This window comes from Tiliqua scincoides, chromosome 4, assembly GCF_035046505.1.
Source record: "Tiliqua scincoides isolate rTilSci1 chromosome 4, rTilSci1.hap2, whole genome shotgun sequence".
Taxonomy (NCBI): domain Eukaryota; kingdom Metazoa; phylum Chordata; class Lepidosauria; order Squamata; family Scincidae; genus Tiliqua; species Tiliqua scincoides.
In genome coordinates, this window is record NC_089824.1 from 181762319 (window position 1) to 181824785 (window position 62467).

General features: G+C 43.7%; 3 protein-coding genes across 3 annotated transcripts in view; 1 reads left to right on the forward strand and 2 right to left on the reverse strand.

Moving 5' to 3' along the window:
* The window catches only part of GUCA1B (guanylate cyclase activator 1B), a 13173-nt gene extending 6694 nt beyond the window's left edge, over positions 1-6479 (forward strand). Inside the window, exons 2-4 of the mRNA XM_066625262.1 lie at positions 1089-1238; positions 5275-5380; positions 6352-6479. Coding sequence (XP_066481359.1) covers positions 1089-1238; positions 5275-5380; positions 6352-6479 — 384 coding nt within the window. The remainder of the gene's footprint in view (positions 1-1088; positions 1239-5274; positions 5381-6351) is intronic.
* A 15623-nt stretch (positions 6480-22102) lies between these two features.
* GUCA1A (guanylate cyclase activator 1A) lies at positions 22103-27268 on the reverse strand. Its single transcript, XM_066624668.1, has 4 exons — positions 27071-27268; positions 23622-23771; positions 23092-23182; positions 22103-22275 (listed from the first exon to the last, which is right to left on the reverse strand). The coding sequence occupies exons 1-4, from the start codon at positions 27266-27268 to the stop codon at positions 22103-22105; spliced, it is 612 nt and encodes a 203-aa protein (XP_066480765.1).
* Positions 27269-30870: 3602 nt separating this feature from the next.
* CIMIP3 (ciliary microtubule inner protein 3) lies at positions 30871-31585 on the reverse strand. The gene has a single exon (XM_066626463.1). The coding sequence runs from the start codon at positions 31521-31523 to the stop codon at positions 31251-31253; it is 273 nt and encodes a 90-aa protein (XP_066482560.1). The 5' UTR covers positions 31524-31585; the 3' UTR covers positions 30871-31250.
* Positions 31586-62467: the final 30882 nt, after the last annotated feature.

Genomic DNA, 62467 nt, shown 5'->3' on the forward strand with positions numbered 1-62467 from the left:
TCTAAATGACAGCAGCACTCCAGGTTGGCAACCTTCTGCAGGCACCAGGTATTGAACCTGGGGCCTTCAGTAGGCAAAGGATGTGCTGGTCCAGAAAGCTGAAATAAGGAATCAGGTTTTGAGAGATGATGGATCAAAATGAGTAAGATAGCAAGGAATGATGATGGTGATGGTTGATGCAGCAGCTTCTGCAACAGAAATAATAATAATAATAATAATAATAATAATAATAATAATAATAATAATAATAATAACTAGGTATTAACTAGTCTATCAGTCTCCAGTAAGCCCAAGTTTGTCAGTGCCACTGACTAACAACCAGAATGACAAGTGAAGCTTAAAAGAACTTCTCACAGGCTTCTATACCAAAGTACTGGCTTGCTTCTTAACACCTTGTTCTATAGCTCCAGTGAGGCTGGCAAAGAGGTTCCAGCCTCACTGGAGCTAGAACAAGGTGTTAAGAAGCAAGCCAGTACTTTGGTGTAGAAGCCTGTGAGACTTAGGTTCACTTAGGTTAACTAACTAGGTACTTAGGTTAGTACCTAGTTAGCACTTAGGTTCAGTTACAACAGACCACAGAAACTAGGGAGCTGAGTCAAAGGCTCCGCAGAAAAGGTGAATTTTGAGGAGCCATTTCAAGGAAATAAGAAAGGTGGCATAAGGGTCAGCCAGGGAGAAAGGGTAGAATTGTGTGAGAAAGAAGAATCCCTTGTTCACAAAGAACCTGGTGCCAGGGCTCTGGTGTTTTGGCTAAGGAGACAAATGTGGGAAATGGTGTCAGATTAGGACCCAGAAGGCCAGACTCAGAAGTCCAACCTGTGTAATGGAACCAGAAAAGGAGCAGGGGTCATCAGGAGGGTGCAGGTCCGAGGAAGCATACTGGTACTGGTGATGAGAGGTGAGTGAAGAGGTGCTGAGTTTTGTCAGGAACTCTCCACTCTCTTTCAGCTCACTTCAGAAATGGATGTGAATTCAGAGTTGTTTATTTCAGGATAGCTTATCAGAGACCAATCCAATAAGTGAAATGCATGAGAAAGTATAACTGAAGTTGGGAAGATCATGAAATAACTTCTGCTTTATATCTGCAGGATAACACCATTGACTTCCTAGAGTATGTTGCTGCTTTGAATTTGGTTTTACGAGGGAAACTGGAACACAAATTGAGATGGACATTCAAAATCTATGATAAGGATGGGAATGGCTGCATAGACAAACCTGAACTCTTAGAAATAGTTGAGGTAAGTGTTTACCACTTTTTGCCAGATATTCCACCTGGGGTGCAATCCTAACTTCTGAAATGCCAGCTTGAGTGACTTGGAATATGGTATACTCCTGTGGATGCTGGCATAACAACAGCTATGTTGGCAGAACGGTAGTCCTGCCATCATAGTTCCAGTTCCAGAAATGGATGTGTCATGGACACCAGTGCAGTACCACACCAACGTGTCTCAGATGCCAGCCCAACTACAGCTAGCACAAACCCACAAAGAGGATGGGGATGTGGGTGGGGTGAGGAGAAATCAGTACACACCTACCAATACCTTGACTTGTCTGAGTACTGTTGAGGCCTCATTTGTGACCTGTCCCAGTGTCCCAGTCCCTCCTCTGGCAAAAGGGTTCCTTCTAGCTGGTGAACTCTCTTACATGGACACAAACTCTTGCCATAGGGAGACATATATCTCTTTCAAATGCCTGCTGTCTCTCATGGGAGCTATCTTCCTATGCTTGGTCTGTTGTGGTCAAAAAGGTATTGCTTAGAAGTGGGTGTTTTTGTGTGAGTGGCATAAGGAGACTTGAGGAACTGTAGGCGTTGAGATTCCTAGCAGTTCTTTGCTTTTGCATCCTTGCTGTCTGTGCCACAGTAGCTCCTGTAGGGGGCTGGGGTGCTATGGCATTATTGTGTCATGTGGGTGTAATGTGTCATTACACATTACAAACTTGGGGCATTTCCCCAAGTTTGGTGGTATTGGTTTTTGCTGTGTTAGTCATTCCTAAAAATTTCTGAGGGAGGGTGTCATCCCAGCTGTGGCCACTCACTTGACCTGCCCCTGCCCCCTACTTGGTACACCCTGGTGGCACTTCTCTGGCCACTGAGGTTGGAACTGGTCAGATGCAGTGTTTGGTTCCCAGTATATCAGGCCAGGGTCGGGCTGACATCGGCTTGCCACTCTATGATTGATAGGTTGTGTTGGGGTTACCATGGATGCCAGTGGCATTGCCAGGAGGGCTGCCACAACATGGAGTTGCCTGTGCTTTTGTTTCTCCCTCCTACTGTCTGCCTGATGGGCTTAGGATATTGCGTGAACATAGCACTGACTTTAGTGTGATTTTAGCATAGGGTTGCACTGCAAGTGTCATAGCTCCAGCATGGTAGCTTCTGTTTAGCCAGTTCTGACTTGAAGAAGTATTGTGGGACTTCTCAAAGTGGAACATTTCATTCATCTATGGTATGGTAGTCCAACCCAAGGCCCACGGGCTGCATGTGGCCTGCAAGGCCCTTTTTGGCAGCCCCCAAAAGCTAGGCCCCAGCCCACCTCTCGCATTCCTGCTTTAGAAGCATTTCGGTGTCCCTTCCTTTTGAGAAGGAGAAGCTGCAGTGGTGCAGTAGGGAGTTTGAAAAACCTCGCCATACCCACCTCTGCTCCTTGTGTTCTGAGCTCCCGGCTGCCAAAAGTTGGAGCGCCCTGATCTATGAAGATATGAAGGGTAGGTTATGAGATTCCAGGATAGTAGATTTGTCAGATTTCTCACCTTGAGTGAGAGACACACATTGTTGAGGTCGATCAACCTACTCTTGAAATAGGACTCTCTTGATTGTCCCTGTGTTGTGGTCATTGCATCTAAACAACACTATAAAAGTAAGCATAATGATATGGAGTAGTTTACTTTTGTTTGTTTTATACATGCATGCGCGCACACACAGAGACAGGAGTATTCTTAGCTTTATATACATTATCAGACAAGTAGTAGTGATGGGGGTTGAAATCAAAGAGTTTTGCAGCACCTTTGGACTAACTAATTTATAGCATAAGCTTTCAGAGATCTAGTGGCAGATGAAAAGCAATACTGTGTGATTTATGGGATCTTAAATACAACACAGAGAGGAATGAGCAAACTGTGTAAAGGAACTATTCAAAATTTCTCAGAAACATTACCGTCTCTGTTATTACCAAAAGGCTTAGGAGTAAGGATTATGTACAGGAGAATCAGGACTGAGTCATTATGTTAAACACACCTGTCATTCTCTAGTTAGAATAAGAGGATTGGGTTTAATTTAAAGGAGCCTATGCTCTCTCCCTGGCCCCCATCCTAACCTACTGAAGAGCCAATGGCTTCTAGTTTAATGAAGTAATAATTCTTTTGTAAAGCCACCCCCTTTTCTTTGGTAATAACAAGCATCAAAAGCACCAGGTGTTTGTGACCTTTGCAACTAGAGAGGTGTTCTTAAGCCAATTTGGTCCTAGTTTTAAGGCCACTGAAGAATTATCCATTGTTGAGTCGTGCCCCGGCCAATCCATAGTCTGATAAGATGCCAGACCAGACAAGTGACAAAAAGAAAATCAATGAGAGGACAAGAGCAATCTTATTCTTAAGAGAGAAAAGAGGTCATGACCCTTGATCTGCAAATCTGAAAGACTCAGAATCAAGTAGGCAGTTTTTCCAATGGATAGTAGTTATGGGGTTTCTCTTCAAGGAACCTGACACCTTGAATTCAGAGAATAAAAAGTGCTCAGAGAAAAAGAGGGGATGCAATTTAAGGAAGTACTGAAGCAAGGAAATACAGACATATAGCTGGAATGGGCTATCATTAAACAGTTTCAATGACACTTAGCACAAGCCGATGCATGTTTACTCAGAAGTCAATCCCACCGTGTTCAGTGGCACCTACTCCCAGGAAAGAGTGCAAACAATTGCAGCGACAGTATACTACCTGCACTTGTCAACTTACATTGTTGTGGCACAAACCAGATGTTACATGCAAATACCCATAACAATCGCCCAGTGGCCTTTTGAAAACTAGAAATTATTTATGTGTGGAACTGGTATTCTGTGTAATTTACCTATTTTTAAAACAGGAAATTTTTACTTCCTTAAAAGGGAGAGTCAGCTTTGATATTGTCTATAAGAATCTGAAAATGCAGATGATGATGATGATGAATACCTTTTCAACAGGAGTAGTTCACAAAGCAGTTTAAAAAATAGAACAATCAATTCGATTCAAATTATGAAGTATCACATCTACAGTCTCTACACTCTATCCAATATTTAATGTTTCACTCATTTTAACATAGGTATCCCCCCATCTATCCTTTGATGGAGAATGCTATTATATCCTTTATATTTGGGAAAGGTGAATTGGAAAGACTGGTTTAAGATGTCCGCTGTTGTTCTGCTCTTGTGTATTATTGTAATCCAGAGGTTCACAAACTGTGGGTCCAGGACCCACCAGTGGGTTGTGAACCAATTTTTGGTGGTTGGCAAAGGTTAAACAAGCTGCTATTAGGGGGAGAGCACTGCTGCCCAATCATCATTGTAGCAACACTCCTTGGCATTCATAAATCAGGCAACAGCTTCTAGGGCATCTAAAAGGTTTGAGAACCACAGTTGTAATTGTTCTAAGATCGTTTTAAATGTTGAGTTTTTTTAGGGTATATTGTAATTGTTTTAACTGTGATTTTTTGGTATTTTCTATTTTTTATTATCTTTTGTAAGCCACTTTGGTCCCCGTATGGGGAGAAAGTGGGATAAAAATACAGTAAATAAATTGTTGAAGGGGAAAACCAGACTTAGGTGGCTAATTTCTATTTCTTTTAAGGAAATTTATGTTTCCAATCAATCTCTTTTTGCAGATGTGGTATCTTTAAGCTGGTTATCAGAAACAGAGCATTTAATATGTTTGGATATCCCTCTTGTCTACCCAGCAAGGTGTAGCATGCAGATGGAAGTAACCTCAATTTGCATGTGCAAATTTGCCTTAAGATTGCAATCCTGCTTACCTGAGAGTAAACCTCATATAAAATGGAGGGAATTGGGGTTGTATACGTTCCTTGGGCTGTAAAAGTCTCAACTGCACTGATACAAAACCTGAACTTGAAGCCATAGAGTAGCCAGGGATGTTTCTTCAATGTATTGTCTTTGATTCCTTTTTGTTGGCAACCTTTTGTCCAATATATTTATCAGACTTTTCCATATCTCTGTCTCAAAGTGTATAGTCATGGCTGCTTGTCTCCTAATGCTAGTTTTTTTGCTCATGGTTGGTCTTCTTCCTTCAAGTCTATTTACAGGTTAAAGAAAGTTTGCCAACCTGAAGAACAGCCACGTCTGAGTCCTGAAGAAGTTGTGGATAGGATATTTCAGCTAGTGGATGAGAATGGAGACGGTAAGAAATGAACCACTTGGATGATATTGGTGCCTGTATTTGTAACAATTTTTGGGCACAGTCCTATCCAACTTCCTAGCACTGACATAGCTGTGCCAGTGTGGCATGCAGTGCATCCTGCGGTGGGGAAGCAGTCAAGGGGGCCTCATCGAGGTAAGGGCATGTTTGTTACCTTACCTTGGGGCTGTGTTCCAGCTAAGTCAGTGTTTGAAAGTTGGTTAGGATTGCGCCCTTTGTCAGGCAAATTTGTAATTGATACACCAAAATTCACCATAAGCAGCACCTTATTCATTTTTGTACAGGGGGTCAGCCACAGCGATCTAATTTAAAATCTAAAGGACATTCCCTAAATAGAAACTTCTATGTTTGTTTGGACCATCCATGAACATCCATCTCCCCAGTTTCTTTGGCGCCACCATTTTTCATTCAAATTTGAATGCATTTTGATTTTTCACATCAAAAGTTCTGCAGTGCAGGTCTTTCAGCTAAGAATGTAGAAGTTTTTCCAAGCTTGTCCTTTCAGGTTTGCTCAGCTTCCTTGAAAATATTTTAGGGTAGCACAACATGAGCAACGACCCCAGGAAATGGCAGAGCACATGTTTGTTTGTTTTTTCCAAAATGAAAACTAAACTGTGCAATTGGTTATGGCTCACTTATCCACTGTTGACACTCAGAATCCTGGTTGATGAAATGGACATTCTGATACAGTACTTGTTTTCCAATGAGAAGTGAATGTAGAAACACAGTTTTGGATCCTGCTAATATAAGGACTCCCATTTCCTTCCTTTCACCTACCAGTGAAGAAAGCAGATGGGAAACATCAGGGGAAGTATTTGGTAGCACAGTGGTGGCAAAGGAATGCAGGGTTACATAAGAGCACACCCAAAACAGGTAGAGTCTGAGTGCACGGTTCATGATCTCCTCTATCTCTGAACCATTTCCACCTTTTCTGTCTTGCATTGATTCTATAGGGCAGTTGTCTCTGGATGAATTCATTGACGGGGCACGGAAAGACAAGTGGGTGATGAAGATGCTACAAATGGATGTGAACCCAGGAGGATGGATCGTTGAACAGAGAAGGAAAAGTGCACTGTTCTAAGAGCAGCCTGCATGACTGGAAAAGTGTGGCACGGCAAAGTCTTCAGCATATTGCATTTTCAGGTGTTATCACCATGTGGGCACATCCTTTTATCTTAGAAACATCTGAGTTCTCCAAGAATACTCCAAGAAACTCAGAGAAGTCATGCTTCCCCATCTTAAGCATGTACTGTATGCTGAAAGTAACATGAAGTGCTAAAACCTGGAGTGACTTGCTGATCGGCCAGGCTAGAGAATAAAATCATATGCATGCATACCATCCTGCTCAGGTTGGATCCTGAGAAGTTGGCTTGTAAGAGTGGTATTCAGTGTCCAGAATATACAAGGGGATTGGCTAGTAAGTCAACTGCTTTCATTGTAGATCAATATGCATTATTTCATGCCTGAGAAGACATGAACTTGCTAAAACAAAGGAAGTGCTTTTGCAACAGATTTGAAGAATGTGGCTAGTCTGTTGTGATACCAAGCTTGTGTGTTCCAAGGGTTTTGTTTGCTGTGTAGGTTACAGTGAATGTCCTGCTGCTAACTTAAACCATTTGGACCAGAGATGTAACAAGGGCGGAGCCTGAGGGGCACCTACTCCAGGTGCTACACCAAGGGGGGGGGTGCAGTTTTATCCCTACGGATACTGGAAACCTACTTTAAAAATGTTTTAAAAGTAAAGAAAAAAAGCCAGGTGCTTTTGCAGACTCCAGCAAACCACATGGCTGCCTGGGTACCTGCTCAGCATAGCTTCGCTTACTGACTCCTTCCACTCTCCTTCTGATAGGGACTTCCCTTTTGCTGAACACAAAAAGGAAGAGGTCCCCTCCTTCTCCAGAAGAACCCAGAAGTGACATCACACTATCACGTGACATCATGATGTCATTACCCCAGGCACTGCAGCCTGTGGGTTGATATTCCAGGTTTTTGTAACATTTCAAATCGGCAACAGCTATACTGTGCATAATATAGGGACTGGGCAGATGGAGTGCAGGATATTGCTAGGGAACCTACAGAGTTGCAAACATTACTTTTCCTTCCCCCATCAACTCATTTATTGTTTTAGGGGAGATGGTAGTTTTTTAAAAAAAACTTTGGAATTTGCAGAAGTTTCCGTGCAACTGAACTGGACGTATGTATCGTGAAAGCGTAAGAGGGCAGGATGTATGGGGGAAGCAATCCCATTTGGGAAATCATCAATGCAGACTTGTCATATTTATGCAAGAGCTTTATAGATAACTAGTGAGCAAACATGGTGAAGCTCTACAGTCACTGAGCCTGCTGCAAACAGTGAGCATCCCACAGCAGAAAGGCATGAACAGGAGCCTAGGCCGATATTTATTATTATATCTACTAAAACCCTTCAAATACAGGAGAACTCACTTATTGGAGTGGCCTGAAGTACAGTCAAACTCTCCAGATCTTGAAAATAGCAGATGAGGAGGTCAAACTATATCTGAACTATGCCAATTCAGGCTAAAGGGGAAAAATAACATAAAAATTGATCCTCATAGAAAATTAGTCTGTCAGAGAAAACTAGGCTGAGCCCTTTTCCCTGACATCTGGTTTTCTGTGTGTAGGATTTTTTTGGTTTACAGGAGCAGTCACTGATGTGAGCTTCAGTGCAAAAAACTTCATCTGTTGTTTATGGTAGTGAGACTTGAGAGGTCCAGACAAATGGGAGCTCTGTGTACCCAGGATTATATGGTTAAGGGCACATTCCTAACCCCTTATGTCAGTGCTTTCCAGCACTGGCATAGCAGTGCCAATGGGACGTGTGCTGCATCCTGCAGTTGGGTGTCACTCATGGAGGCCTCCTCAAAGTAAGGGAATGTTTGTTCCCTTACCTCTGAGCTGCATTGCCCTTAAGTCAGTGCTGGGAAACACTGACATAAGGGGTTAGGATTGAGCCCTAAACCGTGTAAGATGGAGTGGTCTGGCCCATGCAACCTTTGGTGGTGGAATGATCACACCAGTTATCGCTAAGTCTACAATTTCCACACACCCCACAGATCACACAACCAGCTTGCAAGGCAGCGTCTATCTGATGGGTCAGCTATAAGCCAGGATCCATCCATGGTGCACCTGATTTGTGCCATTTTGTAGAGATACCAACAGTGAATCCATGTGATCATGTGTTTTGAATCTTCACAGATCTAGTCATGGTGGGGGGGATTTGTGCTATTGTGGTAAAACTGGGTAAACCAAAATGAGGAGATGAGCCAAATGTATTTGCAATGTGAATTAAACCAACTGGAGAAAAATCATTTCCAGCTTTACCTTCAATATATTATGTATGCTGTTCCTTCTTTTTTTTTAGGCATATAAGGCAAACCCTCTCTGTACAACAGTGAAATCAAATGTTTTTTTTTCCTGTGGCCTTTTAATATATTTATTTTGCTTCTCTTTAGGATGCGTATTTTATATACAGTACTGTGCGCTCATTTTCCCCCTTAATTATAGGGACATGAGGTTGGGTATATGGGTAAACGAATTAAAACAAAATGTTGTATGTAGAAGTATGGATCTCCATGTTTTGATTAGCAGTCTCTGCGTTGAAAGAAAGTGCACTTGCTATGTAAGTAGAGAATAATCTTAACAGTAAGGGAGGAAGGGAGAGAGTTTCCAGTTTTGCACTTTCTGTGCTTGAAAATAACTACCCAATCCTACCTAAATCCCTGCACAGCTATGCAGTGGTGCTGGCACAGCTTCCGCGACATCCTGTGGGGGATTTTTGTCTGCTGGAGGTCTCCTTGGGGTAATGGAATATTTGTCCCCTTGACCCAGGGTAAGTTCCAGCAGCTGCCGCTATTGGTCTCGCCTTCCTCCCAGGCCTGATCCCCCCACCCCATCAATGCCCTGTTCCACACACCCCATCCCCTTCCAACCCCTTGCACCAACTCACCTCCTTTAGTAGGCATCCAGTGTCCATTGGTATGCAAAGCTGGCTGCTTGCTGTTTGTGGTGGCGGCCAGCCCACGCACACTGGTCTAGCCATGTTTGCTATAGTGGTAAAGGAGGTTACACCAGCAAAACATGCATCCTGCTAGTGTAATCCTCCAACAGTATTGGGCCATAAGTTCATTTCAGTCTTGGAGGACACAGATGATTTTGTCCAGTTCTGATCCTCATGTTACAGGATGAGATTATGGGCCCAGTCATATGGGCAGCTTCGAAATTAACATTCTGTCAGAAGAAGGCCCTCTCCATCAGTTCTGCAGACATAAGGATGACATGTGCAGTGGGGCACAGACACCAGCAATGGTCACAGATGCTACTGGAGGAGGTATGTTGGCAGTGGGAACGGCAGAGAGGGTGAGTAATAGGGCATGTCGGGGGAGGAACCAGGGGACATGTCGGGGAACAAAGGAGGTAAATCTTGTGTCAATCTCACATGCTGGGTCTTATCCCCCATTTTTTGGCCCTCCCCACCACCAGCTGTCCTCAGACTTACTTCATCTATATAGTTGGTGTGGGTTTGAGGAGACCTGAGACTATTAGGGGGCCAATGCAAAAATAAGGGAAAGTATTTTCCCTTACCTCTTGTAGGCCTTCTGGAACTCCTGGTTGCCCCCTCCCCCCATGCCTTCATGGCATGCCTCCATGGCACAGCTGCGTGCTTCAGCATGGCAGGAGATAGGATTGGGCAGTATTGTATGTATTGTATTGGCAACCTTCAGTCTCGAAAGACTATGGTATCGCGCTCTGAAAGGTGGTTCTGGCACAGCGTCTAGTGTGGCTGAAAAGGCCAATCCGGGAGTGACAATCCCTTCCACACCAGGAGCAAGTGCAGTCTGTCCCTGGTCTGTCTCCCTGGCTATGGGCCTTCCTTCTTTGCCTCTTAGCCTCAGACTGTTGGCAAAGTGTCTCTTCAAACTGGGAAAGGCCATGCTGCACAGCCTGCCTCCAAGCGGGCCGCTCAGAGGCCAGGGTTTCCCACTTGTTGAGGTCCATCCCTAAGGCCTTCAGATCCCTCTTGCAGATGTCCTTGTATCGCAGCTATGGTCTACCTGTAGGGCGCTTTCCTTGCACGAGTTCTCCATAGAGGAGATCCTTTGGGATCCGGCCATCATCCATTCTCACGACATGACCGAGCCAACGCAGGCGTCTCTGTTTCAGCAGTGAATACATGCTAGGGATTCCAGCACGTTCCAGGACTGTGTTGTTTGGAACTTTGTCCTGCCAGGTGATGCCGAGGATGCGTCGGAGGCAGCGCATGTGGAAAGCGCTCAGTTTCCTCTCCTGTTGTGAGCGAAGAGTCCATGACTCGCTGCAGTACAGAAGTGTACTCAGGACGCAAGCTCTGTAGACCTGGATCTTGGTATGTTCTGTCAGCTTCTTGTTGGACCAGACTCTCTTTGTGAGTCTGGAAAACGTGGTAGCTGCTTTACCGATGCGCTTGTTTGGCCAAATCTCTGGCCAATCCCAGTAAGGATTGGGCAGTAAGATTTGGAGAACAGTCATGGTAGCCTTGGGAGCTGAACTGAGAACAAAGCTATAAGCTTCTGTGTCTGTATCACTTGTGCCTCAGAGCTAGCCTACATATCTGGCCATCCCCAGACTCATGTATATCACGTTGGTTGGTCAGGCATACATGACAGACATGACTTAGTTCTCTTATTTGTTATTTCAATTGTATAATTTTCAGCTTTGATCAGACCAGTAACACAACGTTGGCACTGACTGAGCCATAAACCTATTTCTGTTGCTTTCCATATTCATGGAGGCTGCCCAAAAGGCCCTATCATTTTGTCCATGGGTGCAGCAATCAATACATTCTCCCCTCTTGGCCATGCCTAGGTATAGGCTTGAGCACAGCTGCTCTTTGGAACTCACTGAAGATGGAAAACCTGCAAACTCAGAGAGATTTTCAATTATCCGCTAGATTGACTTTACCCCATGACTCCTTGTATAGGGAGTTCTCACTGTGTCAGGGAATGTTAATAATTATTGATTTATTTACCATATTTCTAAACTATTTTTTTTTCATAAATATCAAAGTGGTATACAGAACAAATAACCATAGTTCTTTATTCAGCTACACAGATGTGCAATAGCATGCAAGGATATTGGGTGGAAAATACATGGAGTAAGCTGGGCGATTGCAAGTAATAATGAACAGGGAAAATAGACAGTGCAGACATCTCCCTCCACATACACTTTATAGTGCAATAGCATTACTGTACTCAGACTTGGGGAGTAGGATAACCATCCCTGAATACGCCAGTACGCTGCATGTTTGATCCTTCTTGTGCTGCATGAGAGAATTTGGGAGAGAACAGAATTGGGAGTTTTCATTCCCCCTCTCCAAGATCCTTCAAGCTGATAGGGGTCCCCCCCTTCTTAGCATAAATAGCCTGGGTGGCAATTGGGATTGGAGGAAGGACTTTCAGTCCAATCCTTGTTAACAATCTTGAAAGGACTTTTTAAGTTGCGCAGGGGGCAGACCTGGTGGAATTTGGAGCCAAGCACTGCTTGCCTTCCGATAGTCTGCATATTGATGGCTTGCAATTGCAATCTGTCTTCACAGAGCAGTGGTACTACGGCAATACATGCTTGTGTGCATGAAGGAGCATGCGCACCAGCTCAACTGGTTTTTCCAGTTGTTGCGCCTCTCTTTTAAAAACAGCCATAGTATTTTCCAGCATACCTGAGATGTCCCTGGGGTATGCAACAACCAGCCCTTTCTGGGTCACCCTGGTTTCCCACTGTACTGATTGACATAGGGCCACCCTTTTCACTGTTAGAGAGAATACTAGACCCAAGACTCTGCTTTGGCCAGTATCAAACCCTGTCTGAGATGGCACAGCTTGGATTTGCTTGGTCACTGTATGATTTACCTGGTTGCTAGTGCGAAATGGCCTTGCTTCAGGACAGATCTTTCCCCTTTACAATCCTGCATTCCATGACAGCTGTGCATGAATGGAACCCCTGACTGCTCTGCATCAATGCTTTGTCAGCCTGACCATAGTGCAGTGGATGAGAGCAGATCTCATTGGTTGATTCGGCATCAAATTGCTTCTGAAAATCCTTGGTGCAAACAAGGGCTTGGGCTAAAATACTATCCACACTTACCTGGTAGTGAGCCCCATTGACTATAATGGACTTACATCAAAAATCTTCTTTCACCGTGGGCAAGATCTAGAACGTTGACCTGGGTGACATGTTGAAGTTCTGCTGAAGTGGTTGAGAAATGAGTGTGTAAACAAGAATGTGTGGGTTTATTATTATTTTTTCAAATGCAACGAGTCACAAGCTGCAACATCTAATACAAAAGGGAAAAGCCTGCACTGATTTCCTTTTCACTTCTCTGTCTTCTGTTCAGGATTTCACATTGCTGACACGACGGTGTTTTTTTTGCAGGGCAAGGAACATCTTTTTAGAGTCTTTGAATGCGGTTTCCCGCTGCTTGTCAGGTTACAGACAAAGGATGATATTTGCTAACCCCTTTGCCACTTAGAACTGGTGAATAATGCAATAAGTCAATATTTGTGACATTTGCCATTTAATAAAGACTAATTTATTAAAGCAGTGTGCTGTCTTCTGTATCGCAGGCTATCATGTCAAAAGCAAGTGAAAGACCAGGAAAAAAAAAAAGAAACCACACAACAACCTCCTGTTATATCAGGATCTGCTGCAGTGGCATAGCTAAAGGGGGTGCAAAACACTATGTTTGGTAGGCATGCAGCATGCAAGCGGCCCCTCCTCCTCCCATTCAGAGCCATTTGGGGTGGTGGGAGCAAAACAGAGGCATTCACCTGGACACAAATGGAGGCATATTTGAGCTGGACACAATCGTCCAGGTATCTGCAGCATCTCACCAGAAATATCCCCTCCCTACCTGGAAATTGGTAGGAGATTGAAACTGGAACCTTCTGCATGTGAACCAAATGCTCTTCCAATGAGAAGCCACTGACTGAATTGAACTGGTGCTGCAATGCTGGAGAAGATTTAAAACCCATTATCTCAAATGGTTTCCCTGATTTAAATCCTGCCCAGCCTCACAGTCACAGAATTATGTCGTGTCCCCCCCCCACGCCCACACTGAAGGAGGTTTTGATAGAGGGAATGAGGGATTATTGCCTGTAGGGTGGTGTTCATTCATTTCGTCATTGTTCTATCTATGCATAGGTTTTTTGCAGGGTTCCAAAAACTAGCAGAGCCTGTTCGACCACGGATGGAAGTGGGATAAAAGGAAATGATGCATCTCTCAGTCCTACTTCAGCTTTTCTAAAACTCTTGCCTGTCTGAAACAAGAGGGTCTCCTCCTAATCGGTGGTATCCCATAGTATTCAGCTGTCTCTAAAGCCAGCCCTGCATAGAAGCCATGTTACTGAAGATCAGAACTGATATGTAAAAGAATTCTTAGGTGAAACTTGTGAGATAAATGCATATTTTGAATATCAGATACAACTTTACAAATTTACACACAGTAGCAGCTATACTTCCTTATAGTTATTTTTGATAAATTTTGAAATATGGGGTATTAAGATACTTGTCCAAAGGGATTAACCAGAAGAAAAAGGGCTGCACTGAAAGTTTTTGAACTCTAAAATAGGGATTTTGAACAACTGTGCAGGCACATTTCAAAGAAGTTTCCTCATTCAATCTGTAAGAAGGAAATTGACCTCCTCTCAGATTTGACCTTACCCCCAAGCTGGTTACTTGAGTCAGAAACTTTCTGTAATCCATTTTCCAGACTTATAGCCTAACTAAAATTGGATTGCCTTGATCCGCTTTCTCAGCAGGCTAATTTCAGAAACTAGGAAGTTGCTTAGGGGAAGCAAATTCCCACTGAGGCTGTTAGCCAATCATAATTGCCCTCCCTTTGAGATGAAGCTCTAAATAGGACTGGACTGAAGATGAAATAATGCGATCAGAAGTAAGAAAACAAAGCTTCCCCTATTGCTTAATGTTCTGGGAGGCTGAGTCAAGAACACAATGTATCATATCAATGTATATACAGTAGTAACGACTCTGGGTAGGTAGTAATGACTCTGAGTAGTAATGATATGGTGCTGGGTACTTTACATAGTTACATTATGCCATTTTCATGGAACTTCTGAACTAGTTGACTTCTGAACTTCTGAACAACAGGACTAGTTGACACTAATTCATAAATCTTGTTGGCACAAACACCAAAATCAATCCAATGAATCTGTGAATGGCATCTTCAGTGGGTTGGAGCAGTCCATCACATCTGAATTCTTTCTTTTGTTTCAACAGTGTTCTGAGAGAGATTTGTAAGTAGAATGAACAAAAATGTATTTTTTTCCAGGCTTAAGACTGGTTTCATTTAGCACCATTACCATTTGTATGTTACATGTCAGACTGATTTACATGAGCAAATTTGTCCACGTGGTCTCTGCAACTTCCACAATTCGTCCAATGAGGAAGACATTAGGCACACAATGTAGTGCATAGTAGCAGATATATTTATTTATCAGAATGATTTTTGACCATCCTTCAATCAAATGTCTAAGGTAGGTGGCTTATGAGAGCAGGAGAGAGAGAGAGAGAGAGAGAGAGAGAGAGAGAGGGAGAGAACAAAACCACCATTTTAAAATACAAACTTTCCAACAAATAGGTTAAAACAAGGGTCTCTAACAACTACTTATCTGGAAGTCTAGAAAGCATAACCAATATATTTGCCTACGTGACTTCATTTGTGAAGCTGTTATTTAAGTGTAAAGAAACAGAAACATCGGTAAGAAGTATTTAATTAGAAAAAAATAACCCAAACACCATCAGTTAAAACTTAAAATTAAAAAAAACCAGGAGAATAAAAACTTCTTGCCTGGTATCAGAAGAATAACAATATAGGGACCAAGCAAGCAGTCCTGGGAACGTCTTTGGCCAGGTGCCACCACTGAGAAAGCCCTTTCTAGTTATTACCTTCCTACCACAGATGATAGATGCAGTCAAAGGAGAGCTTCTAAAGCCAATCTCAGTGCATGGGCCACTTAATATAGAAGCAGGTGTCACAGGCAGCCTAATCCTACCTAAAATTCCCTGCACTGATGCAGCAGTGCTGGTGTGGCTTCAGCTGCATCCCATGGGGGAATTTTTATTTATTTATACAGGTATTTATATACCACCTTTCTTTGGTCGTCAGATTTCTCCTCAGACTTTAATCCAAGGCGGTTTACATAGGCAGGCTGTTCTAAACCCCCATAGGGATTTTTACAATTGAATAGTTCTAGTCTTTCATAGAACTCCTCGTTCCAGCTGGATTCCTTCCCGGTCTGGCCTCTCTCTGGCCCTTCGCCTCCCACACTCCACTTGACGTCAACTCCTCTCTGCCACCGAGGGTCAGCTCATCAGTACATCAGCGTGTTGTCAGTTCTCGGGTACTTCCGGTTGTTTCGAACTGGCAGCCTCAGATCTTCAGGCATACAAAGCGGCAGCAATACCAACTGAGCCAGACCTCCTGTCCTGAATTTTGTAGGCTGGAGGTCTCCTCAGGGTAAGGGAACATTTATTCTTCATACAGGTGCTTCTTGAAGGTGTGCCTTCGTAAAGTGCTTTATGGCACTTTTACAAGAGCTGGTGGAGCACACGCTCCACTTACACAAGTGGGAGATAGGATTGGGCCAAAAAGCAGAAAGTGTGAATAGCTGCATGGCAACAACAAGCAACTACAGTTTTATACACAGCTGGAAGTCCCACTCATTTCCATGGGATTACTGTCATATAGATCAATACAGAGCACCATTCCTTTCCCTGAATGGCAAAATAAGGGTTTAGAAAGGACCTTGTGTACCTGGAAGTGTGCCTGCCCTGCAAAATGGAAAAACAATTAGAGCAATTATAGCAATGGCCAGATGGTGGCATTCTTGATTTATCTTCCTATGAAATTTTGTTGGAGGAGGAGGAACCCACTGCTGAGGTGAAACAAATCGGGCAGGGGTGACTCTTCCAAACAGAAAGCTTCTAACTTTGATATGCTTTATAAAGTCAAATACGTCTGTTCCAAAGTCCATGTTTTGCAGCTCCCCCCAGTTATGATTGGTACAAACCAACTAAAGAAACAAAGCAACTTCTGTGAAATCTCAAAGTTATATAATTAAATATGAAAATAAGAATTTTCTGTCTCCATGCCAAACTGGCCTAGACCAGGAGATTTTTTTTTTTGGGGGGGGGGTATTTTTGGCCTACTCCATACTGTGATCCCAAGGAGTGTTTATTAGGAAGTGACCAATGGCCACAACATGAAAGGAGCAGTGTGAGCCAGGGAATAGTAAGGAAAGATAGGTGCAGTGGCGTAGCAAGTGGGGGCAGTGAACAGTCTGCCCAGGGTGCCAGGCTGGAAGGGAATGTCATGGAATTGAACCACCACAGTGGACACAGTCAAAACAGCAGCTGGAGCACGTGTGCACCCACAGTAGTGACTGCAATGATTTTTGGACACAGCTGCAGCAGCCGCTGTGAGTGTGCATGTGCTCCAGTCACTTCTTGAGTCAGAACTCAGTCTTTGTGTTCAGTGCAGCGGCTTCTTGATCTGGTAGCTGCACCCTGTCCTTCTCCGTTGAAGGCTTTCAAGCCTCCAAAGGAAGAGGACGGGGCACAGCAGCCAGATCAAGAAGCCTCCTCCTCCAGGAAAACCTGGATGTCATGACATTTTGTGATATCACAACTTTGCCACCCTGGGTACCACAGCCCCTGGTGATACCACTGTATTGGTGATCATTCTATTGGTAGACAGGGCAAGAAGAAGTCTCAAATATCCCTTGTGGTTGTACAGCACAGGGTGGAGAAGCTGGGTCCTCTTGGCACAATCTGCATTCTCAACTTCAAAGGCTGTTTAGCTTGGGGACATGAGTGGAGATGGGAACATGCCCATCACTAGACAGGAGCAGGGGGAGCAAAGCCATGAGATGGATGGCACACTTCTCATGCCAAGGGATAGATTTGCCTGGCGATAGGAGCAAAAGGATTATCATCCTGGAAGCCTGCATTATATGTAAACCCACATTGCTCTGGGAGTGCATTTGGTTAACCCATTTTTGCCCAGCCTACAGGTGTACACATTTGGTCCCTGTTGCGTATATTGGCATATTCTGTTGGGCAGAAGTGGCTTGGCTTGTTGGTAAACCATGCTACTTTTTAAAATTAATGTTGTGGCCCATTTCAACCCAATTTTTGCCTTATGTCTTCATTGAATGTGGGAACAAAGGTGGATTGCAGCATTCATTAAAACATAATTGGATACAAACTATTAAACAGTAATAAAAACATTAAAATGATATACCATAAACAATGAGGTTAGTGGTAGGGATGAAAGCCCTGAAGCTACGGAGTGGAAAAATTAAACAGGAAAGACAAAGCTGGCCATTAGTCAAAGGAATCATTTTTGTTACATTGGATAGTTCACTGCTGTGCAAACAGGTGTGATTGGGGATTGCAAGCTGCTATCACAGAGTGGTCCAACATGTGGCGCATGGGACACATGTGGCCTGTGAGGTCCTTTATGATGGCCCCGCCACAGCTACCACCCACAACAGCCTCCCTGCTCAGCAACTTTTCAATCTCCCTGCTGCAATGTTCCAGCTTCTACTTTGGAAGAGGAGAAGCTGGAACCGCGTGGCAGAGATAGAAAAGATCCTCCACATCCACCACTGCCTCCTGCCAACTGAGCCTGCTGAATGACTTTGGCAGCTCACAACTCAGACATAATTGCCAATTACTCCTGTGTCTGCACAGTTGCCAGAAGACATCAGGGTCATGCGGCCTCCTGGCTGTCAGAAGTTGAACCGTCCTGTGCTATCAGCTGGCATTTCCGGAACAGACGCCCCCATCCCCACCCCGTGGATAAGGAACAGACCCCCCCCCCCGGTGTATATATGAATTCAGCATTAATTCAAGAGAACATGGCCTGCACAGCATTGGCCATGTTGCCCTTGAATGAAAAGTCACAATTTCCTTTCCGCTTTCACCCATTTAAAGGGGACCAGAGCTTATTTCTTCATGATACACACATAAGGAATGGTGACCTCTCTGGAATCTTCTGTAGTCTTTGTGGTAAGACTGGCCAGTCCTGCATTGTGTGGACAACTGGAGGTGTGATGGAGCAAGCAAGCAATCGCCTCCAAGTGTTGTGAACTTAATCACAACCTCAGAATAATGCACTGAACTAGAGATTCTGCTGTTCCTTTTGTTTGGATGTTTACTACTGTACTATGTATTATCAAGTAACCCTGACAAAGGTGTAGTACACATACGATCACATATTTGCAGAGGTTTCCTTTTACTTGCACAGATGCTTAAGATTTAGTTCTGTGTGACTGCCACCACCCCAGACCTTCATCGTATTCCAGCATACTAGAAAACTACACTGTACAGGCACACAGTGATTCAAAAAGCCCAAAGAATCCGAAGTGAGATGATTTTAGAAAATACTACCTTTAATGTGTCTCCTTTCATTACATAGTAAGTTCCAAAATATAAAACATAAAACTTCACATTGCAACAGTAATATACAGAGCATCACAAAGTTTGTACATGGGAAATGTCCACTGCAAAATGGTTAGAAACCGTGAAAATGATTGCTGTACTTCCAATCTTACCTGTCTCTCATAACTGCTTACTGACCCCAACAGATGAAGAAATGCCTATATTCCATCATCACAAACAGAGGGGCAAAATACAATGGTGAAAGGGGGGAGTTATGGAGTAGCAGAAAACAGTTTAGAGTTCCAGAAAGAGATCACTCAGCTGTGATCACAGGAAAGATTACAGGAAATATGAATATATGTTGAACCATAATTTGTAATTGTTGCTTTTTAAAATTATTCATGCAATAACTAGAGGCTTGGGCAGCTATTGCTTTGAATTAATACACATTTAAAGGCACATGTTGAGCACATAAATGGAAAATAAAAATCTCTGTAGCCAAAGAATTGTTTTAATGGTTTTCTAGCTCTGGTTTGTGGTTCTGCAGTATTTTTAATTTGTGTTTCCTATGGACAAGTATACACAATCTTGACTCTAAATCTCATCCATTTATGCAGTCATCGTTAAGGAAAGACTAAAGAAGCCAAGACTTCTCACACTCTTTTGTTTCATTTATGGACGTCTTGGCTTGAAGATCATGATTGTCTCCACAAATATTGTATTACTGTCAATACTCTACAATGAAGTCCTTTAGAAGTGGTGCGGCTTAGCGCCTATTCGCATAATCCACTCAACACGGGCGGCTGCAGTTTTGATTCATTTTATCCTTTCAACTCTATTGTCACAAAAGTGGTCAGCTAGTGGCCACAAATCAGTTCAATACAAATCAGCTTTTTCGTGCCACTATTATTGCTCAAAATACTACTCTAGCAGTGGAAGGATGAACACAATCCCCACTGAGTTTGTGCATGTCTTCTATGGCTCAGATTGTCACAACTGAAAGAAAGCGTCTACCTAAGGTTGCTGGATTCTCCAGGAATCGACATCAAGCACCAGGTAACTGCTGAAAGCAATCCTGGAAATTTTAAGTGGGCCTCCAGGAATTTCGAACATCTTGGAGAAAACATCTCCAGGAATACCTTCAGCCAGAGTTAACAATCCTATTCTCTTATAGCCTAATCCTATGCTTCTCAGCACTCAGAGCTGCAGTGGTGCCAAAATGGCTATTACTGCATCCAACTGGGCTAGAAAGCAGGGCTGGGGCTACCTGGGGTAAGGAGTTAATGCTCCCTTAACCCATGTAAGCTCCAGGCGGCCCCAATGTGTCTCCTCAGACCTGCACCCTCTTGAGCAGGTGCAGATTCAAGGAGACCTGTGTTGGGTCTCCCAGGCCAGGAGGGGGATTAGGATATGGTGGCAGGACCTGCTGCCATCACAGCCTCCTCCCACCCTGCTCCCTTCCCCTGCCACACCTTCTGGAATTGGACAGCCCAATCCTAAGACCTCGCTTGGGAATGCAATGGCACCAATGTGGTGTCCACTATATCCTGTGGAGAGTTTCAACTCCTGGAGGCCTCCTGAAGGGGAAGGAACCAGGGCAAGCCCCTGCTGGCCTACCAGGTCTATGCGGACCTGTGCCAGCAATATCGCCAGGGGACTGAGGCCTGGAGGGGAGTTAGGATTCAGTGGACATCACTGTTGCCGAACCAGCCCCTTTCCTAGAACCAATCCACCCTCCTCCCTGCCCCAGTCATCGCACCATTCTGCCCACACCCCACCTCCCTTCCATCCCCAGCGCTGACCTGGCACTGGGGGACATCCAACGAACGCTGTCAGGCCAGTGCTGCGGCTTGCAAACTGTGGTGGCTGCCTGGTTCCTCCTGAGGGGTGGGTTACATTTGTGACCACCATAAAGCACCTAATGTCTCTGGAACATGGGTTCTGACAGAATTAGGTAAGATTAGGATTGGGCCAAAAACCTCTTTTACAAAATAAACCTACAAGTCTTCATTCTGTTCACCATGTAGATAGATTGAGATTGTGTCCCTCAGGCTATTAGGGGATAAAGAGAAGGAATCTTAGGTAAATGCTGCTTAATCCTACTACAAAAGAATTAATGGTGCAGGGCTTTCCTGCGCTTGCCCAGTTTTTACCAATAGAGTCAGTTTGCTTCAAAGCCGCAACAGCCCCAAACTGTTGTCTAAGTTCATTTACAATCATACCTACATATTTAGCCCTTTGCTCCCCAAATATAACAGCCATAGTAATATTTTCATTGGATCATGTCTTTTGTTTGCTGTGGAAGTAGGCATTTCAGTTCTGTGGAACCCTGAATCAGGCAGAATGATCAGGCAGAATGACGAATTCTATGAAGCAAACACATGTTTCTATACTAACAGACTGGTGATACTGGTTTTTTTTTTAATTTTTGATGTCAGATGATACATGCCTACATAAGATCATAAGAACAGCCCCACTGGATCAGGCCATAGGCCCATCTAGTCCAGCTTCCTGTATCTCACAGCGGCCCACCAAATGCCCCAGGGAGCACACAAGTTCTTTCCAGGCTTCCATTTGTTATCAACAGGGCCACAACTCTTATATTCTTTCTTCTCTTTTATATGACATGTAGAAATGCTCCGAAGATTGTACACCAGCGGAACTTCGGCCACTGAATTCAACAGGAGCAAGTTTAGATTCAGGAAGCAGTGGGAGACAACACTTAGATGTTGTTGGGTTCCACTGTAGCTGAGGAAGAGTCATACACACGGCCGGTTTGCAAATGTTTTCAGCTTTCCACGATCCTAAGCATCCCTAGCTAATGTGGATTTCATCCCACAATGAACATTCACACTCAGAGAGAGTCAGATGGCACGGGAGTTCTTGTTGCACCTTTCAAAACGTTTCCACAAAACGCTTGCCTTCCCCACCAATGCTGATCCCAGAGGGATCTGCCAGCCAAGGATCTTCTGCCCTTTACATGTTAAGTTTTCCTTTCACAGGCATGTCAGCAGTTGCCTGTACTTCCATAGCAACTCCGACATTCTTTCACTGTTGGTGACCATAATTCATGACTCATACTGCACAGAAAAACTTAAAAGCATGTATACATGTTCTCTTTAGGGTGATATTCTAAAACAGAGTCCCTTCCCTTGGACACTCATCCAATCTGCATCCCTGATTTTGCTTTATATTAATATTACATGTATTTTGCTCTCTTTTTCCTTTTTTCACAAAACCTGATTTTTTTTAAACGGACTCTTTGTCAGCCTCTGCTGACTGTTCTCCTTGCTCACTAGGATTCTTTCCATCGTTCTGGATCATTCGAACAATGCGCGTCAGGTCCAGGCTGCGAGTGAGGATGTCAAGTAGGACCTCATCCTTCTGGACACCATCCATGAACTCCTCCAGAGACAGCTCACCTATGGAAACACATACAAAAGTGTTCTGTTCATCTGTGGGCTAAACTAATGGATGGGATCTGATTATCTGAGCAATGCGATAAATCAAAATGAAACCAGCTGCTTCTGAATCATCCCTGCCATTTCTGTCTAAGTGTGAACACATTTTTGAACAAATTGTATACTGTTGTTTCACTTCCAGTATCTTGTGTTAAGTTGTCACTATGGTTAATTAAACTTTTAAGTGTCCTCAACACATATAATTGAATCCATCAGCTTTTCTCCTTTAAAATTGTGTTTTACATTTCTCTAGTAAATGACAGAGATTCTGCTATCATAAACCTTTCTTCTGCATATAAATGCCGATGAAGTTGCTTGCCAAATTTACAAAATGACTCAAGTGTTTGACTGGGAAATGCGATTTCCAGACCTCAAATCACTGTAACCTCCTGTAAATCCCCATTGCCCTGCACTGTAGCTCTTTTCTATTAGTAATGACTATTTCCTTGCAAACCTGAATCAGGGCCAATTGTCAGCCTTAGCATCAATTGTCAGTAACCATCCCACTTGGACTGCATTTTCCCCAGCACACATTGATGTCAATCTGCAACCTACACACAAATTCCTATGATGAACCACTGGAGAGTCCCAAACCCTAATTTGAGATTTACAGTGCTACTTTAAGGCAACACCTTTTGTGGAAGTCTGAGGGCCCAAGCCTATCCAACTTTCCAACTTGGTAGCATCATCTTTAAGTGCTTTCCTTTGCTGCTAAGTCCTTTGCTGCGACAGAATAACATACTACCCCTCCCAAAGACTTCACAGAAAAATTCTTACCATCTCCATTTATATCGATTTTATCAAACACCATGTTCGTGAATTCCTCAGCCGACATTACTTCATTACATGGATTAATGGTGCGAATGGCCTGCAGGAAATGGAGATGGGGAATATCAAATGAGCACACATTTCAGATGTATGTGTCAGAACAATGGGCAGGCACTTGTTTTCAAGCATGGCTCAACAATTTCTCTGGCAACACGTTACAGTTCCCAACAGGAATTCAAATAGTTTCCGCCTTTAAGGTGTAAGCACAATAGTAAAATACATTACACACAGGTGTACCTAAGGCACCGCTGTAATAACTAGCAGTAAAATCCTAAGCATGTCTACTCAGTCCTATTAAATTCAATGGGACCTGCTCCCATAAAAGTGGGCATAAGATTGCAGTTTAACAAGCTTTTCTTCTAAATCCTCTTTTGGCATGACTTCACACTGAGGACTCAACTTAGTCTTAAATCTTATAATTTCTATTCAGAGTTTGTCACTGTTAATAGCTATTAGTGGAGAAAGAGATAATAATTTACCTTAATTATGTTTAGCAACTCATCCCTGTCAATACAGCCGTTTCCGTCCACATCATAGAGTTTGAAGTACCATTTCAGCTTCTGTTCCACTTTCCCCTTCAGGACCAGACTTAGAGCTGCTACATACTCCATAAAATCAATGTAGCCATCCTGTTGAAATAAAAGAAACAGCACATAAGATGTATGACTTCAGCCACAGCTGTGCTCATACTTTAGATCCTAGTAGGACAAGATGTTTCTTGAATGCAAGTATGCCTTTAATGCAGGACACATCAATATGTCTTTAATACAATACATAGGAGACATCATGCCTTCAATGTGTTTTTAATAGCACATTGGGGTACATGATAGGCTATGAATTTTGGTAGGACCAGTCCCCTCCAGCCCTCATGGCCTTTTTGTGCTATTTCACATGCATCCACCACCACTCCAACATGCTATTGGTTAAGATTAGAAAGAAAGAAAGAAAGAAAGAAAGAAAGAAAGAAAGAAAGAAAGAAAGAAAGAAAGAAAGAAAGAAAGAAAGAAAGAAAGAAAGAAAGAAAGAAAGAAAGAAAGAAAGAAAGAAAGAAAGAAAGAAAGAAAGAAAGGGTAAAACAGACATTTGTATGCTTTGACTCTGAAAGCCTCTGCTGAAATGGATGAGATGCAAAAGTGCTTAAATTTGACTGGATTAGACCCAGTGTCCTTATGATAAATGTGGGAGGACTAAAGATATTTCTGCCCAGTGCACGGCTTTGTCAGACAATGAGTCTACCTGTGGAAAAACTACTGTGGGAGTCCTTCCTTGCATGTCACAGCAGGACAAAATTATCTTTGCTTCCAATTTAGCTATGAAAAGCTTACTGTGTGGGTGATATTCACTGCAGAACCAGTGGATCAGATTTATGTGTCACATAAATCCTATGTAAGCCTACTTCAAGGACTCAGGTTGAAGGAGAGGTAATTGGTTACCTGTGAGGCCAGCCATTCACATTCAGTTCTTCAAACATCTAATGTCAGTAGCTAGCCCCATAGCTGTTCACTTACTGCCTCTTTGCCTTCAGTCCTTAAAGCTTTCATAGGGCAGTACAGAACTGGACATGTCCATATCCTTCATACTGCACATTTGAGTGTAGAATTTTTGAGACAAAAATGGTAGCATAGCTTGCCTTCTCATCTATGTTGGGATACCTATCACTTCTTTGTGGTATAGAGCAGGGATCCTAAAAGCTATTATTTTAAAGGAGTTCAAGGTCTTTGGATCTTATGAACTTCTCTCTCTGAACAGCAGAACTCACAGAATTAGATGAGGAAACTGGATCCTCAAAATCTATGAGCAACTAATCTCTCGCTCCATCATTGTCGTGGGAGCCTTGCAAAGGAAGTTTGCACAACACCCTGGGGATATTACCCTTACCATTTAATAGACAGTTAAGAAGAAGCTGCTATTACCAGTGAACATTCCTTTTACGCATTGACAATTCTGTCTGCTCTATCACTGTCAAACTCTGGAGCACCAACACAGTTTCCAACAGTACATGTTTACTTAGAAGTAAGTCTCATTGTGTTTGGTAGTCTTACTTCCTGGTAATTGTGTTTAGGACTGAAGCCTATCTGAACTAAGCTTGTAGACAATACAGAATGGACTTACAGAAGACGTTTGGGAACAGAATTTACTGTACGGATGTAACCAGATCTAAAGTGATCTAAAGTCTAATCCACACATAAACTTACAGTTTTTAGTTCATTCTGTCTAAACTTTGTCTGTCTACTGAAAGAGCCAATGCCAGCTTTCCTAGGACATATAGTGACCACAGATTCTCCCATCTAGACAGGGCAAAGAGTTACATTCCCCATCCCAGTTTGTGCTGTGTTTCTGATCAAGGCGAGCACCTCCACAGCTGCTATTTATCAAAAAACAAATATGCATGGCAAGGCAACAAGTGTAAGGCCGTGTCCAGTTGGGCAGGGGCTGGAGGGAATGCATTAAAGCAAGAAGCTCCTTGAAGACTCCTTGAAGGAACTTTATGTGCAGTGATCAATCTGTTTTGCACAGAAGCAGAGATGCAAGAGGGTAAAGGGCTCAAGTGCAAAGCTGTCATAAGGCTAAAGCCTGGCCTGTTCCTTTGACGTAAATAGATAAATTCCGTCTTTATGCCCTCCTAATCTGAAAGCAGGATTTGACTTTAGGTTCTAATGCCTAGAAAATAATCCTGTCCCTTTTGTCCTGAAAGCACCTTTATTATTTTTTGAGCCTGATTCACCACCTCTTCATTGCACATGCTATGATGACTGTCATTATTGGCTTCACCAATGCCATATTATGGATTCAGGCAGATATGAAACACTTATATAGTAACTGTACCTATGCACAAAGAATAGTTTAGCAACATTGTCCAGAGGAAAGCAGCAACCAACTAACATGATGACGATGACTATGAGATGATGATGATGATGATGATGATGATGATGATGATGATGATGATGATGATGAAGGTTTAATCAAGCTCATTATACCAACAGGTATCTTTGAATCTATTTCAAAGGAGTGTTACATGATAAAAAATTGCTTCCCTGATGGCTTTAAAGCTGATGTGAAAGCTTATTTTCTGAAGCAAGAAGAGTTAGTATATTTTTATTTCCCACTGTGTGCTAATATTTTTTTTAAAAAAGCACCTCATTTGTGCACTTCTGATATATAAGACAAGAAAAATAATGCAAAAAATAAAAACTAAAGTCAGTATTGTTTTATAATAAGCTTGCAATATGTAATGCTATTCCATTTCTCTCGATCTGTCATTCAAGAAATCCTAGGCATAGAATTTGTCCAATAGGGAATTTATTTGTTGAAATCTCTATTTAACCCAACTGTAAACTTAAATCTGAACTACCATAGGCAAGTTGCATCTGAAAAGATTCCCTTTGATTTACACTCATAAAACACAAACATAAGGATAGTAATTTACAATTTTAAAAAAGACAGAACAGCCGATTTGCCATTTAGGGCACAATCCTATCCCACTTTTCAGCACCGATATAAGAGTAATGCATTTCCAAGATAAGAGTACAAACATTCCCTTATTTTGAGAAGGCCCCCAAGACCACCACCCAACTGCAAGATGCAGCACACGTCCCATTGGAACAGCTATGCCAATGCTGGAAAGTTGGCTAGGATTTGGGCCTTAGCTGAAAAAGTGCACAGATTTCAGTGCTAGCAAATGCTGTGTTTGAAAGGCAGTAATTCATGATTAGGATCTAGCGTCATAGATGCAAATTGATGTTATAAGTACCATGCAAAGTGGAAAATGCACAGATCAGCACATGCAGGTTATTTACATATGTTATTTAAAAGTCTCACTAGATCTGTATAAGTAACCGATAATAAGTCATATAAGGACCACATATCTCTATCTGTATGTGTCCTATGTATATATGCAAATGTTGTCCAATTGCAAGTGAATACTCACCTTATTGAAGTCAAATGTCTCGAACATTTGCTCAATGTATTCATTTGATGCTGGGCTCAGGTTTTTCAAATTAAAAAACTGTTTAAACTCATGCAGGGTAAGCTGGCCGGATGGACACTCCGTCATGAATTTCTTGTACCACTGGTGGCACTCGGTGGTGCTCAGTTCCTCAACGGCTTTTCCATCCATGTTCCCCATTTTAAAGCAAAAAAGATGAACACGTCTCTCAAGAACTGTGGAGGTCTTCTCTTTTAAATGCAAAAGCAGGCAGTATGAATTCTAAAGCGCCAAGGAAGCAGCCAATGTCCTAGGAGTAAGGCTGGCTAAATGTCATGGATGATGGGAAGCTGCAAAGCTTCCTTGTTGAGAGAGTGGACTTGAGAGGAATGCAAAATTGCAAAAGCCTCTTCAAAGAAACCTCTCGCATTTAAGTACCCAACAAATCCTTCTCCAACCAATGAGAGAAGAGCTCTATTATGGGATCCAAAAAGAGGCATGGGAAGTTCAGGACAAAAATAGAAAAAAGGTGAAAGGGGAAACAGCCTTGCAGATTATGGGGCACAGGTTGGGATTAAAATGGCAGGATTTACCTGAAGAAAGCATAAGCTTCTAATCCACTCCATTTTTGATTCTGTCAGCCATGTGGGTACTTCTATTGTCTCCTCACCATCTTCTATACACCCCTTATGCAATCACAAGGTAGCAAGGGATTAAAAGCTACTTTGACACCCAGGCGTGAAGTAGGACTATCCACCTACCAAGTGTCACAAGTCAGCCAGAGTAATATTTGTAGATGACACACATTGCAATTCTATACACATTTACCTGGGTGTAAGCCCATTAAACTCAGTGGGACTTACTTCTGACTAGTCATGCATAGGCTTGCAGTGTCAAACTATGCTAATTCATACAGCATAGGACAATAGCAAAATAAAGAAAACTTATTTTCCAAGCTGAGTTTGAAAAGTCAGTCTTCAGGCAAAAGGGTGGTTTGGCTGGGTGCAGCAGATGCACACCAAGATCTTATCCTTCTTTCTCTGCCCCAAAGCAACCCCTGAGTCTCCTCAGACTTATGCCAGCTAAATAGCATACAACATACTTCTGTCAGTGGTGCTGTATGCTTTGGGATGGCAGGGGATAGCATTGGGCCGTTAGTCTCTCACACTTTCCACTAATTACACTCTTTTCATTCATTGTCATACACAGCCACTCACACTTTCAAGTGGTGGACTGCTCTTTTTGCAATATCCCATAGCATCAAGACCCAAATGGAAAACTTTGATGCTTCTCCCCCACCCCCCCGTCCAAAGACCTTAGCTGTCAAGTCTTGCAAAAGCTCATGTAATCCAGTGGACAGAGTTGACTCTTAGGTCAGTTAAAGAGTGCTTTGTGGCCAGTCTACACCACAGTTGATGGTGGGCCCTCCCGTCTCACTTGGATCTCAATAGTTTGTTCTGGATGTTTAGAGAAAGATAATCTTTTTCAACTGCAAGTCAAGGCCAAGCGTTCAGATATAGCCTGCTAAGAAGGCAAGGCAGTTCATGGCATACCTTCTGCAGTGGGATTAAGATTAAGCTCAGGGGAACTCCTATTTATAGCTGGGGAATTGCCGTGTCTTGTAAAGGTCAGGGACACCCCTTACACAATTGAGAGAGTTCCGGAGATTCCCTCCAACCTTCTGAGGAAGGAGAGCTCAATTACGTCTCAAAATTCAGCACTCAGTTATTGGGCTCTATTGCTCAAAGCTGCTCTGCCTTTAGATGCAGCCAAGGATTTTCTCTTTATCTTCCTGGTATTTGCCAGGGCTGCCTTCATCTTCAAGTCCCTTGGCATTATTTAGCCTGCCACTTGAAGCTGGGGACAATTCTGCCCAATACAATGAGAGTCAAGTGGTGTTTGGCTTTCTTTAAGTATCACAGGGCAGCCTCCAGGTTTCTGTGGCCCCAGGAGACACAGAAGATGATGATGATGAAGAAGAAGAAGAGTATTTATATACTGCTTTTCAATGAAAAGTTCACAAAGCAGTTTACAGAGAAAAATCAAACACACCCTGTCCCAAAAGATGCAAAAGAACACCAGCAGACAGCCACTAGAAAAGACACTGCTGGGGTGAGGAGGGACAGTTACTCTCCCATTGAACCCTCTTTGGCCCCACTCCTTCTGCATCAACCAACCACCCTTTTGGAGCTGCTCCTTTTCTAACTACACCCCTTCCCTGCCCATCTGAGCACATATGAATAGGATTGTACTATGGAATTTTTTACAGAATTTGTGTAGTGTAATAAACTGTAAATGTATTCTGCTAAGAAGGCATCCAAAGAGTGCTGTGCAAACTCATGCCTGTTTACTCTGAAGTAAGTTCCATAGTTTTAGATGAGACATGCTGTTGTATAAATGTGCATAGCCTAGGACTGCACAGTTCTCACCTTTCCGAAGAGCAGCATCTTAGCATGTTCATTTGGATAATCTAGCCTATTTTTATATTGGCATAAGAAGAGGCATAGCAAATGCTCCTTGAGACATCTAAGCTCTGGTGAGGTGGTTTGCAGAAATGTCTGCAGGCTTGAGCTTGCCTATGTTCATGTTGAGAATGTATCAGATGGTAAGACAGTTACATGTGATTGCTTCAACTACAGGAGCCCTTCTTGAGTTGTTGCAGTAATACAAATTGTATAACCTGCATCTTGGATTCACATACTACATACTTAGGCAAGTCATACTACATCTTAGGCAAGAATCATGTGAGGCTAAATGTATCTGCTTGGAAGTCTGTCGGAAAGGGCAGGCTGAGAGGAATCTAATGACACTAGAATGGTCCTAATCCAATGAATGCAGCCCCAAAAAACTCCTCAGAAGGAAGTCCCTCCCTCCAATTGAAAACTGATGTGAAACCTTAATTTCTGAAGCAAGAAGAGTTACTGTATTTTTACAAAGAATGTAAAAATGGTGCTGGATCACACCAGCTTCCACCCTTCTAGCATACCATACCCAGCATCCTCCCTCCCTCTGTGGCCAACCAGAAGATTCTGGGAAGCTCACAAGCAAGGTATGAAGACAACCAGTGGCATAGCTAAAGGGGAGCAGGGGGTACATTGCCAAGGCCCCAGGCCTTGAGTGGGAGTACAGGGAGCTTGATACTAGTGGTCAAAATTGTGGAAAGCTTGGTATTTATGAATACCACCATGTTATATATTATTCAATAGGTACTTTAATGCAAATAGGTAATTAAATAGGTAATTTAACTGCAAAATGCAGTTAAAAACTGCATTGAACTATCTATTTTCTGTCAAATGTTATGGCCAAATAACCAAAAAAGGAAAACACACCTGCCTTATGTAAAAAACAACAACAGTGGATTTCTTTAACTGAGAACTAACCAATGAGATTGATTGTCCCAAGAACCAATGAGGTGGTGATGTCATCAGGTCACCACAATTACTTCCAGATTTTGTTGTATGGCGGGTGTGTGTAAAGAATGGTTGTGCCTTAGCTATGCCACTGAAGACAATTGTCTTCCTCCACTACTGCTTCTCCTGGAACTGGTGCTCAATGTCGTTCTGCATCTGTCCATGAATGTTCCAGAGAGCCATCACAGATTAATTGAAGTTCACTTTCTGCCATCCCTGCTTTAGCTGAAATAGCTGGGACTTCAGGAAACATGTGAGACCCACGGATCAAACTCTGGATGAGACCTACAAGATCTGCATTTGATGTTATCTTACAGCAAGACTGGGGAAAGCACAGCATAACTCATGCTTTTACTTTCCCTACTTCTTTGGAATGCATGAAGTGGCCTGTAGTAGCTCTGCTGGATCCACAGAACCAAAAGAAAAGAAAAACTACCCACAGTGAAAATGAGGCAATATAGAGAAAAGCTACCCCCTTGCTAGAGATGCATTTTGGTGCCCCATTTATTGTTTCTCCTCATCATGGGCCTTAATTTGAAGCTCCAGCTGCAGGTTGGCTTTGATGACCTCCATTGCAGAACTTAGACCACTCTGCTTTCCAGCTGTTCTTGTGTATGGCACATGCTTCTTCTCAGGCCCCCGCAACATCTCCTCAATATTCTCTTACAGAACACAAGCTCTGGCTCCAGTTTAGAATCTCCTTACAAATGAGACACATAGTGCAGCATGGCTATTTCATTGCATGGCAGTTTCATTGCAAGCGTGCAACAGCGTTACGGTTTTGAGCCTGTGGAAGTCAAACCAGGCTTTGCCACCACCACAGTTCTCCACTTGGGAATATTCACCCTTTCCACATCCAGAACCTTCCTTGTGTGATCTGTGTCTCGGCAGTACCGATAACCACAGGTCGGTTTCTGCAAAGTGTAAAATGGGATGTATGAATTGGTGTAGTTTGGGTTGTAGAAAGTAAAGCGGAGAGACTCAGGTTTGTGTCCTCCAGGGTGTATGACCACAGGGAGAAATTCTGAGATTAAAGGCTGTTCCATCTTGTAGCCCAGCGCTACATGGTGCTTCTTAGGTGTGCATTCAGGCTCACATAAATGAGTCTCGCATAAACGGTGCAAAGCTTCGGCTGTTTTCTCCTCCGACATCGTGCAGGCAGTGACAGACTCTCTTCTTTTCATAGAGTTCTTGATGTCTGTAAAGAGAAAAGTCAAATGAAGGGACATTATGAGTTTTTTACAACACTGTGTGACATTTTTTGATAAGCCCACACTTGGTATGATGGAAGGCAGCACCTATACAATTGGACCTGAATCCCTGAAGTGGGGCAGGATACAGATTTTCAAGTAAAGCAAAGGGAGGGAGAGTCCTCTCTACTTCCCCCAACAGCTTTTTTTTTTTTAAAGCCAGAGTTCTGTATAATTTTGTGAGTTGAGGTAACCCCCACTGGGGGAAATTTTTGTTTAAAGTTGGTCTGGGTAGAAAATGGTCGGTGATGGAATCTTCCACTCCCCTTCCCATGCTGAATGTTATCAGTGCCATCTCATGCTCTACAGACAATCTGCAGGACCCAAATGGGTCCATCAGTGCCATGTCCAGTTCTCAGAACATTGAGGTTTACCTTACAACACAAGCTTACACTCTGGCACAGTGATTTTCAATCTTTTTAGTCTCGTGGCACACTGACAAGGTACTAAAAATTGTCAAGGCACACCATCAGTCTTTTGACAAATGGCAAGGCACATCATGCTGTTGGTGGGGGGCTCACATCCCCCAATGACCCTTCTAATAAATGCCCTTCCTCAAACTCCCACAGCACACCTGCAGACCATTCACGGCACACCAGTGTGCCATGGCACAGTAGCACAAAGCAAGCCAAGGCTTATCTGTGAAACTTAATGTTGAGTTATGGGAATCCCATTGGCTCGTCTCACAAATATTAGCTGGAAAATAGATAGATAATCTGAAAATAAGTTGTTGTACTTTCACTACTCAAAAAAATAAGGACAGGGTTGACTTCGTAACAGTAGCCAGCATACAAAATTTGATTCTGAGCAAGCCAGTACTTAGCTTAAATAGATCTCCCTATAATCAGTGAGGCATATCTGATACATGACTTTTCTAAGCAGTGTCTTCTAGTTACCTGGAGTCCTCTTATGCAAATCCCCACCCCCATTTTCATCAACAGCATTTCTTACTGTTGCTTGTCGTGGTGCCCCTTTTTTCCTCTTCCCCCTCTACTGTTTGGGAAAGGAGGGCTGAACTATTGGGCCATCTCTATTGCTGTTTGATTGCTTACGTTTTTTTATGGAAGTCAATAAAATCTTTGAGAAGTGCAAGCAAACCTGGCAAGCAATAAAATGGAGGAGTATAGTAGTTCTCCATTCCAACACATGCAGTTGCTTTGAACTGGAGAAAGGAGATTGCATGACCAACCATTGATACAGGGCAGCCATTGATACTTAGGGGGTGAAAGTTAGAAACACTGAATTTCCACTTCCATATTTTAATATTTGATGTTGATAAATACATATATTTTTAAACCCTACACTGAAACGTGAAAAGTCTCATTTTTGCATTTGAAGGCCCTGAAGTCCAGCATTAAAACCCTAATGTAGTTTTACAGTCTTTTTTCCCCCCTAAAATTCAATAGCATTTAAACAATGTGTTAAAGACTGGTGGTAATGGTAAGAAAACCAAAACATTACAAAGTGAAAGAAAAGTATCTGAAAACAAGAAGGATCTATAAACAAGCAGTGTACGGCAACAACCTCAAGAATAAACCAAACAATTGATTTCTTCAAGTGCAACACTGTACATTGAATGCTATCAAGTATTACTGATAATAATTTAAAATCTCTGCATGAGAACATTTTTTCCCCATTGTTACTTAACAGCCTGGGTCCAAATTAGATACATTTGCAGTGATGCCTGTACTCCAGGTGATTGTTGAATGGAAAACAATCCCCATCTTACCTTGATAATCCCATTTAGTTGTGTATTTTAAACTCTTACGCACTTCAGTTTATTTTTAAACCTTATTAACAGGTTTTCTATTTTCCATGACGCTCCTCACTTAGTAGGCTGCATTATTTTAGGCCTTGAGATCTGGCTCTGTCCACTGACTTGTAAGGCTATTAACCCTGTAACCAGGGAAGCCTGGAAAATGTTTATGTAAAGCAGTGAATGGTGACAGAGCAAAGGAAGTCAATGCTATACAAAGATCAATATTTGCTTTAAGGGGAATCACCAAGGCAGGGCATTTACCACACAAGCAGTTTTTTCAACTAACAGATTTATAGGATCCTTCTTTTCTCTTCCTTCAGTAAAGCACTTCTGTTTGGGGAATATTGTAACACAATTCCCCAGCATTCATTCACACTGAATACAGTATAAAACTCCCACTGACTTCAGTTGTCTCAAACAATATGGGTCCCATCAGCTAACAGCAGCTTCAGATCCGAGTATGTGATTTTTAAGTCACAGATTGCTAGGTCAAATACATCAAAACACCTGAGATTTCTGGAGAGGGGCTTGGTGATGTCATAAGACCATCAACATTTTTTTAAAAATGAGTGGAAAAACTGTTTACCAAGGTGAAGTCCAGCAAAGAAGCAGAGTCCAACAATGGCCCAAGATTAACTTTGCCACCCAGTTGCCTGAGAAAAAGCCTGGAGAAACAGGCACATTTTGGACAAACCCAACCCTAGTTTACTCCTCACCTAGTATTGGGGACCTGATCCAAATTGGGGTTCCCCATAGCTGCTTTTAATGAAGTTTAAAAACCATCCTCAGGAGAGCCAATCATGGCATTAATGACAGGCTTTAATTTTCCAACATAGCTTTACAACTAACAGCTTGATACTAACAAACTTTTCACGGCTGATGCAGCCATATTAATGGGGCATGAGCTGCACCCTGCAGCGGGGCAGACACTGAGGCCTCTTCAACGTAAGGGGATATTGTTTCCCTTACCTTGGGGCTGTATTAGCACTGGAAAGTTGGTTAGGATTGGCTGTTATTTTCCTAAAACCCCACAGTCAATAGTATTCATACTGCCCAATCCTATCAAGAGCCTGCACCTGTGGAATATGCAAGGTCCAGACCTTCTGCATATAAAGTATGTACACTACAACTGAACCCCCCTCTAAGTTTGGCCTTAATAATAATAAATAATAATACAGGTATTTATATACCGCCTTTCTTGGTCTTTGTTCAAGACTTTATTCAAGGCGGTTTACATAGGCAGGCGATTTAAATCCCTGTAGGGATTTTTACCATTGAAAGAAGGTTCTATCTTTCAAGAACCACAACATTCAAGATGTTTCTTTCTTGATCTGGCTTCACATTCTGGCCTCCATCCTCCCACACTCAGAGCAGATGGAATAACTCGGCTCAGCTTGTCAGCTGCTTCAAGGTCGCACGGTGCCGGTGGCCTCGAACTGGCGACCTTGTGGATGTTATCTTCAGGCAAATGGAGGCTCTACCCTCTAGACCAGACCTCCTGCCTTAATGGTTATCCTAATGGAATTTCAAACAGACTATATCCAAGCAAACAGTCACATGTTCCCAATGTTTCGTATACCTTTCTGGCAATATAATGAACATCAGAAAATCTCCACTACCATTTAAGAACATAAGATTTCCTCAATCTTGTTTCTCCAGCAGCAAACTTCTATTCCTGTTGTGTAGCAATGCCACATCATTTCATGTTCCACAGATATACCTTTGTTATTTCTGTTTGCCAGTGGAGAGGGATATATGCGGACCACACATGCAGCCAGGCGGAAACATGCTTAAATACCAAAGACAATGCTAACAAGAAACACACCCTTAAAACATACAGCCATGTACCACTGGCTGATAACCATCTATTAACATTTCATCTCACAGTCAATAGAACAACTTATTCCGAATATAACATTTGAGAGGAAAAAATGGTTTTCCTTCCTTGTACGCCTGCTTGAAGCATTCTCCAGAACCACATTACCAGGCAAAAAGGTCTCAGCATTAAAAAGAGCTGCAGAAGTACTGAGTGGGTGTTCCCCAACTGGGCATATTTCCCAGATTAACCAGCTGGCTTTCCCTCTTTCAAAAGCCTGATTCAGTCAGGTGCACAGAAGAAATGCACATAATGTATGCATAATATAATGTGAGGTGCACACAATAAACTTCCTAGAACCAGAAATACACACACATGGCATGACCCACTTTTTGGGATGGTCATGGGAACTGGGAAATCTACATAACAAAAATAATTATGCAAAAAAAAAAATGCAGTTGTGAGGGAAGTGATTCAGGGCTCAAAGCATTCCAACTTTCCAGTGCTGGTACAACTGCAATGAAGCCCCACAGTAAGAAAACTAATATTCCCTTACCCTGAGGAGGTTCCCCATGACTGGTGTTCCACCACAGGATGCAGCCCATGCCCTCATTGGCATGGCTGCAGCAGTGCCAGAAAGTTGGATAGAATTGGGCCCTCAAGTGCCTGTCTTACATGGAAGATAGAGGTGTTTCTTTCCTGTGAGTAAGATAGGATTACATTCTTGCTGAACACAATGGGCTCACTTCAGAATAAAATAACACCATTTTCAAACACCTTACTTATACCTGAAGAATGCAGAGCCCTACTGAGAACCAAACTACACATTTCTGTAAACTTGAAACAGATGTGCTTCAAACAGAAAGAAGACTGCAAAGGGTCCTTTTAAGCTCCCAAACATCCTGAGTTTGTGCAGGAGCACAATGTGGGATGAGTTTCTTTTTTAAGACTTTCCCCCCTCCATTGTTGTGATAAAAATTTCTCCCAATGTGGTTATTTGTCCCTCAATGTGATTTCTCAAGCCTTTTAGAGTTTTCAGTTTAGACAACATTTTTCATACGTGTTCTTCTACTGCAGAGAAAATTCATTGTTGGAATCTTGTTCTGTCTAAGATAAGGTGCAAAGTAGGTCTATTAAAGCCCTTTTGAATGTGTGGCAGGGATAATTGGGATCATGCCCATGTCCACACTTCCAATATCTACAAGGATCTAAAGCAGGGATCTCTAAACTTTTCAGCCAAAGGGCCACATCAAACATCTGGCACAGTGTTGAGGGCTGGAAAAAAAATTAAATATAAAATTTAAATAAATACATTAGAGATGGAACTCAGATGAATGAATAAATAAGCTCAAATGTCCAGGATTTCTCTAAACACCAACAAAGCCCAAAGCACACACTTAAATGGACCCCCATTCCCCCACCTCACAAGCACAACTCTGGTTGTGTTTGGTCAACTGGGCCAGAGGCTCTCAAGGAAACAGAGACTGGCTGTTATGTATGCAAGTTATGCAGGATGTAAGTTAAGCAGGACCTGGCAAGAGGTCTGGTCTAGAGGGTTGAGCCTCCATTTGCCTGAAGATAACATCCGCAGGTCACCAGTTCGAGGCCACTGGCACCCTGCGACCTTGAAGCAACTGACAAGCTGAGCCGAGTTATTCCATCTGCTTTGAGCGTGGGAGGATGGAGGCCAGAAAGTGAAACCAGATCAGAATGAAACATCTGGACTGTTGTGGTTAATGAAAGATAGAACCTTCTTTCAATTGTAAAAATCCCTATGGGGATTTAATCAGCCTGCCTATGTAAACTGCCTTGAATAAAGTCTAAGGAGAAATCTGAGGACCAAGAAAAGCGGTATAGAAATACCTGTATTATTATTATTATCCTGCACAGCTGATTGGCCCAGACTTATGGCTGCCAATCGGGTGATGGATCAAAATCCTACCATCTGACTGGCCCTCTAGTTAAGGTTTCAACTGCACCAATCATGGGGAGTCTGGGCGGAGCTAAAGGCTATAAAAGCCAGGGGTGTTTGCCTTGTGTCAGATTCGTTCAGATTCATTGCCAGGTCCTGTTATGACAAAGGGAAGTGTGCAGCGGGAGGGATTGCAGAGGGCGAGCAGGGAGCAGGCAAATGGAAGTTTGCAGAGGGGGAGGGGGAGAGGGAGGGATTGTAGAGGGTGAGCAGGGAGGAGGCAAAGGGAAGTGTGCAGAGGGGGAGGGATTGCAGAGAGCGAGCAGGGAGCAGACAAAGGGAAGTATTGCTCTCCCTCTGCAATACCGGGTAGATGGGACTCGTCAGCCTAGGAAGGCAGCTCATCTAAGAGAAGGAAACTCTGACCTCAAACCTTCACTGCCTTGTGGCTATATCCAGTTGTCGAAAAGGCTTCAGGAGTCAACCTCGAGGCAAAATCAGGAGCTGGAGTCCCTGAGACAGTTCATGGCTGAACACAGTCACGTTCTGGCAACTCCTGCGATGCCGCTGGAACCAACCATATTGGCTTCTGCCTTTCCATTGGATCATTCCAGCAACGTGGAGAGGGGGGATTTGCTGCATGGGTAACAGCCTATCCTCCATACCTTCTTTACCCAGGCTTCGCGCACTGGAGAGGACACTCCAACTTCGCCATACGGCATCGGCACAACACGGGAAGCAGCAGTTACCAGTTATAAGTCTTCGCTCAATTGGCGTAGAGCGTGACGCCAGGGGCTGCTTCCGACAGTGGGAGAGATCATTACATCTCATTGGGCAGCTACCGCCCGCTTTAAGCTGGGCAGTCCCCAGCCAGTAAGGTGTTGCCTCGCCACGGTCCGTTAACCTCATGGGGTGTGTGGGGTTTAGGGTGAAAACCGACAAGCGGATTGACAACTCTGCACCATGCAACAGAAAACTCCTGTCCTAAAGCTGGGCACCTGGAACATTAGGACAATGACACCTGGCTTCTCTAATGACCTGCAAGAAATAGACGAGGCACGCAAAACAGCTGTCATCGACATGCAGCTGAGCAGACTGCAGATGGACATCGTCGCCCTTCAAGAGACGAGGCTACCAGATTCCGGATCTGTCAAGGAGAGAAATTTCTCAGTTTTCTGGCAGGGAAAACCACCAAATGAAACCAGGGAACATGGCGTTGGCTTTGCGGTCAGAAATACCCTGCTGAAATCCATCATTCCACCTACTGTGGGAAGTGAAAGAATTTTGTCCCTGCAGCTCCAGTCATCAGCAGGACCTGTCACTCTCATCAGTGCTTATGCACCGACTCTGTCGTCTCCAGCAGAAGCCAAAGACAAATTCTATGATGACCTGGCCACCACTATCAAGAAGATCCCTGTAAAAGAGCCATTGTTCATCCTCGGCGATTTCAATGCTAGAGTTGGTGCTGATAACAGTTCATGGCCCACTTGCTTAGGTCAGTTTGGCACTGGGAGGATGAATGAAAATGGCCAACGCCTGCTAGAGTTTTGCTGTCATCACGGTCTCTGTGTCAGCAACACGTTCTTCAACACAAAGCCCCAACGTAGAGTCTCTTGGAGACACCCAAGATCAAAGCACTGGCACCAGCTCGACCTGATCCTCACCAGACGCTCCAGCCTTCCCAGCATCAAGATCACATGCAGTTATCAGGGTGCTGCCTGCGACACTGACCATTCCCTGGTGTGCAGCAGAGTGAAACTGCAAACAATGCGACTGTATCACACGAAAAAGGAAGGAAGACCTCGCATTGATACCAGCAAGACCCGGGATCAGAGAAAAGTGGAGGAATTTGCATGAGCGCTTGAGGAATCTCTTCCAGGCCCAGCCGACGCAAATGCATCCAACAGATGGGAACATTTCAAGAATACCGTTTACAACACCGCCTTGTCCATATTCGGCAAGAAGACCAACAAGGTGGCAGACTGGTTTGAAGCCCACTCTGAGGAGTTGACACCAGTCATTGAGGAAAAGAGGAGAGCTCAAGCAGCATACAAGGCCTGTCCCAGTGAACGCAACCTGCAGGTCCTCTGAGCTGCTTGCAGCAAAGTCCAACAGACTGCCAGGAGATGTGCTAACGACTACTGGCTCCAGCTCTGTTCCGAGATACAGATAGCAGCTGACACGGGCAACATCAAGGGGATGTATGATGGTATCAAGCAGGCCCTAGGTCCAACACAGAAGAAAATTGCCCCTCTGAAGTCTGCCGCAGGCGAGGTCATCCAGGATCGGGCGCAGCAGATGGAACGCTGGGTGCAGCACTACTCTGAGCTATATTCCAGAGAAAATGTAGTCACCGAAGAAGCGCTGAACAACATTGAGTGCCTGCCTGCGCTGGAGGAGCTTGACAGTGAACCAACCCTAGAAGAACTTCATGTGGCCCTGGACTCCCTTGCCTTTGGCAAGGCACCTGGAAAAGACAGCATCCCTGCTGAAGTCCTAAAGTGCTGCAAAGAGATCATCGTCACTGAGCTGCATGAAATCCTCTGTCTCTGCTGGAGAGAAGGTGGAGTACCTCAAGACATGAGGGATGCAAACATCATCACACTGTACAAGAACAAAGGTGACAGGGACTCACCTCCCTGCATTACAATCTCTGCGCATGAACTGGAGGTTGTCCATGACTTTGTGTACCTTGGCTCAACAATCTCCGACACTCTTTCTCTCGATACCGAGCTAAACATACGCATCGGTAAAGCAGCTGCCACGTTTTCCAGACTCACAAAGAGAGTCTGGTCCAACAAGAAGCTGACGGAACATACCAAGATCCAGGTCTACAGAGCTTGCGTCCTGAGTACACTTCTGTACTGCAGCGAGTCATGGACTCTTCGCTCACAACAGGAGAGGAAACTGAATGCTTTCCATATGCGCTGCCTCCGATGCATCCTCGGCATCACCTGGCAGGACAAAGTTCCTAGCAACACAGTCCTGGAACGAGCTGAAATCCCTAGCATGTATGCACTGCTGAAACAGAGACGCCTGCGTTGGCTCAGTCATGTTGTGAGAATGGATGATGGCTGGATCCCAAAGGATCTCCTCTATGGTGAACTCGTGCAAGGAAAGCGCCCTACAGGTAGACCACAGCTACGATACAAGGATATCTGCAAGAGGGATCTGAAGGCCTTAGGAGTGGACCTCAACAGGTGGGAAACCTTGGCCTCTGAGCGGCCCGCTTGGAGGCAGACTGTGCAGCATGGCCTTTCCCAGTTTGAAGAGACACTTGGCCAACAGCCTGAGGCAAAGAGGCAAAGAAGGAAGGCCCATAGCCAGGGAGACAGACCAGGGACAGACTGCACTTGCTCCCGGTGTGGAAGGGACTGTCGCTCCCGAATTGGCCTTTTCAGCCACACTAGACGCTGTTCCAGAACCACCTTTTAGAGCGCGATACCATATTCTTTCGAGACTGAAGGTTGCCAACATGAACATGAACCTGTTATGAGGATGGAATAAATGTATTGAGCTGTTATCTCTATGCCTTCCTTTATTTGCATGGACCCACTATATAACACTGGCTGTGGACCGCATCTGGCCCCTGGGCTGGGGTTTGGAGACAGCTGATCTAAAGAGTCTACAGGCAGAGGCTTTCTCTTTGTAGAGGGATCATGACCCCTGCAAAAGGCAAAGTTTCCAGCACAAGATCAATCTGCATTTTAAGGCAAAATGTTGGAAAAGAAGGGAGTGAATGGACAGAATGAGAACAGAGAAATTGAGAAATAAACCCCAAAAGAAGAGAGCTGGGATGATCAGTGCAAGCAAGCTATTTAATACTGAAGTTTTCATAAAAACAGTGCCACTGTATCAGGCCGTTGGCCCATCTAGTTCAACTTCTTGTATCTCATAGTGGCCCACGAAATGCCCCAAGGAGCACACAAGACAACAAGAGACCTGTATCCTAGTGCCCTCCCTTGCATCTGGCATTTCAACCCAAGTCCTGCAACCTAACAGAGTAATCCAGGGCACACTTACTCTGAAGTAAGCTCCATTGAGTTAAGTGAGTCGCACTCTCAGAAAGATATGTGCACTGTAACATTTTGTTGTTACAGGAACTTCTCAGGAGAGGGAAACCACAGAGTTTAGGGCTTTCTTTCAGCCAGGGCCCATCAGATTTCACAACCAGTTTTCAGTGCCAGAGCAGGTTCCAAGAATAAGGGAAGCAACAATGAAGACAGTGCCTGTGGGCATACCCACGTAACTGTGAAGAATCACTGGTTCAAATCACTGACTTAGGACTGACTCCCATCTTGGAGGCCTCCAGCCATTTTGCACCAGCTGTAGGAATCAAGCTAGTTAGAAGGCTGAGAAAAGGGACATTGTCTTGAATCTCACTTCAGCAGGGTGAGAAGCACAATAACAGGGCTGGATCTCAAGGTCTTGCTAATTGAAAATTGGATGCAACTGTGATTCTTCAGCTGGGCGGGACAGAATGAATGATTGACAGTAGCCTTAGGTAATGAGATCATTTTCCAGAAGCTTTGGCTTGTTGAAGCCTTTGATTGGCTAAGAGCTTAGTCTCAGGTTAAAAAAAACCCTGTAGTTGGGAGTGGGTGAGCTCTGGGGTTGTTTGTTGCTATTCCATCATGGATGGTTATTTGTATCAGTCATGGTATGACAGGCAGAAGAGTTGTCCTTTGCTTATGCTCAGAATTGGGTAAGATCCAGATGAGCATTAGAAACAAGCAAGCTTAGCTTAGCTTTATTGTTTTTAGCATTGAGTGTGTAATGTATTTGTTCTCTAAAATACCTAAATGCCTTTCAAAGTATGTAACCTTAATTCTGTGCTTTAAATAAAACATTATATTATTGCATGCTTGTGTCTGTGAGTACAAGGGAACTGGGATTCATCTCAGTCTGCTCCAGGCTACTACAGGAACAAACCAAAGTTCTGTGGCTTGAGTCCCTGGAGTTTGGGGTGCTCAGTACTTGCAACAGCTGAGGAGTTGGCCTGTAGGACTTCAGCTTCTCATTGGCTGAAGGACTGGCTGTTTAGAAGGGGTAGTGGTAGCTACCTGAGCACTTGTACATCCACCTTCTTGGGGTGCTTGGCCAGTCAGGGGAACATGCACAAGACCTTATACCCTAACTTAACACCAATGATTGGCAGTGGTGTCACTAGGGTTTGTGTCACCCAGTGCGAGATGCCAGCACGTCACCCCCCCCATGCAGTGGGTGGAGCAATACCCAAGGTGGTGGGCGTGGTGATATACCATCACTCTGCCCCCACTGCTTTTTTGGTTGTACCTTTTGATAGGACAAAGATAGAACACATTCTGCATGAAATTACACATTGACTGATATATAACATGATGGTATTATTCTTCCAAATTATGATTTTACTGATTTTGGTCACTAGTGGTGTAACCCCCCCCCCAAGGGTGTCAACTTACTAACACCTTATTGGAGCAATTCTCAAACTTTTAGCACTGGGACCCACTTTTTAGAATGAGAATCTGTCCAAGACCCACCAGAAGTGATGTCATGGTGGAAGTAACATCATCAGGCAAATTAAAATAAATAAGTATAAATAATTAAAGTAAAACAAATAATTAAATAAGCAGAAGCCAGCCCTGTTCCACCAAGTGAATTTCCTCTGTAGCCTGCCTGCAATAACACCCCCCCCCCTCCAAAACCAGTAAGGTTTTCAGCCCTACCCTCTGCCCAGTTCAATTTAAGAACTTCTGTTTAAACCAGATCACTGTCAGGATCCACCTGGCTTTGCAAGTCTCAAAAACGTTCCCCTTATCAGCTGCAGTTTCTGTTTTGATCCTTTTTAGTGGGGGGGGGGGGCTGCCTTCTGGAGCACTTGTTTAGCTCCAGGTGCATAGGATCAGGACCATTCTGGTAGCCTTACACTTTCCTTCACCTGATCTTCCACACCAGCCAAGGCACATTTGCTTACTTGACTGTGAGTTGACTAAACTTGACCATGAGGCTTAGTTTCGCTTTCCATAGGGCTTAATACATTCATCTGTTTGGAGGAAGGAACTTCTTTCTCAGGTGTTTTTGGAGGCTGCATTCTTTGGATCAGGACCATTCTGGTGTTGTTGGCTTCCTCTCAGCCTGCCCTTTCCAATGGTCTAAGGCACATTCGCCTAATTGCGAGTAAATGTGCGATACAGCCGTCACTTTCACTTACAGTGCGTCACTTACAGTGCGATACACTTTCACTTTCCATAGGGATCCATGCATTTTTTGTTCTCCGGTTTTTTGGGCATAACTTTTGATAGAAAGGAGATATTTCACTCTGGTTTTTTGCATTGCATTCCTCTTGAAATTCCGCATCCAACGGTGTATAACACGCTGGTATTACTCCTGGTTGGCAACCTTCAGTCTCGAAAGACTATGGTATAAGCCTACAGCACCCAGTATTCCCAGGCAGTCTCCCATCCAAGTACTAACCAGGCCTGACCCTGCTTAGCTTCCAAGATCAAACGAGATCGGGCATGTGCAGGGTAAGGTATTATTCCTAACCACCGCGATTTTAGCATTTCACCCCCAGTGCGCGTCACCTGCAGTCCGCACCCCCTGCACCCCCCTAGCGGTGCCAATAATGATAGGTGTTTTACCCTGGGAACTGTGCCCTGTGCTGTTGTGGTGTGTTTAGGTCTCAAGGGGTTAGGATGTATAAGAACCAAATTGGTAACATCTGTTTGACTCACTGGGAGTGTTTTAAGGCAATGAGCTGGAAGTGTGTAAGATTGGGCTGTGAAACGATGGATCCTGTGCCAGTGACATTTCCTTAGCCATGAGTAACTACAACCTCATGCTGCGCAATTGGGATCAGAGGGTGGGGCTTCAGGTAAATGTCTCTTTATATAAGCTGGCATGGAACAAAGATATCAGAGTGTCAAAAGAGTGGGAACTAGAATGAGTTATACTGGCATGCAAGTCAGGCAACTGATCCAGTCACTGATGACAGAAATTATGTATGTATTTATGATTATTATGGCAGAAAATGAACATGTAAAGGAGGTGCATGGACTGATGAAACAGACAGAAAACCTCTGATCTTTCACTTGGAGACACAACATTTTGGTATTACAGACATGTTTCCTGACTCAGGAGTCTTGATGTAATGTGGGCCACCCACCAAGTTCTGGAGCATGGTTCAGTGTTGGCTGTCACCATGGCACTGGCTTTTCAAAGCATCCCTGAAACCTCATTAGGTCATGACCTGATGACATCTCTTGGAGGGAGATACAATTTCTCTGGATTTAGACTTGCAGAAACTTTTGACGCGTAGCTACTTTTGTCTAGGTACACAATTCATAGAATATCCTTCCAGATAGGGTCAGAGGGAGGGCACAGTTCAGACTCAGAAATTGGAGGGTTTTTGAAGAGTCTGAATTACGCTTTCTGTTCTCAGCTTCACCTAATCATTTTGCATTATTAAAGAGCTCTTTCTCGCACATGTACCTGTGCTTGCTTTTTGCTGCTCTATGCAAGGTCTTATGGAATGTTTAGGCCTACGTTCATAAACAACTGTCCTTTAGTATTTCATCAGTCACTTTACAGAAAATAAAGGTGCTATCCTAAAGCAAGTTCCACTTGGTTGCATACATCCAAATGTTTCTGTGACAAAGAAACCTCTAGCAGGATAGAGATGACAAATGAATGGAAAAATGGGCAAGACCCACATACTAAATGTTAGCTGAACAGAGTTTGAGGTTTAGAGGAGGTAGGTATTCATAAAGTTAGGAAACCACATAATGAATTAGATTCTAATGCAATACATCAGTGCTTCTCAAACCTTTTAGTACTGGGACCCACTTTTTAGAATAATAAACTGTCAGGTCCCACTGGAAGTGATGTCATGGCCAGAAGTGACATAATCAAGCAGGAAAATTCTCCCCATCTAACAATCAAATTAAGTAAATTAAAAGTTTACAATAAGTATAAATTTAAAAATTTATTTAACATAATGAAGAACCCTCCCAAACAGTTGATCTGTGTTTTAAAAATTCCCCAAACATCCCAAAGGCTGCAATCCTATCCACACTTATGTGTGCATAAGCCCCATTAACTATCATAGTTAAAAGCATGTACATACTAGCTAGCCTATTGAAAGTACAGATCTGAAACATTTCTTCAAAAGCAGTCACATGCCATGATAGCATCAAGTCTAATACTATATTAAAAATAAAATACACATTGAAATGAATGGGGGCCCATTTGAAATTGGCTTGCATCCCACCTAGTGAATCCTGACCCACAGTTTGAGAAACATAGCAATACATTATGTCTTCTCTGTTCATTTTTGGAATACTTAGTTTCCGCAAAATATAGCAATAGATGTATAGTATTATGGTTTTTAGGATATACGTAATTTGTTTCTGAGACAATTGAAAAGATCATTTACTTGTATTTGGCACTCATGAAATGTGGATGAATGAAATGTATAATTAAATATTTCAATTAAAAATGTAACTCTGGGAAGGGTGAGAAAATGCCCTTTGGTCCCCCTCTGATCATATAGGAAGTTCCATTTTTCACAGGAGCTGATGTGCATACACCCAAACATGCATTTTTGTGGGGACACAGGGGCTACCCCCAATGCACAAGACCATGGTACATAGGTATTGGATGCATATTGAGCAACTAAAGTAAAGGGTACTCCTCCGGTTCAAGAGGAGTATGGGTGCTTTTGAATTCCCTTCTGTCTTTCTGAGGTAGGGTTGCCAACCCTCCAAGAACGGCCTGGAGTCTCCAGGAATTAGTATCAAACTCAGGGTGGCTACTGAAAGCAACAAAGGCTCCAGGAATTTCCAACGTGACATGTTGGAAATGTCATGTGGGGTGGGGGTGGGGAATATTCAAGAATAGCTTCAGTTAAAAGTTGGAAATCCTGTTTTGAGATTGGTTGGACTGGGCCTGAAGGAATATATCAAGATTATGAACACTTGGGTTAGAATCCTATACACATGTATTAGAAGTAAACTATACTTTTAGTTTGAGTATGGGAAAATGGTGTAAAAATCCTTTAAATAATAATACTCTAGGACTTATTTCAATCCATATTCTCTTTGGAGTGGCTATAATTCTATAAGAGCAGCATGCAACCAAATGCATAATATCATTTTCTGCATATCATTTATGCTTTTATCATTTTTGTTGGCCTTCCAATCATCTTCTAAGGTTGGCCCATCCCATTCTGCAGATGGGAACCTGTGGTTAAGGGAACAACAACTTATGCAAAGTGGGTGAGATTAGCAGGTGAATTGAAAGTTGAGTCTTAGTATAAATCCTTGTTGATCATCTGCTTGAATGTTACTTTTACGGTTTTCAATCAAATTGCATTGCTGTTAGTTGGTTTTAAAGTACCTCTTATGTTGTACTTTTTCTATAGCTGTTTTTAGTTATTTTAAAGTCTTTAGTATATTGTACAATGCTTTGGGCAATGGAAAAGTGAGATAAAAATCTTTTAACCCATTTTTGCCCAGTCCACAGATATTTGGTCCCTGTTGCTTATATGCAACATTGGGCAGAAATGGCTTAAATGATTCTGCAGCAACAAATGCCCTCTACAAAGAGGAATCCTCGCCATAATTAGTTCCCAGGTCCCAGGATAATGCATGGAGAGAGTGAGCAGGGCTTCAGGAGTGTCTCAGGGATATCTTGCTGATGCACCTTTGCCCGCCCCCCCCATTCAGTGGACAGCATCCTGACTGATGCATGAACAGGGCTTAGCCTGATGAAGAATCCTGTAAGATTTGAAAGCTTGATGCCTTGTACTTTGTTGGTTGCTCTTAACAAATGGCTTATTCTATATACAGAAGGATATGGGCAGGGTGACCAGATGTCCTGTTTTTGCTGGACATGTCATCTTTTTAGCCTCATGCCCTGGAAAAGAACTTAAATGTCCTCCTTTTCCCGCTGAGCAGGCCCCTGCAGGCAGCGCACAGCCTTCTTGTAATTAATAAATTCTATGTAATAAATTATAGTTAATAATTAATATAGTGTTTAAATTAACCATATGAAATCAACATACAAGTGTTTTTAGCTTTTATTTTGTCACGTTCTACATTTTTCTTGGGTGTCCTACATTTTGGGGTGCCTTGTCTTATTTTGCGGTTATGACATCTGGTCACCCTGGATATGGGGGCTGCATTTATTTACCCTGTTCAACAAATTGATGGCTGAACTCTTTTCTTTCAGTGAACTTAGTACCCAGCAGCTGGTGACTGCCTAATTCAGAGCCTGCTGAGGAGAAACTGGTTATGGCTACAATCCTAACCACACTTTCCTGAAGGTAAGCCCCATTGAACAAAATAGGTCTTACTTCTGAGTAGATCTGGTTAGGATTGTGCCCTTTATCTCTGAATGTGACCTTGCTACCTAGATCAACAGCTCTTGTCTTCATTAAGCCCTGGATCAAGCAGGCAAGAGCTGCTTGACCCTTTGACATTCTGCAGGGGCATCATTTTGACATCATTTGGAGAGAGATCCATGAATCTCATGGGTGATCCTGTCAGTCAACCCCAGCCTATCCCAACTCACTGGGTTATTTCCTATGGATGGGGAGAGTGAATCTTGCAGCTATCCTGAGCTTCTTGGAGGAAAGGATAGACTATATGTACCTAACTGCAGCTGGTGCAATGGACTGGACGTCTCTGGCTGCAATCCTAACCTCACTTTCTTGGGAGTAAGTCCCATTGAACACAATAGGGCTTACTTCTGAGTAGACCTGCTTAGGCTTGTGCCTTCTGCTACCTTGTCCCCATTCTGCAATGGATCGGGATGATCCTCCCTACACCAAAGGGTCCGGGCTGGCTTCGGAGCCCTGAGCAGAGGTGGGAAGCTGGGCATTCCCTGCTCAGGCTCCGCCCCTGCAGGCTAAGCCAATGAGCCCAGCCCGCTCCTACCTCCGAGGGAATCCTCGCGGCGGGGGAATCCTCCTGCGTCACTCCGCAGTTCCTCCTCGGGTCGTTCTTCCTAAGCGGCTGGAAAAGCGCAGCCGGAGGGGAGGGGTGGCCGCCTCGCGCATGGTGACCTGCGCGGACTGAGCCCCTGCTCTGCAGAGCCGGGGAGGGCGCTGCGCTGCGCTGCGCGCTCCTCCCGGCTGACCAGCTCATTGTGACTGGGGAAGGGCGTCAACTGGCAAGGCAGGCTCGGTGCCTAAAGGAGACCGGGCGGGCAGCGCCGCGCCCCCCTTCACGGAACACCCAGCGTGCTTTGGTGCCCCTTGGCCGGCCGGCTGGCTGGAGCTGGGCCCCCCACCGCCTTGCATGCTGAGCGCTTGGATCGCCTGGCCTGAAGGCACGAAGGCTTGGCAGTGAGTGAGTGGAGAGCCCCATCCTATGCAGGTCTACTCAGAAGTAAGTCCCATTCTGGTCAATGGGGCTTACTCCCAGGAAAGTGTGGATAGGATTGTAACCTGACAGCCCAATCCTATGCATGTCTACTCAGAAGTAAGTCCCATTAGTGTCAATGGGGCATACTCCCAGGAAAGTGTAGATAGGATTGGGCTGTGAGTCAGCGGAGGAGGGCATCGGATGGCCAGCAATGTGATGCGTGTTGGCCCCTCCACAGGGCCATAGCTAGGGGGGCCAGGGGGGGTTTCGCCCTCCCAGCAAGCAATTTGCCCCCCCTAGAATTTTTTTCAAACCTGTCCTCTTTTTTCTAGTCTGGCGTCAGTTGGGGTGATTTGAAGCCCTTTTTGCACAGGAGGTAAGAGGGCTTGGTGCTTCTGGCAGGGATGGTAGGGAGAGAGAGTGAGAGTGCATGTGTGTAGAGTGAGTAAAAGGGTCTTGGAGGGCTCCTTGGAAGTTATGACCTCTGGTCACCCTGCCCCCATCTAGAGCACATGGAGAGCGGGGCTGGTCAAGAGAAGCTACAAGGAAGTTAGGGAGAGATTTCTACTTGTACTGGCAGGGGTGGGGGTGCTATTTCTTCTACTGTGGAACATGCTAATTACTGTAAGGTATTGCTGTGGAGGTGCAGGGAGAAAAGTTTCTGTTTGGAGAAATCATGGTGGGGATCTTTGCCTTTCATATATATTTTTAAAATTATTGGCTGCTGCTTGGGGACTGGGGAGACCCTTTTTTTGGTGGAGAAGGCATGGAAAGCATTTGAGCTAAAGAGGACCAAGAACCGGTGTAGAAAAGGTTCTAAGCAGGGGCAGATCCAGGGGAGGCCATGGGTGCATATCCCCCCCCCCCAACTGTCCTGCCAGCAGGGAAGGACATTCTCCAGGATGGAGAACAAAATCAGGTGTCAGGGGACCACCCACTGGGCAGGTGTCAAGGAGATTGGCTGGAATGGAATCCCAGGTCTACCCACCAAGCAAACAGCCACAGAGGCTTTAAGCTCAATCAGGAGCTTAAATTAGGAGCAGGTAGACCTGGGCTCCAAGTCCAGCAAACAGCCACAGAGGCTTGAGGGAGGACATGATTGAGACATACAAAATTATGCAGGGGATGGATAGAGTGGATAGAGTGAGATACTTTTTTCCCTGTCACATAACACCAGAACCAGGGGACATCCACTAAAATTGAGTGTTGGAGAGAGTTAGGACAGATAAAAGAAAAGATTTCTTTACTCAGTGTGTAATTAATCTGTGGAACTCCATGCCATAGGAAGTGGTGATAGCATCTTACCTAGATGCCTTTAAGAGGGGATTGGACAAATTTATGGAGGAAAAGTTCACTATGGGTTACTAGTCATGGTAGGTATGTGCAAGCTCCTGATTTTTGAAGTAGACTACCTTGGAATGCCAGTTGCAGGAAGGCACCAGGACGCAGGTTTTGTCTTGCTGTCTTTTGTGCTCCCTGAAGCACTTAATGGGCCATTGTGAGATACAGGAAGCTGGACTGGATGGGCCTTTGGCCTGATACAGCAGGGCTCTTTGTATGTTCTTATGTAGGCTCTAAACTTAATCAGGAGCCCAGGTCTACCCAAGCAGGTAGACCTGGACTCCAAGTCCAAGTGGGAGCCCAGCTCTACCTGCCCAGCAAATAACCACATAGGCTATAAACTCGATCCAGAACCTAGGTATACCCAGCAGGTAGACCTGGGCTCCAAGTCCAGGTAAGAGCCCAGGTCTTCCCGTCCAGCAAACGTCCACAGAGGCGATAAGCACAAGTGGGACCCCAAGTCTACACAGCAGGTATACCTGGGTTCGAAGTCCAGGCAGGAGCCCAGGTTTACCCACCCAGCAAATAGCCAAAGAGGCTATAAGCTCAATCAGGAGTCCACATCTACCCAGCAGGTAGACCTGGACTCCAAGTCCAGGCAGGAGCCCAGATCTACCCACTTGGTTGGCCTGGGCTCTGAAGGTAGTGCTCATGCCCCCCCCCCCCATACAGACACTGGATCCACCCCTGATTCTCAGGAGATTCAACTCTCAGAAAGATAGGAGAATTCAGCTCTACTGGGTAGATTCAATCATTCAAATCTGTACTTTGCCTTTTAAAAGTAATGAATATTTTGTAAAAAAAAAAAATTAATATTCCAATGGCATTACTGTATTTGACTTTCATAACTTTCCTCTTGCTTTTATGTCAAGTAAATAAATTTTATTTTAGTATGTATCAACGCATCAGCAGTGTGTCATTGGCTAATGAAAGACTTTCAATACAAGCAAATACTACCTGCATCACAGTGACATGTTTTACTTTTGCAGGGATGCAAGCCTGTGTGTTGTGCTGGTGTGTAAAATGAAAGGGTATGTTGCATGTTATTTCTATGTAGAGAAATACATTTTACATTGGATGCAGAGATGCATTTATTCTATGCAAATTATTGTTACATACAGATAATGAATGTGTGTTTCAATAACCCCCCCCAAAATATTTTCTCTTTATGAAATTTGGGGGAGTTACAGGTCTTTGATATGTTTCCATACTTATCCCTTCATTTTGCACACCAGTATAGATACCCAACATAATTGCCCCCCCAAAAAAATAGTGGCCCCCACCTCTAGAAACCTGGCTACGGGCCTGTCCCTCCAGCTTCCTCTCCCTTCCTTATTCCAGGGGAGGCTTGTCAGGGCACTTGGGGGCGAGTGGAGAGATGCTCGCTGTGACTCATTTTTCAGTTCAAAGATATCAGTTCAAAGACATTCCACCAGGCGTGCATCTAACAGATGAATGCCTCAATGCTGTGCAAGGGTTAAGCCTGCAAACCCATGCAGCACATGCTTGCACGGGAGTAAGTCTCATTGAACTCCATAGGGCTTACTTCAGTGCAGGCACGCATAAGCATGTCTCCCCACTCTGACTTAAATAAGGTAACTGTTTGCTTGGTTTTTCCAAACCACAAGGCAGTTTCCATTCTCCCCCCCCCCCCCATGTGATACAGGTTGGGCATTTCTGATCCAGAATTCTGAAATACGAAACTTTTTTGAGTGCCAACATGACATTTTTCTTTACTTTTTTGCCTCCAGAAATAAAATCACGAACTGTTTCATGCACAAAATTATTTAAAAATATATTGTATAAAATTCCCTTCAGGCGATGTGTATAAGGGGTATATGAAACCTAAATGAATTTTGTGTTTAGATTTGAATCCCATCCCCAAGATCTGGCATGATCTATATGCAAGTATTCCAAAATATGGAAAAATCCGATATTCAAAATGCTTCTGGTTCCAAGCACTTTGGATAAGGCATGCCCACCCTATTGACAGGGCACAAAAGCCCGGACATTGTTGTGGATTAAATGTTGGATTTGGCCCAGAGTGATGAAGACCCAACCCTTTCTCTACTCTGCTGGAAGCTCACTGGGTGACAAGACACTACCTCTTGTAGTGTGTGGGGGGAAACTTTCAACTTTAGGGATCCTGGACTTTTAGCAATTGTGTAGGAGAGAGAATGCACTTGCTGAAATTCTCTCTCCTACACAATTGCTAAAAGTTCAGGATCCCTAAGGTTGAAAAGTTGCCCACTCCTGATTTAACCTATCAAGACTTTCTGGGATGCAGTGAGTCATCCCCATGTATGCCACCCTAATCTCCTTGGAAGAAGGGCCAGGAGTCAATGTGATAAATAGTAAGACACAAATATACATTTCATAAGATTCTTTCTTCAGAAATTGATCTTATAGTTTTCCAAGAGCAGTACTTTTGCAGTGCTATTGCATGGTGCCTCATAGTCTAAAAATCTGTGTGCTTTGTTGATGTGTGATATTAACTGTCCACATAATGTATTTGTTATTGCTGCCAGAAAGTTCACTTGAATTTTAAAACAGGGTGGAACTTTAAGCTTCCCTGTAGGTTTATTTTCTTTCTGCAAAGCACATTTGCAGCAGTGGTATCACTGCTGTGTATCACTGAGTGGCGTGCATGGTGGTGGAGGGCCATATCTGTCATTTTGACTCTTGGTTGGCTGGCTGTGACAGCATCGTAGTCTTAAAAATCTTTAACAAGGAACGACACCCCCCTGAGCACACAGCATTTTATGTACATGCATACCTGAGTTTCTTGTGCGTTAATAACTTGCATGAATAATTCGCATCATGTCATGACAGATACTTACCGGAAAGGGGAGTGCTGTGTTTTCATTGTATAATCTCCTCGCTATATTTTTATGCATTTGAAAATGATAAATCTGAGAGGATGTTATGTCACTGTTGTGATGGTGTGTGCATCACTGTGGCTATTGTTGACTACATAAAAGGTATGCAGATATACTATGTGTATATGTAAACTCATAGTTTACATATGAGTTTACATCCCCTGGGGGCTGGGGATAAGAATAGGCCCTCAGTTTGGCTGTACTTGTCCTAAGAGGCCACCGGGTAGATGGGACTCGTCAGCCTGGGAAGGCAGCTCATCTGAGAGAAGGAAAACTCTGATCCCAAACCTCCACTGCCTTGTGGCTACATCCAGTTATGGAAAAGGCTTCAGGAGTCAACCTCGAGGCAAAATCCAGAGCCGGAGTCCCTGAGGCAGTTCATGGCTGAACACAGTCACGTTCTGGCAACTCCTGCGACGCCGCTGGAACCAACCGTATTGGCCTCTGCCTTTCCATTGGACCATTTCAGCGACGTGGAGAGGGGGGATTTGCTGCATGGGTAACAGTCTATTCTCCATATCTACTTTACCCAGGCTTCGCGCACTGGAGAGGATACTCTGTTCCAGAACCACCATTCAGAACACCATAGTCTTCCGAGACTGAAGGATGCCAACAAGAAACTCATAATACCAGTCTACGCATCTTTCCTCAGAACTACATTACACTGAGTTTAATGAGACTCCCAGTAAAGTGTGTATAGGACTGCAATCGTAGTTCTCTTTTCTTGACATAATTATTTTGCACTGTAACTTCCAAAACACTCATAATGCAGTCCTTTGATGGTCGACTCAAAAGTAAGTCCCATTGAACTTAATGTGTATAGGATTGCAGCCTCATATATAGTGCCGGTGGCCGTGGTTCTTGAGGAACTAAGCACTGCATTCATGTGTTCTTTTTTAAAAATAATGCATCCATAAAATAAGAATCTTTGCATATTATATTTATAGTTATTTCTCTTGGTGTACTATAGAAATGTTTTGGAACATTTTGAGGTGGAAAAAGTATTCTTAGACCCTGTGCCGTTCAAGAGGTTTATAAACAATCCAGATGAAGGGCTAGGGTTAGCACTTAGCAAAGGGTTGAACTTAGCAAATTTGCAATGAACAAAGGTGGGGATAGGGAGATATCTTGACAGACCTGATTACTGGGTCCATAGGAACAAAATGAAGTTCAATAAAGACAAATGTAAAGGACTAACTTGACTGGGCAGCAGCATGTTTGAAAAGGATCTAGATGTCTTAGCTGACTGCAAGCTGAACATGAGCCAGCCATATGATGCAGTCCAACACGGCATTCACTCTTTTTGCAACTGCGTTAACAAAACGTTAATGGTGATTCTGTTCTATTCTGGACTAGTCAGTCCTTACTTGGAATACTGTATCCTAATTGGAGGCGACACATTTTAAGAAGGGCATTGGTAAGGTTAAAGGGGTTCAGAGGCGTTCACCAAGATGGTGAATGATATGGAAACCAAATCCCATGAAGTATAGATAAAAGAGTGTTGTAGTCTTCGCTTAGAGAAAACTAAGGGGTGATGATACGATAGCTGTCTTCAAGTATCTGGAGGGGTGTCACAGGGAAGAAGCTCTCTTTGACTCCTGAGAGCAGGACTACTACCAACAGTGGATTAAAATACAGGAAAGTAGATTTAGGTTAGGCAGGAAGAAGAATTAAGTTAAAGCTACCTGGCACTGGAACAGCCTGCCTGCTGCAGTTGTGGCTCTCCCTTACTGGAGGTTTTCAAGCAGAGGTTTGCTATAGCAATTACCTTCATGGAGCAGAGGTTTTAGACTAGATGACCTCCAACATTCTAGGAATCTACGCCATGTCCTAGTGGATCAGGCCAAAGGTCCATCTAATCTAGTGACCTGTTTCCCACCAGCTGCCTCTATTACTTCTCTCCCGGCATTGCTCCCCAGCAACTGCTATTCAGAGGCATACATCTGTTCAGAGTGTGTAATTGTTAATAGACCTGTCCTCCATGGAGATCTCAGTTGTGTCATTACATACCTGCAGGAGAATTATTCTGTTAGTAGAAAATATTGACTGAGCGCACAAATCATTTGAGGCAAGTCAGGTAGTTTTCAGTTCCTTTTTCCCTCTCTGTTTCTGTAGAGCAGTGCCCTCTTGTGGAGAAGGAACTAGGCATATTTTAACAGCTTTCTCACTGCCAGTCTGCTGGTCACTGCAAACTGATTTGCACCACACACACACACACACACACACACACACACACGTGCGTGTTTTGCTTGGATTTCTATCCTGTTAACATTATTAACACTTTCCCCCATGTTCTTGGAAAATCTATAGAAAAGGCATACAAAAATATTCATTTTTCAGTAAATGAATTTTCTGAGGTTTATCCACAGATAAATAGTTTCTCTACCAAATACAGATTTCTAGAAATTTCCAGAAAAAACCATCTCCTCTTCACCTCAAAAGCTGAAAATTTTTTAAAGCAGCTAGATACAATTTGGGGGAGGGGATTGCTAAACAGGATTTAGTCATTCCTGTTTTGGATGTTTTTGCTGGTTTAGAAAATGTAACAGACAGTAGACACAAACTGGAGCAATCCTTTATGCTTTAAAGTATTACATTCCAATGTTATCTTTCTGTCAACATAAGATAAAATGCAAACACTTATAGAACATGAGCACTACACCTGTGACAGGCGATTTTGAAGTCACATTAGCTATTGAATGAAAGGAAATATCAGTTAACAGAATGTCAACAGCTAAGACCGCAAAGAACAATGCTGTGTTGCCAGTCTGTGACATATCATATCCCTTGGATGTAGCTGCAAAAACCCTAGCAACCCATTTTTCAAGGGCTGACCTAAGACCACCTAGTATTTGAGACACCACTTCAAATGCCACCCCTGCCCCCAATTACATGGCTGTCCGCATGCCACTATTCCTCTTCCTTCCAGGAACCAAAAAGAAGACAATGGAGCAGGAGAGGAAGAGTGGAAGACAGAATGGTCGGCTAGACTTATATGCAATAATTTACTAGACAAACTTCTTTGGATGGGAAGCAATAAACTGCTGCTAGAGCACTGACACTCTAGTCCACCACTCATCTCTCTTTTGCACTTATTCTTTCTCTCAATTTCCCTCTTCATTTTTGAATTCAGGGTGGAAAAAGCAGTAAGGTGGAGGTGGGTACCCCTGATGACTGAGCTCATGAAATGTGACTGCATCGGATTCACGGTCAGGATGGCCCTGAGACTCTCCTCTGTGCAGGTCAGACTTTTCCCTCCTTTTGCTCAGACATAAAGCAGAGTCCTTTTACTGTCCTTTTTTTTTCTTCATCAGTGTTCAGGTCACCTGACTGTACACTATTTTGCTTGACTTTTCTAGTACAGACTCTCATCACTCCAAGTTTCACATAATGTGAATGGTGCTGGTACCTGCAGCTTCTGGAAACAGATGTTATTGAACGAAATAAGTGTTTTTATTTCCATGTGATGAAAGGGGCATGGTAAAAATACCCACATGTTGGGCTTTGGTTAAGATAAAACACTTCGGAGTTGTTTTTTTTTAAGAACCAGGGCTGTGTTTGTATTTTCAACAAGGATGGGTAGAAGGACAAGAATTTGAACAATTATATCACATAAGGAATCACAATGACTTCTGAATTCTGTGTGTGTGTCTTTTGTTGGACCAAATTCTGTTGGTGCCAAGGCTAATGGCTTTTGAGTTACACAGAACTCTTCTAACAGTGTAGGACTTACTAGTATGAGGTTTCTCCCAATGTTAATGCCAACTTGAAGCATATATACTAGGTATCGGACTTGTGCTATCTGCACTGTCAACAGCTAAAGATCTGTGTAGGCATGGTATTAAAAATGAATCGTTCCTTTCCTTGTTTCAGTTTTTCCTGTTTCAACATCTGAAGCTGGAAATTATGCAAGTGGGACATTTCAGCAAGTTGTTAATTTCTTGTCCCATCCTCACTGCGAGTGGGAACCCGTTGGGATGTCTGAGGACACCTCAGGAAGGAAGGAAGATGTAACAGGTCAGGCTGGAACTATGTCCCTGGATCACCTTCTCTGAGGTGTTTCTTAAAAGGGAACCTGGTTTGAAACCTGGAAATTCTTCACATCTCTGCTAATTTCTCCCTAGTTTATGGTCTGGAGGGGCGAGCAGGTATTGAAGAGTGTGAGGGTCCTGGTGTGGAGGGGCCAGAGCATCAGAGTTGTTGCTTTGAGTTCAGGGGCCTCTGGCTTGAAGGACTCCTCAATTTTAGGCTTGGGTTCAGTGTTGGTATCTGGGTCCTGCTCCTTCTGCATCTGGTTACTGGTCTTTCTTGATAGGTTACCTTCTCATCCCTATGTCTGAGTCCCAGTCTGTTCCTGAGGCCTAGACCTTGACATTTATAAAGGTACTGTGGCTTATCTCAAAATTGGGCTATCTGATATGGATAGGGCTATTAAAGATGCCCTGTCCTTTTATAAAAGAGAAGGGCTTATGGTTTTTGAACTGCAAAAAAGACACACTCCACATATGTTCATGATCAGTCATGACCCTGATCATCATCACTACTTCACATATTCTGGGGTTAAGCCTTAGCATTAATAAAAAGGTCTTGGGCTGAGACCATTTATGTCCTGATTCATCTTGCTCAGCCTTGACTGAAGCTGGTGACTGTGGCCAGAGCTTGTCATGTGCTCCTTCCTTGTTGAACCTGGTTTCTGTGATTTTTCCCTTGGCTCACAAGTTAATAATAGCAGCAGAGGCTGTGGGCAAAGCATGATTACCAACCATATAATTTACTAGGCAAACTTCCTTGAATGGGAAGCAATAAACTGGAAACCAACAGTTGTTTGAAAACTCACACAATTGTCTCTTGTGAATGTGCACTGTGGAAATTGTCACCCAGACATTTTAAAAAATGAGGAAGAGAGCCTAATTGTCCAGTTCTATTCTCACCATGCTGAAGTGTGCAGCTGCACCATTAAGGGATATACTGCATGCTTTTGTGAGAACGTGATCAGAAGGCCTGCTTATGGTATAATTTTCCTTTACCTTTGTGTAGGCCCTCAATGACCTATGGATCTCCTCTGTCTCCTATATAGCTGGAACAAGAGAGTGGGTAGAGTGGACCAAAAAATAGGGAATAAGATCCAGTGTGTGTGTTTGCTGCTGAGTTTCACGCCCTGTAGTTTGCTTCCCACCCCTGCCTTCCCCATCCAAGAAATTCACCTCTGCCAACATGAAATCCCCAACATGAAATCACCCCTGCCCTGGTACAACCCAAGATCTGGGACAGTGCATCTCTGATTCTGCTGCTGCTTTGCAGTAGTGTCTTGGACTGGTCCAGTAGCAATGTGCTCCATGAAACATCACAGGGCCTTTTACTACATAGGGACTAGTGTCCTGCTGTTATAACTCAGGGATAGGATTGGACAGTTAATCAGGCCCACATATCCCTAGGGACTGCCCACTGGCCAGACTAATTAAACATGTGCTTTTAACAGCATGTGGCACAGCAAATTATCATGCTCCTACCAAGGTGCACCCAACTCCCGGTTCATGGCATAATGCCAATGATATACCCACCTTGCTGGGTATATCTTAGCAAATCTTGGTCTTTACCCCTGCTAACTGGTAAGAGGCACTTTTTCAAGTGGGTGCTCCTCTTTTATTCAGCAGGGGGAGAGTAACTGGCCCACCTCCCCCAGCAGTGTCTTTTCTAGTGGCTGCCTGCTGGTGTTCTTTTGCATATTTTTAGATTGTGAGCCCTTTTGGGACAGGGAGCTATTAGTTATTTGATTTTTTTTTTCTGTAAACCGCTTTGGGAACTTTTTGTTGGAAAGCAGTATATAAATACTGTTATTATTTTAGTCCATGTCTGGATGGGTGATCACTGGGGAATCCTATTGACACTGCCTGGAATACCATGATGGAGGAAAGGGAGGGTATCAGTGTAAAAACTAACTGGATTGTGGGGAAAATTCCTTGAAAATGCACAGTTATTTTTCCGCTTTGGTATAGCCTTGCACCAGCAATGCAGAATGCACAATTGTACCATGGTTGGAGGTGTAGCGAGGGACCACTGTAGCTATGTGTGGACCTCATAGACTGTGGGGTTTGGAATCGTTTCGTGAGTGCAGACAGTCTCCATAATAGGTATCACGTTGATATGAGAGATCTGCCTGGAGGATATAGTTGCACAGTGGTATTCATGAACTTCATATGTAGGAAACCCACACGACATAAAACAGATTAGCAGCAGTGCAGACATCGCCTTGTGTTCAGTTATATAGACAGCAGGGTTCCTTTTGTTAATACTTTTTGTTATTTCACATAGATAAGTGATATCACCACCTTGCTTAGCTCTGTAACGCACATGCATGTACGCAGAGAAAAAAGATATCATTACCAGGTTAGTGCGCAATCCTAACCCCTTATGTCAGTGCTTTCCAGCACTGGCATAGCGGTGCCAATGGCACATGTGCTGTATCCTGCAGTTGGGTGTCACTAACGGAGGCCTCCTCAAAGTAAGGAAATGTTTGTTCCCTATCTCAGAGCTGCATTGCCCTTATGTCAGTGCTGGAAAGCACTGACATAAGGAGTTAGGATTGTGCCCTTAGTGTCTGGAGGCAGTGACAGTCCCATTCAAGAATGCTTTGGGAGTGGTGCAAGCAAGGACTTTCCTTGCCAGTAATTGCCAAACATTAGCGTTTCAGATCCTGGGATTGCTGGTGCAAAGAACTTCTGCCCTCATTGTGCTCATAAAAATTTGCACAAGAATGTTGCCTTGTATTATTCATGATCAAAATGAGATGATCAAAATGTGTCCCATAAATGGCCTATAGCACCTTGTATTTGATGTGTTACAGTATTTGATGTATCACAGTGTCACATGATTGGTTCTTGAATATGAAAGAATATAAATATGAAAGAATCAAAATCTTTGAGATGAATCCAGATCTTTGAGATGAATAAGAAATAACCCAAATCTTTCTTGCTGTTCTAGCCTGGACAGTCTGGGTCATTAATGCATGTGGTGGCATAACAGCAAGTGATTTGCTGTCTTTGTCCCCTTTGTCATCCACCATGAGCAATTCCAAGCTTCCCTTCAGTCACAGAAAATGAGCATAACACTTCCAAGTGAACAGTTTACTGAAACCCCAAAGTGATGTGATCTGTGGACATAGTGCAAAGATGTTTTGAAAATCAGCACACTTAAATAGTATGCTTCAACCTCTCCAGATTGAGAGCAAAGTCCAAAGTCCAGCTGAAATGTCTTCGTGACTTCCTCTTTGCCGACAATGCAGCTGTCACTACCCACTCTGCCAAAGATCTCCAGCAGCTCATGGATCGTTTTAGCAAGGCCTGCCAAGATTTTGGACTGACGATCAGCCTAAAGAAAACACAGGTCATGGTTCAGGATGTGGACTCACCTCCCTGCATTACAATCTCTGCGCATGAACTGGAGGTTGTCCATGACTTTGTGTACCTTGGCTCAATGATCTCCGACACTCTATCTCTCGATACTGAGCTAAACAAACGCATCGGTAAAGCAGCTACCACGTTTTCCAGACTCAAAAAGAGAGTCTGGTCCAACAAGAAGCTGACAGAACATACCAAGATCCGGGTCTACAGAGCTTGCGTCCTGAGTGCACTTCTGTACTGCAGCGAGTCATGGACTCTTCGCTCACAACAGGAGAGGAAACTGAACACTTTCCACATGCGCTGCCTCCGATGCATCCTCGGCATCACCTGGCAGGACAAAGTTCCTAACAACACAGTCCTGGAACGAGCTGGAATCCCTAGCATGTATGCACTGCTGAAACAAAGATGCCTGCGTTGGCTCGATCATGTTGTGAGAATGAATGATGGCCGGATCCCAAAGGATCTCCTCTATGGAGAACTCGTGCAAGGAAAGCGCCCTACAGGTAGACCACAGCTGCGATACAAGGACATCTGCAAGAGGGATCTGAAGGCCTTAGGGATGGACCTCAACAAGTGGGAAACCCTGGCCTCTGAGCGGCCTGCTTGGAGGCAGGCTGTGCAGCATGGCCTTTCCCAGTTTGAAGAGACACTTGGCCAACAGTCTGAGGCAAAGAGGCAAAGAAGGAAGGTCCATAGCCAGGGAGACAGACCAGGGACAGACTGCACTTGCTCCTGGTGTGGAAGGGATTGTCACTCCCGGATTGGCCTTTTCAGTCACACTAGACGCTGTGCCAGAACCACCTTTCAGAGCGTGATACCATAGTCTTTCGAGACTGAAGGTTGCCAATATACAGCAGTGGTTCTCACACATTTAGCATTGGGACTCACTTTTTAGAAAAAGAATCTTGTCGGGACCATCCGGAAGTGATGTCATGACCGTAAGTGACATAATCGAGCAGGGAAATTTTTAACAATCCTAGGCTGCAATCCTACCTACACTTAACCCAGGAGTAAGTCCTGTTTACTATTATTGTTGAAAGCATATACATAGTTGTTAAAAGTACAGGTCTGTAACATTTGCAGTCACATGCTATGGTAGCATCAAGTCTAATATATTAAAAATAAAATATTAAAATGAATTGGGAACCACCTGAAATTGGCTCGTGACCCACCTAGTGGGTCCCGACCCACAGTTTGAGAAACACTGGTATATAGGGTGTTTTTTGGGGGGGGGAGAAGTTGATCACCAACTCCTCCCTACCTAGCTGACAAAGAATGAAGTTAGGTGTGTTGGTCCACTGGAAACAAAAATCCAAAGTAACAGTGGTGGGATACCTTTGATAGGACCACTTAAAAGGTCCCTAAGTAGTGAGCCAACTTTCAAGGTAATCAGAATTCTAGTGGACTCAGAAGGTTGCTAACCTTTTTCTAGTTCATCTGTTCTGTAAAGCTGTGTACGTGTTTCTAACCATCCCTCAAGATACTACTTTTTTAAGAAAGCCCCTCCCATTTTTGTTCCTTCCTTTACTTTATCTATATGGCTTGCTGAACTGGTTTGAGCAAACAATACAAATACCAGGCGTGATGTCTTGCATATTTTTCACAGGTATTGTGTACTGTGCACATGTAGCTACATATCTATTGTGTTGAGAAGATATTAATAAGCATGGGTGAGAACAAGAAAAGGGAAATTGGAGCTTTCTTTTTCACTTTGGAGTTTGTCTGCAAACAGAAAGTTTTCAGATTTGGGGTGTACTTGTTTGGTGGATCCATAGCTGGTGCACCCATGGCCAGTCTAATCCACTGACCATCTGAATGGTGATTCTGGAGATCATCATGGGAAATTATGCAGAGGCTGGATGGAGCGGATAGAGAGATGCTCTTTTCCCTCTCACATAACACCAGAACCAGGGGGCATCCACTAAAGTGGAGTGTTGGGAGAGTTAGGACAAAGGAAAATATTTTTTTACCCAGCGTGTAATTAGTCTGTGGAACTCCTTGCCACAGGAAGTAGTGATGGTATCTTGCCTAGATACCTTTAAGAGGGGATTGGACAAATTTCTGGAGGAAAAGTTCATCACGGGTTACAAGTTGTGGTAGGTATGTGCAAGCTCCTGGTTTTAGAGGTTGGCTGCCTCTGATTGCCAGAGGCAGGGGAGGGCACCAGGACACAGGTTGTGTCTGTTGTCTAGTGTGTTCCCTGAAGCATTTGGTGGGCCACTGTGAGATACAGGAAGCTGGACTAGGTGGGCCTTTGGCCTGATCCAGCAGAGCTTTTCTTATGTTCT

Excerpts from the sequence above, each read along its gene's own strand:
- GUCA1A (XM_066624668.1), bottom strand. The coding sequence starts at position 27,268 with ATGGGGAACATGGATGGAAAAGCCGTTGAGGAACTGAGCACCACCGAG. Across the intron at positions 23,772-27,070 it reads AGACATTTGACTTCAATAAG|GATGGCTACATTGATTTTAT; the intron begins GTGAGTATTCAC and ends TTATTTCAACAG. Across the intron at positions 22,276-23,091 it reads AATCGATATAAATGGAGATG|GTGAGCTGTCTCTGGAGGAG; the intron begins GTAAGAATTTTT and ends GTGTTTCCATAG.
- CIMIP3 (XM_066626463.1), bottom strand. The coding sequence starts at position 31,523 with ATGGAACAGCCTTTAATCTCAGAATTTCTCCCTGTGGTCATACACCCT.